This window comes from Sphaeramia orbicularis, chromosome 15, assembly GCF_902148855.1.
Source record: "Sphaeramia orbicularis chromosome 15, fSphaOr1.1, whole genome shotgun sequence".
Classification (NCBI taxonomy): domain Eukaryota; kingdom Metazoa; phylum Chordata; class Actinopteri; order Kurtiformes; family Apogonidae; genus Sphaeramia; species Sphaeramia orbicularis.
In genome coordinates, this window is record NC_043971.1 from 3478127 (window position 1) to 3539074 (window position 60948).

The following is a 60948-nucleotide window of genomic DNA, read 5'->3' on the forward strand; positions in this document are numbered from 1 at the left end:
CCGTTTTATGACCGTCTTCCTGAGCCTTTAGAAACGGCCTCTTGCAGACGTTTTACTGGTTTATGAGTGTTTTTCAGATGAATCCCAATTTAGTGTTAAACCACGGTTTAGAACTGGTCATAAACACATGAACCTGTTAAAGTGACCAGTTTACATCAGGGTCACTACATGAAAACATAGAATAGTTTTATCTTTTCTGTTGTAAAGGTTTATCAGTTATTATGAACCTGGTTAAATGTTAAAGCGTAGATAGGTCAGTTCCAGATGTTCTACCTGGTCCGAGGTTTTTGTATCTACAAAACTTCAGCTACTTTTAAGACCTGATTCTGTTCTGGCCTGTTCTATCTGTTTGTGAGTGTTGCATGCTGGGATCCAGAACAGGTGGACCGTGAACCCCTAATGTTTGCTCAGTAGGAAACATTTCTAAACGTGCTGAGAGAATAGACCTTGCGGTTTCCACAGACATCCGAACATGCACAGTGCACCCCCTGCCACCTGTGTAATGGGGAGCAAAACACGGAGCAGTGAATGAGACCGTCTCAGGGGTTGCCTCGTCACAGACGGGGGTGGGGGGGGGGTTGTTTTACTCTTCTCCATTTATTCTCAATCTTTACATTGCGGCGTCAGCGTCAAAGAAGAAACTGACTAATAGTAGAGATAACTGTAGAGAATGTTCTCAGCTGCAGAACGTAATCAGTCACATGACGCAGTCACATGATCTGTGGGTTTAATCTGAGGAGGAGTCAGACATTTCTCAGTTGTCCATATCTGCTGAAGATCTGAAGGACTCATTAAGATTCTGGACGAAAACACCTGACATGTCGGAAACATCTGTGGAACATAGCAGAAGAACGTGGACCTGGTCTTCACTGAATCCAGAACCAGAGTCGAACCTCTGTTTAACCGCTGCGGAGGCAGACAATGGACCACAATGAGTTATTTTTATTTCCATTACCACGTTTCACCTCATTTCCAGAAGAATCCTATTGGCCAAATGAAAATCAGCTGTAAACCAGACTGACTGTGAGTGTTGGACTTTAACCCTTTCATAGTCAGATTCTCATATGACCCTGGAACCGTTCCAGTCAGAACCGGGTCCATTAGCTGGTTTTCAGTTTCAGATTGATACAGTCAGGCCCTGGCCCATGAACTGGTCTTCAGTTTAGAACTGGTCCAGTCAGACCCAGGCCCATAAACTGGTCTTCAGTTTGGAACCGGTCTGTGTGCAGCGTTAACCTCCTGAGACCCAGGACAGTCCAAGTTTTTGCTTTTTTGCATGAAAAAATTGTCGAGTGAAAACAGTGTGGCACAACAGTTTTTTTTCAGATATATTTAACTTTTTTAATGAATGACCTCTGCAGAGGACAGCTTTTTTTAAAAAAATGAAGCTGTGAAACACTTTCACAAGTATCTGGGTCTCAGGAGCTTAAATGCTTATAGTTTAAGAATGAATCTCATCAGTGTCAGCTCATTACATGAGTATATGAAACTCCAAGTGGAAGGAAACCTGTTTTACTTTATGTCTTTTACCAGTTTCAATAGAGCTGAAGGTGAAGCTGATTTGTTCTGTAATGTGTAGATTAGTTTCTGTTTAAAAAAAAAAAAAAAAAAAAAAGGGTTGGATTGAGTCACGTCCGAGTCGTACATTAGATGTGAATCTTTATGAACCTGGTCGTGGTTTCACGGTAACATGTAAGAGATGTTTTTGTTCAGTTTTCCTCAATTAAAAAGCGGCGTCTGAATTTTCATTTGCGTGTCAGCATCATTTTCCTGGAGTCTTGAAGTGTTAGAAGGTAAGAGTCTGTTCTTCTCCTGTGGTTTTATTTTTGAGTCGTTCTCTTGTTGGTTCCTGTTTCCTTTCACGTTAAACTGTCCTATTGATCGTTCTCCATCTTTGTTTTTAGCAGATATCTTCAGCACCGCCACAAGCATCCTCAGACAAGCCTCCAGCTCCGTCCGTCACAGCCCCGCCTCCGGCTCAGGCCCCACCACCGACCCCACCCCTGGAACTCTTCGAATACTATGATGCAGGAAACCACTGGTGTAAAAACTGTAACGTCACCTCTGGTTCCATGTTTGATTTTTTCACACACTTACACAGCAAAATGCACCGAAAGGTTGGTTTCCTCTGCCACCGCCTGTAACCTGGTTGTTTAACATTCACACCTGGACGTGCCGTCAGGTCTTTAACATCCTGGTCTGACACTCCACAGACTCTGGACCCATATGACCGGCCCTGGGCCTCCACACCGACCAAAATCACTAAGAGCCAGCCATCGGAGGAGAAGCAGACCAAACCAGCTAAAGGTAGGGCTTCCATCCACGATGCCAACAGCTGCTCATGTCATGTGTTGTTGTGATGCTGCTGTTTTCTGAGCCGCTGAATGTTTTTAGACATCTTCTGCTTCCAGGTGCAGCTCAGTCTGGATCTGAGCATCTTAATGAAAACAGAGCTAACCAAGTGACAAAGACTCAAAGTGTCGGAGTGCAGAAGAGAGTCCTGTCACCACCTCGACTCTTTACTCTTTTGTTTTTGTATCTCATCTTCACGTGAAGTTCAGCCTGGATGTAAATGTACGAGTAACGTCTGGAGAAAGCATTTAGTTTTCCTCTGCTCAGCGTTCATGTCTTCTCCATCAGTTACTGCTCTCACATCCAACCTCTACATCATTTCTCTAAACTCTGAACATGTGTCATCTGTTTTAACCCTCTCCTGTCCTCAGGAACAGACACGACCCTCAGGTAAACATGATTGGCAGGTATTTTTGGTTTTCCTCCAGGGTTAAAGTACGATACTTGTGTTTGTCTGCAGGTTCAGAGTTCATGGTGCCCGTTAGAGGATTCTTCTGCCTGCTGTGTAAAGAGTTTTATGGAGACGCCATCTGTGCAGAGGAGCACGTCACCATACATGCTCACAACGAGAAGTACAAGGTACCGCAGTTTCAACATAAGTTAAATACTTTTACAAACAAATACCACTGTATAGACATTAAACAAGTGCTTTACTCAACAAACATCCACAATCTGTTACTAAGGTTAAACTAGATACTTAAACACTGTCAAATGTCTGTTAAAGCTGCAGGACATGAAGTCAACAGAAAAACATGGACCTATTGGCCCAAACCTGAAGACTAAATATAAAGGCAGATGATCTGGTGACGTTTCATCCTGTAATGAAACGTGAAGGAGTTGATAACAGGGTAGAGCTGTAATCTGATGTAATCTCATTAGTGATTGGCTGTCACTCACATATTTGCCCCTCCTACCTGTGAAAACACCCATGATTTGACAAAACTTCATGGAGTCGTGCAGTAGGTATTCAGATTGAAAACACAAGTATAGAGTATCTCCTAAAGTCCCCTGTCCTGCCATTAATGCAGGTTAGACTGTTATGTCCATGCCCTGTTTCTTAATCAGGTTTTGTCTGATTCTCTCTTTGTTAAATGCTTTCGTCTCCAGAAACAGATGTACGAGAACCCTTTGTACGAACAGAGGAGGAACCTGGATCGGCAGGCAGGGCTGGCGCTGGAGGCCGGCGGAAAGAAACGCAAACATGACGACGATGACAAAGGCAAAGAAAAAGAGGACAAGTCCAAACACAAGAAGGACAAAAAGGACAAGAAGAAGGAGGAGGAGCAGGACAGTCACAAGGATGAGAAGTTAAAAGTGAAGAATGAGGAGGAGGCAAAGCCAAGCAAGAAGGGGGAGGAAGTAAAAAAACCTAAGAAGCAGGAGGACGAGTATGAAGACAAGCCTAAGCACAACAAGGACGATAAAAACCGTCACAGCCGTGACGAAGACGAGAAAGAAAAATTCAGGAGAGATGAGGAAGATCGACGCAAGTACAGCCGAGAGGAAGAATATCGCCACAGGTATCGTAGCTCTGATGATGACCGGTACAGTAACCGGTCTAAATATGGTCCCAGAGGCGACGAGGACAAGTATAAGTATGACAAATATTCAGATTCCAGATCCAAACTTGAATCGAAACCTGATAAAGACGGTTCCAAAAAGTCTGAAGCAGCAAAACCAACTGAAAAACCACAGGACAACAAACAGTCAGAGCCTCCACCCAAACCATACGACCCCCCCAAGATCTTCTGTGGACCCAGTCCAGCCATGAGGGCGAAGCTCCGTAAGCAGAGCCAGGAGGCTGGCAAACTGTCACCTGCAGCCACAGCAATGGTAGCTTCATTTGGGAAGTTCACCTGGAAGAAGAAGGAGAACCAACTGGCGAAGGAGGCACAGAAAGTGGCAGCAGAGTTTATGAAAGAAGACGAAGCCGCTGCCAACAAGACGCCAGCTCCCGTTGAAGATTGTTTTGCGAAATCCGTGGCTGTTGCAAAAGAAATTGCACAGAAGCTGTCAGCGCAACCCAGCACAGTGCGGCCCTGGGCATCCAATGGTGCCAATAAGTGGAAGATCCGGCCCAACCTCCCCGCACCTGCTGCCACCATGAAGAAGACCACCATGATGGGAAAACCCGCACCTTTGAACACTTTCCTCTCCATCAGACCTCAAACCCAAAACACCACCCAAAGTGTACCAGAGTCACCTCAAAAAAATGATTCCCAAACATTGCATCCTTCAGCCAATGACCCCATATTCCCAATTCTTCAAACTGACACTTTCATAGTCCCAGATCCTCCAAAAGATAAAGTCCCCAAAACTCCCACATCCGCTGCAAACACCCAGACTCAACCTGTGACCACCACCCCAGTTACACCTCTACCCACAGGGCCCAGTCCAGCTCGGGTCTCCACACAGACCTCCATACCTGCTCCACCCATGTCCAAACCTGTGGTTAACATCGCACCACCCGTGACCAAACCTGTACCAACGGCGCTGGCTCCTGCTCCATCTGCCAAACTACAACAATCCACCATGGTAAAGGTCGTGTCCGATGTAGCGGCACCAGGAGTCCCTGAAAACGAGCAAACCCGGACAGTGTTTGTTAAACCGCCACCTTTTATGAACATAGGTGATGGAGGCAGCAAGTCTGAGAAGACTCTGAAGAGTAACATGGCTGCAGCCAAAGCCCAGGACTTATTTGGCATCTTCTACAGTAGCATCGGCCAATCAGGGCCCTCCTCCATGTTAAAACCAGCTATTGACACCAGAACCACCACCAGTAAAGGCTCGGTAACTCCCCAACAACCACCAAAACCACAACCTGAGCCCCAAAATCCCCCTAAGGTTCAAGCAACACCACAACCAGAATCCAACAAATCACAACCACAAACCCATCCAGAATCTAACCAATCTGAGCCACGAACCCATTCGGAATCCAACAAATTAGAACCACAAACCCCTCCAGAATCCAAAAAATCAGAGCCACAAACCCCTCCAGAATCCAACGAATCACAGTCCCCTTCCCAACTGGAGTCAGAACTTCAGATCACGTCAGTCTGGTCCTTAAATGAGCCGGAAGTGTCTCCATCCAAAAGTACTTCACAGACTGATTTGACCCAAACAAAACCATCACCCTCTCAAAACCAAACTGGACTCCCTGAACTCAATCAAGCTCCTCAGACCAAGCCAGAACCTCAAAAAGAACCCCAGCCAGACCAGGACACCAAGCATCTCACTGAAACCTCTCCTGACCCACCTTCAGAACCAGAACCCAAACCTGGTCCAAAAACAAGAGGCAAAACAACACCAACGAAGAAGAAAACTGCTCCGGCCACCACACGGCCTGTCCGACAAACCCGTTACCAGACCCGACGGCAGCAGCAGCAGCAGCAGCCTAGTCCGGAACCTGAGCCAGTCTCAGGGGAGTCATCTGAATCAAAGGACCTGGAGGAGTCGGATCCTGGGACTGGATCCGGGTCCCAGCAGGTGGAGGACGATGTTCAGGTGATTGAGGTCACACCTGAGACCCTGGGCCTCCCATCCGACATGACGTCGTTGAACTTTGACTATGATTTTAATTTTGAGTGATAGGGGTTCAGCAGGACCTGGACTGGACCTGTGTCTGAAGGGCCAGTGAAACCTTTATTCTCTCCTGAGTTTCAGGCGGATTTTGTTTTGTTTCTGTTCATGTTTCTTCATTTCATGTCAAAGTATTTCCGTTTTTTCACTAAGTTTTTGAAGTAAAATGTCTGAATGCATTCATGTGTTCCTGGTGTTTTCATCGTCAACAGGTTCTACGTTACCGAGCTGCAGGTTCATCATGAACTGTTCAGTGCTTTTTTCACTATGACAAACGGTCCTGGAGAAAGTTGATGGTTTCTGGATGATAACGAAGAGAATCTAAACTCTGACCAAAACTCTGTGGACTTAATTTATCACTAAGTTACAGGTGATTGGGGATTTTCAGACCAATATGTTTTTGTTTTTTTGGGGGTTTTTTTTTTCTGTTTTTTATTTACTCCCCATTTTGTATCAGGAAAAAAACCTTCGAGTTAAAAATAACTGAATTGTTTTTATCTCAGATTACACTCAAAATACTCAGTTAAAAGCTGATTTATTCATTCATCCCTAAAATTAATGACAGATTTAGAGTCTGAAGAATCATTTGCTTGTGGGATTTTTCTTTCAGTAGAAGATAATCATATATTTTCCACAGATCTAATGAAAGTGTTTGATTGTTGTGAATTACTGGGTTGTAAATAATTGTTTTAGGAGCTGCCTGCCCACATACTTTTGGCCATGTCATCCCAGATTCAACCTGTCCAATGTGGATCGTCTGCTTCCTGCTGCTTTTCCCTCATAAATCCATGTTGTTTCAACAGCTGTAAAATGTGTTTACGTAGTTTCAATAAAAATTAGCGAAAATATCAACGGCTCTGTGTGCTTTATAGACTCAATTCATGAATGTTGGTCGAGCTTGTGGATTTTAATGTAAAAAGAATACAACTAGAACTAGACTCAGGAAACACTACAGGTTAGAAATATGGAATACATAATAAATCCTCCAGAAACAGCTCAGACACTGAAGATATGATCTCTAAATCATTATTTTATTTAGAGGGTGTCAATATTTGTCTCAGACTCTGTGGGTTTGTGTAATTTATTATCTGTTTAACACGTTTTGGAGATGAGAAAATGTAAACTCACATTTATGTTTGTAGTTGAAATATTACCTGTAATTGATTTACTCATTATCATCTGTAAACGGTTTCAGTTTGTCAAACTTTTATCATAAAACCCAAGTTTGTGTTGATGAATGTGTTAAAATCTATAAGGAAATAAAACAGTTCAGATCCTGAAAACAATGGAGGAAACTGATGATGATCATGACAACGGTAGTGATGATGCTTTCTCCTGTGTTCGTTTCTCTGCACTGGCTCCTTGTAAAATCTAGGAATGACTTTAAAATACTCCTCACTTACAAAAGCCCTTTCATGGCCAGGCACCTACATGTCTGAAACAGCTGTTAGGGCCATACAACCCATCTAGAGCACTACATTCTCAACATGCAGACTTAATCGAGGTTCCTAGAATCCCTGAAAGTATGTACAGGAACTAGAGCCTTCATCTATCAAGCTCCTCTACTGTGGAACCACCTCTCTGCCTTGGTCCTGGAGGCAGACACCCTCTTGATAGATACTTTATTTATCCCCTAGGGAAATTTACAGGTTCCAGCAGTATCCACAAACTTAAAAAAAAAAAAAAAAAAAAAAAAAAAAAAAAAAACAGTAGTAAAAACACAATCGTAAAAAAACACTTTAACTTCCCATAAAGAGTCAATGCAAAGGAGACTGTTGTGCTTACAGTCAGTGCAATGAATGAGTCTGTGCAAAGGATGAAGTGCAATGTGAACAGTGTTTAAGGTGAGGAAGAAAACTGTCCTTTTTTTATAAAACTTATTGTTAGGGTAGCTCATGGTGCTCTAGGCTAGACTGTCAGACTCATGATACACCGAGCTCCTCCCTGCTTGGGGGTGAACAATTGGGTAGGGATGCTAGGGACATGTCCCGACCAATATCCAGCCACAACTGTGTGTAGTCACTATCAATACAATAAAAGACACTATTTGATGACAAACAGATACACTTTTTAAAAGTTATTTTTACTTATTACTTTCATGTATTTCTATGGAAGAGAGCAACTGTTTAAAAAACACAAAAATAACAAAACAAAATGTGGGGAAAATACAATAAAACCTCAGATTCTAAATGTGATTCTAGATTTGATTTTATCCATATTTTTGGGGAAAAAATTACATTTAATAATTGAAAGTAAAAGCCTTTTTTGCTCAGGCAATAACTGTACCATCAAACTCTATGATCATCGTATCCCTAATCTGTTCATATGTTTTGCAGCAATATATTTATGTCAGGTGACAGACAGTAGAGAGGAGGGAGGAAGTAGAGGAGAAGAAGGAGGTAGAAGAGGAGAGGCTGGAAATTCACAGGTGAGGTTAAATAATAATGCATATGTTAGTCATGAGAATAACACTGTAGAATCCATTAAATTCTTGTATTGTCTGTAGATATTCAGATATGCATTATAAACATGTCAATTACTGATTTTTTTTTCTGACTATGATTGTTTGCTCGTTTGATCAGCTTTACAAGACGTGAAATTATGATTGCAAATGTAAAAAAAAAAGCATCAACTTTCAGGAGTGCTGCCTTGGAGCACTTTTGTGTCCCCACCAATGTCAAATTCAAACCTCCTCCCTTGTCCCTGCTCCTCTTGTCTGAACTTCTGTCCTCCTCTCTGGCACAGGATCTGAACCTGCAGGTCTGTGATTCCACCACCAGGGGGTGTCATGATGGTTCTGTTCTATTTTGTGGTTGTGTTTTTTAGTGTAAGATTCCTGTTTTATTTCATACAGTATGAAACTCTGAGTGTGGACTGGTTGGTTTAATGTCCAGGCTCGTACATACTGGACTCAGAGACTAATGATGGACACGACGTGAAGGACGAGGACGTACAGATGTATCTACATTACCAGATGATCTGACAGAAGAGTGGTGAGTGGTGATGTGGGTGTGAGGTGGTCTCAGATGTGGATCCTTCAGGACTAGTCTGAACAGACTGAACATTTTCATCATTGACATGTTGAAGACAAAACTTGAGTTCATCAGATCAAAGTCCGGTTTGGTTCTTCAGAGTCCTGGTACTGGTTCAGTTATCTGGGTCCTGGAATCCAGTCAATCTAGATTTTCTTCTGTCCTGATTCTTGTTCAGTTATAAATGACATGGCTGTGGCTTAACTTCACATCTGCAGCTGATCCACAAGGCTCACATGTTCTCATCCTCTACTGTCACATTTGGAAATTTGACCATTATTATATTCTGTCATGTTTTAGACTTTACTGTCATTAATGAACTTTTCTGATGGATGGAATGATCAGTGTTGAAGGTTCTAATGTTGAATTTGTACAGAAATGCCTCAGTTCATCTGAGGTTCTTCAGTCCTGACATGAACCTGCTGTAACATGAGAAGAACAGACTAGGAACACAACATGTGCCTGTTCAAACGTCAGGTTTAAATGTCTTCAGATGCAGGTTCTGGGTCAGATACAGGTCCATGTTCTGGTTCAGAAGATGTGGCATCTGGACGGGCTCGGTATCATCAGGTTGAAGGTGTTTTGTTGCTGGGAAGAAAAAAGTCCTGCCTCACCTCCCTCAGCCTCACCCTCTCCACCGAACTCACAGCAGCCAATCACAAAATTCCATTTGTGCGTCGCTAGGCAGACGTACGCCGCGGTGGCCAATGGGATCGCTCGGTTAGAGGACGGGCGCAGGAAGCCGAGGCGGACCGACTGACAGCGTCTGAGTCCCGGGGAGGAACATCACGGAGTGTCCGTCCGGGAAAATCCGCAAGATGCCGAACAAAGCCAAGAAGGACAAGGTGAGGCTGCGTATATATCACACTAACACGACACGTGCGACGAACGGCCGTTCATGAAACGTTTTCCGCCGTGGCTCCAGACTTTAGACGTGGGGTTTTATCGACTAGCATCATGCTAACCCACTAAGGCCGCACTAGCAGCTCGGCTAACGGCTGTTAGCGGGGGTAGAGCCGCCTCATCACCGTCCTCCGGCACACACACCCGCGGTTCGACTTAAGCCAATGCGTCTGACATGGTGTTCGGTTGAAATGACACAGTACCGGCCGTGTCTCGGTGCTGGGGCGGCGCTGGGAGCCGTTAGCGGGGATGTAACCAGGCTAACGGCGCTGAAATGAGCGGCGTCAATTATTCATATGATGGAAAAGAACATCTCATGTGATGTGAAGGTTCTGCTGCAGAACCAGAACCACCGAGGTTCAGAGTGTTTCCATCCGGACTTCATCAGGGCCTGATGGATCGGGATCTGAGTCTAAGGACAAATGTCACCAAACCCAGATCAGAGTTTCACTGTGGTTCTGTTCAGTGTCAGTAGAACCTGTAGCTGGTTCTGGCAGGTATTAGCTCATCTTTTCTCTGGTTATTTCTGAACATCAGAGCTTTATTTTAGTGAATTTAATCACATTAACGCCTTTTTGTCACGGGGTTTGATCATGTTCACTTCAGTTCAGGAAACAGACTGGGTTCTGTTCCTCTGTTGTTCTCTGGTTAGATGTCAGGACCAGGTTTGGACAATAAATCGGTATCATCTTTATTCTCCTTGTACAGAAATACATATATTCAATTATTTGTGGATGTCGTCTCTGGTATGTTTTTAATGTGAGTAAAGTAATATACGAAAAAGTTATCTCTATATACCTACAAACTCTACAGACATAAGGACCCAGTATCAACCTCTGTACAATTATGGCACAGTTTAAACTCATCCTGATTTATTTATTCTATATCATAATGTCTGATGATGATTTATCTTCATATACATTTAACTTTTATCTTTGTTTGTTCTTATTCTCAGCGAAAACACATGTTCAGTGTTTTCTTCCTTACCTTCATTTACTCCAGTGTATTTTACTGTTAAATTGACATGGTATTTGTCATGTTGTGACCATAAAGTGAGTTTAATCCTTTTGAATCAGGACTAGCATTGTACTCTTTTGATTTATTTGGTCATAATCATGTCCAAATGAGAGTTTGAATCTGAATAAATTGGGTTTCTTCTGTAAATCAGCTTTTTTATGTCTTTTCAGTGACATTGCATATTGCACATTGTCTTATTTCTTTGAGGTATTTTCTAAGTAATAATCAGTAATGCTAAGTAAAAATATCAGCCCACAGTAAGTTTTACCAACAGAAATCCCATAAACCTTCTACAAACCTAAAGGGAAACTGAAAATTCTGTCTGATTTGCTGCTTTTAGAAACGCAGACTGTTGGATGATGTTGGTTAATGTATTTCAACATGTATGGAGTAAAAATGAAAATGTGCACAGCAGGCAACAAACTACAGTGAACAAATCCTCATTTATTGCATTAAGAGGTCATATTCAGGGGATGAATACTGAAGTGGAAACAGTGAAAGATGAGGTCAAATTTAAAAACCAGTTAAACAGAGGTTTGAGAGTAGGTTGAAGTTTAGTGTTGGTGTTAACTCTGGACAAGGTCGGCCGTCGGTTTGTGTTTTTAACGAGCATCATGTGATGAAGTTGTCTGTGAGTGTTGACTGTATTTATGTGAATGGTCCTGTTGTTCCAAACTGGTGAAAATATTCCTGTTCATACAGTGAATCACTGAGACGTTCGATGTGTTGGACTTTAACCATGTGGTGAGATGTCTTCATCGATGAGGTACTGTCATGAAAAACCTGGAGAAGTCGTGGAATTAAGTTACTTTTAGAGGCGTGAAATGAATGTATTCCAGGTGGCATTTTTCCTTCTTGATGCAGAAATCGGTGATTTCACATTTTAAAGCTGATATTCTGAAAATGTTCCTAATGGCTCGAACAACAGAAGAGTTGAATCTGTAATGAAACTCATGTTAAATTGAGTCAACTCTGGTTTCATCAGGTTCCATTGGTTGGATCAGGTTGGGTTCTGCATATGTTGGATCTGTGTTAACAAATACATTATTAATTGTGTCCACGTCACTTTATGTTCATTAGGTTGTGAGTAGTGGTGAAGGTCCATGGTGGTTTTAGGGTGAGGTAGGATCGTGATCTGGACCTTAATGTGGTTCATGAACAAAAAGAAATAGCACTAATAAGTAAAAGACATAAGCATAGTTTTATATGTTTGGCTCATTTTCATTTACTTAAAGCAGTGGTACATAAACCTGGACTCACCAAGACTTTACATTGTCTCCAAACATCATATCAATAAAATGTATAAGTGATCTGTAATATTTAAGCCTCAAATTCAACCCTGGACAGGTTCTATATTTGACAGAATCTGAACAACGGTCATGAAAAAACTGAAGTTCAGAACCCGAGAAAAGATGATGATTAATGTAGTCCACATTAGACCCGATTCCAGTGGTTTTAGACCTGAACACAGTTTAATTCCAAATGTATTAAACCATGTCTACACCGTCTGACACATTTGAGGTTCGTACAAACCAGCCAACACGAAATCCAACACCAACGCCGCCTTGGCTCCTCCCATAAATTACATCACAAACGACCATAAATGACAATATCAGATCCAGCTGAAACACACAAGAACATCCCTCAATGAGATACTGATGTCACAGCAGGGCTAGGCAATATGGAAAAAAATCATATCTCGATTATTTTTTTCACATCAGAACATATCGATATGTATCATGATATAAATGAAATCACTATTTTTGTCAAGCTTAAATTTTCTGTTACTCATAAGACATCAGAAGGTTATTTTTTATTTAAATCTGATTTATTTTCTGTCAGAGGTTGAACATGACTGATGTAGTGAAAAACATTATACAACTGTTTCAGATAAATAAAACAGGTCCATATATTTAAAGCTAAACTAAAAGTCTGAGCAGCAGGCAAAAGTTTTCATGTTTTAAAAGAGAACACAAACAAAACAGACCAACTTCACCAAACAATACCAGGGTTCATTAACTGCCGTAACTGACCTAAACTGAAAATGAAACTTAAGAAAAGGTGAGTGTTTGCGTTCTTAACATGGGCTACATGTATTCGTTCGGTACACCTCCATATTGTATTGAAGGCCCTGAACTGAAATGGTTCACACTGTACTTTTCAGTAACCCGGTCGCCCGAGTTCTCGGTCATATTTTCTCCTGAGGAAACAGTCATCATCTCCCGCTGCAGCCCAAACATTAGCGTGTGTGCTGCGGCTGCTCTTATGCCTGTGCTGTGTGCTTCAACCTAACTTGACGTAGTTCTAGCGTAATTGGTTCGGTGCGGCGCTACTTAATTATGATTGGCTGTTCTTATGTCTGTCAAAACATGGACAAATGAACTCTATCGAAATGGTATTGAGCATGTCTCACATTTCTACCGAGGAAAAGTTATTTCACAATATATATTGTCATCGTTTTATCACCCAGCTGTACGTCACAGGTGACGGCATCTCCAGGAGGAGATTCTCTGGGTGCTGTTCCTGATCCTGGTCCTTAAACCAGACCTGGTTAAGGCTGGAGGGGGCTGGTGTTTTTGTCCCATCTGGTCTTAAACATTATCCACATAAATGATTGAAATTCTTCTGGTGAATCAGCATTATGGTCTTTAATGGACTGACTCCGTCTGTGAGTGGACACTTATTTATTAAAGAGACTTTCAGAGGTCTGTGAACCAGATTCATCTTAATACATGTTACTGTGTGAATGAAAACCAACATAAGTCCGTGTTTGTACATGATGACCTGGTTTAATGTGGAAGAAACAGCAAAATGTGGTTTTCACACGTGAGGACAGAATTGACAGTTCAGCTTCTCTAATGAATCTATATTAATCTGTACTTATTTATGTTAATATATACTCATCTGCACTCATCTATACTAAACTCATCTATAAGCATCTATACTATACTCAGCTTAGGGCTTCACGATTTTGGCCAATAATAAAATCTGGATTTTTTTTCCTTAAAAATTCAATATTCAATTAAAATTTTTGGGTAAAACTACAAAAGACAACAGAAGTCGGCATGTCATTTTTGTGAGCAGCCCACAAAGCAAGGCACTGCTTTATACTTCAAATCTGTGATGGTATCGCAGAATCCACAAAAATACCGTGATGAGCCCACAGAAGTGATACCAATGTAAGTCACTGACAGGCATCAGGTGTGCGTGCGTGGGTGGACCACATAAGATGAGTGATCCCCATGCGGTAATATTTAAATTGGGGGATCTGTGCACAGAGGAGACAGACCCAGGACACGATGGAGGGATTATATCTGTGGTCTGGCCTGGGAATGCCGCGGGATTCCCCCAGAGCGGGTGGATGTGTCTGGGTAGAGGACTGTCTGGGCTACTCTGCTGAGCCTGCTGCGACCCGGACCCGGATCAGAAGAAGACAGTATGGTACGGATCCGTGCATGGACAACGTACGATGACTGATCCCCATGCAGTTATATTTGAATTGGGGGATCCGTGTGTGGACCACAGTCTTACATTGCAGTCACTACTGCGAGCCCATCACAGATTTAAGGTCCGTGGTCATTACACAGACTTCTGTGAAAGACCGCTCTCACAGTTAGGAGGTGGAGCCTATGGTAGCCCGGAGATGGGCGGCCCGGAGACACGAGAGAGATGAAACTGATTTGACGATTTCCCTTTTTTAAAAATCATCCCAATTAAAAAAATCTGATTTCAATTTAAAATTGATTAATTGTGCAGCCCTAACTCAGCTATATGCATCTGTACTCATCTTCACTTGTCTATCTATGTTAATCTCTTCTTATCTATCTCTACTCCTCTATACTAATATATACTCATCTGTACTGATCTATACTTCAATGATCAGTGGCTATCTGATTGATCTGAGTCTTTATCATTTCCTTGTGTTTCTCTGACTGTGTCTGTTTCTGTTGAACAGGAATCAACTAAATCTGCCAAAAGCAGCACAAAGAACAGTAATGCGAGCAGCGTGAAGGATGCAGCGTCGGAGAACTCAGACGAGGTCAGTTAAATAACACATGATGTGCCAGTGGCGGCATCACATGCACTGAGATGTTTGTGTAGATGTTGTGCAGGCCAGAGCATCCACACTGGTGTTGTGTTCATTGACACCCAGACACATTGAGAATCAGATGAACAGGGTGTGATCTGCAGATGGGACGTCCTGACATGGACACATAAAGCACGAGTTTGAGTCCAATCCGCGTCAAACAACACAAGAAAACAAAGATTTACTGATGAACATCCATTGATTCAGACCAGATTCAGAGTCAGTCTGAAGATCAGATCTGAATCCAGATTGGAGTCATATCCATGAAAAGATCAGCACTGAAACATTAATTCAGAGCTTGTCTCTTTTATGAGTATTTTTCAAATGATGATGTGTTAATGTCAGAGAATATTAATATTTGGTCTTTTTAATTCTCACACAGGATCCAAGTTTTCTCATGAATTTTTCACATTAAACTCAGAAAGTTTTCAGTGTTTATTGCAAATCTCTAACATAATCTGAAAATATTGGACTTTTAAATCTCTTTTTTTAATCTATTTTTCCCTCCTAAATGTACTACTTTAAAATCAGTAAATTTTCAGGTTTTCCCAGTCATAAATAGCTGAGCATTCTTCCTCTGTTCAGGGATCATACGTTGTTTTAAGTTCTAAATTGTCTGTGATATACTCTCAAAGACGTGGTGATGTTGTTACTTCCTGACATGTAGGGTGTGTTTAATGTCCTCTGATTGAATTGGGTGATGCGGTCAGGACCAGTGAGAGTCTGAACAATTCCAGATACAACATTACAGGATGAATCTGGTGTCACGTTCACACTCATAAATTAATGTTTCAGTGATGGATGTCAGTGGAGAATGTCCAAAGTGTGTCCTAATGTTGAGTGTGGTGTTGTGTTTGAGTGTCAGCAGCAGCAGAGCGGCAGCAAACGCCCCAGTAACAGCACGCCGCCGCCCACCCAGCTCAACAAGATCAAGTACTCTGGAGGACCTCAGCTGGTGAAGAAGGAACGGCGCCAGAGCTCGTCCCGCTTCAGCCTCACAAAGAACAGGGAACTGCAGAAGCTACCGGCGCTCAAAGGTGAAAACCAGCACAGCAGATGCACAAGCATGGTGTTAGCATCGTAACAGATGTATGACCACAGCGTTAGCATCAAGACAGACAGACAAGCACATCGTTAGCATCAAAATAGGCACATGAGCACAACACTAATTTCACCACAAAACTGACACAATATAAGAAAGAACCTAAAAACCCATAACACCTGCAACATAACCGCACAACCACTAGAGTAGAACCCAACAAATACACAACAGCTGGAGTAGAACTCAACAAACACACAACAGCTAGAGTAGAACTCAACAAACACACAACAGCTAGAGTAGAACTCAACAAATACACAACAATTCAGATTCAGAAAACTTTATTTATCCCATACGGGCAATTCATTTGCAGCTTACCACAGACATCAGCCCAGACATCAGCCCACATCCAAAGTGCAATGTGACAAACATAAATAAATCAGTGCACAAATACAGGACTATTGAAAGCAATTATGAATAAATGCATTTAAATCATCAACAATAAATAATCAATAAATACCAATGCAGACTACAGACCAACAGCTAGAGTAAAAGACATTAACAGTTGTATCACCTGTTGAATCTCAAAGTTTGAATTTTGTCTTATACATTTAACTTCAGATGCTTTTCCTTGTACATGTAGAGGAGAACAATATAAAGTATACGTCTTTAATCTTGGAAATCTCATAAAGAGTTTGTTTTGTTTTCATTTGTGGAGATTTCACCTTAGTCTGGTTTGGTTCTGAACCTAAACCTCAGTAGGACAGAAAACCCGGGTATCAGACCCAGTACAGTTTGAAACCTGAAGGAACCGGAGTCTGAGAACGACATACAATGACTCTAACACAAGCCTGACTGTGTGATTCACTCTGTCTGTGGAGACAGTAGAATGTCTGTGTAGAAGGTCTGAGTACAAAGTCCAAGTAAAACGTCTGAGTAGAAGGTCTGAGTAGAATGTCAGAGTCTGAGGGGTGTTTTCCTCTTGTCTGTCCATCCTCAGATGCTCCGCCCATCGACCGTGAGGAGTTGTTTGTCCAGAAGCTGCGTCAGTGCTGCGTCCTGTTCGACTTTGTCAGCGACCCGCTCAGCGACCTCAAGTACAAAGAGGTCAAGAGGGCGGGGCTTAATGAGATGGTGGAGTACATCACACACAATAGCGACGTAGTGACAGAGTCCATCTACCCCGAGGCCGTCATCATGGTGAGAAAACACACAAGCACGCACAACGACCCCCCCTTCAGACCTGCAGACCCAAAGTCAACCTCTGAGAACCTGGACTATGTAAACCCACACTACAGGTCCTCCATAGGTCCACCACAGGTACACTATAGGTCCGCCACAGGTCCACTACAGGTCCACCATAGGTCCACCACGGGTACGCCACAGGTCAGTTTCAAAGACTAAATTAGACCTGGGCCTCAGATGTCCAGCCTTCCATTTTCTGAACAGTTTAATCCTCGTCAGGGTCATGGGGGGCAGGGGCTATCCAAGCCCCCATCAGTTGAAGGTGGGGTTCTAGAGTCAGCATTGAAGAAACAGGATACAACAAGAACACAAACCCATTAATGCAGGTCTGAACAAAGTCCGACACACACATCACAAAAAAGGACGGACTCCGCCTACCGTGAAGTGTTGTCATGGTGACACACACACAGACACACATGTTACATTAACACCAAGCCGATACTGGACCGGTTTAGTTCTAACACCTGAGTGACGAGTCCATTTATCGACTCGGTGAGAACGTCCAGCAGAGACCTGTAATCACATGACACACACGGTCCAGTACATAAAGACATACACACTGTGACATTCACCTCCTGATTTCTGTGTTCCAGTGTTGACCTGTAAACAGATGAAAAAAAGGGAAAACATGGGACAAAGTGGTGTTGGACAAACTGTAAATGTGTCAGATCATAGACGACTTCAGCTGCAGAAGAACCACGTCTCAGATGAAGTCCTTAAAATGTTCTGATGGACTGGGTTAACACACACGTCTGTTCCAGTTTTCAGTGAACCTGTTCCGGACTCTTCCTCCATCCTCAAACCCGACCGGGGCGGAGTTTGATCCCGAGGAGGACGAACCGACGCTGGAGGCGGCCTGGCCTCACCTACAGGTAGAGATCCACATCACCTCAAAGTCTAATTCACCAGTTCAGTCCATGTAAAATCTGTTAAATAAACCCCCGGGTCTTAATGTGTCTGTTTTTAGCTGGTTTATGAGTTCTTCCTTCGGTTCCTGGAGTCTCCAGACTTCCAGCCAAATATCGCCAAAAAGTACATTGACCAAAAGTTTGTGCTGTCGGTGAGTGAAGGTCAGAGCGTTGAACTGATACCACTGTTGGTGCGTGCAGGGGTTGATTTCTTTGTGCATCTGTTTGTGTCTGTGTGCAGCTGCTGGAGCTGTTCGACAGCGAGGATCCCAGAGAGAGAGACTTCCTGAAGACCATCCTCCACAGGATCTACGGGAAGTTCCTGGGCCTCCGAGCCTACATCCGCCGCCAGATCAACAACATCTTCTACAGGTAACGCTTCCTTTAGTTCTGCAGCTGTGTCTGCTCTCCTCCTCCCACCACTGCACCTGAAGACATTTTGTTTTATGGTAGATCCACTGAATCCAGACATAGCTGGATGTTTACCCCTGGATGCAGTGACCCACCTCTACTGAGGTTTGGATCAGTCCAGGAGGTTCCAGAAGCTGCATTCTGAATTCATTCACTCCCTGATTTTGTTCCCTTTCAGATGAGCAGATGCTGATCTAATGGTTTTATATGATGTATGGTGATGTAGTGTTTCCCAAAAGTAGACTCTGAACCTGTGTCATGTTTAACACAAACCCAGATCTGAGGTAGAACACAGATGTTTGGCAGCGTTTGGGTTCACGCCGACTCTTCAGTAACAGTTTCCATCTGTGTCTGAATCTCCTCTGTCTGATATGTGGATGTTTTACAGATTTATCTATGAGACAGAACATCACAATGGCATAGCTGAGCTGCTAGAGATCCTGGGCAGGTAAACACACAGAACACATGGGACAAAGGGAACACGGATCATGTGGGTAATGTAACGTGTCTGAACTAATACTGACCTGTCATTTACGTGTCAGCATCATCAACGGCTTCGCCCTGCCACTCAAAGAAGAACACAAGATGTTTCTGATCCGAGTTCTGCTTCCTCTGCATAAAGTCAAATCACTGAGTGTCTACCACCCTCAGGTACATGACCTCATCCAGAACCAGAATCTAACAACCAGGACTAGAACTAATCTCTGTCTGTATTTGTGTTGGTCAGCTGGCATACTGTGTGGTCCAGTTCCTGGAGAAGGACAGCAGTCTGACAGAACCGGTGAGTCCACACCCACAAACATCCTGACTTGTTCATCAGACCTGTACCTGTCTGTGTCCTGACCTCTGACCCCTGACACCTCCAGGTCATCATGGGTCTGCTTAAGTTCTGGCCCAAGACTCACAGCCCGAAGGAGGTGATGTTCCTCAATGAGCTGGAGGAGATTCTGGACGTCATCGAGCCCTCGGAGTTCGTCAAAGTCCAGGAGCCACTGTTCAGACAGCTCGCCAAATGTGTGTCCAGTCCACACTTCCAGGTAACCAGACCTCGGACCACAACCGAAACCACAATCAGAGCGCTGAAGAACCTAGTACAGTCTGAGACCTAAAACATTAGGACCAGACCATCAGAACATCAGACAGGTCACAAATGTGTGTCCAGCTCATCTATTTACATACAGAACCAATACCTGAACCAGTGCACCACAAATCAAATATTAGAACCAGAACCAGACCCTGTTGCAGAAAGGTTGGTTCTGGTTTAGTGTCAGACTCCTTAGGAGGGTGATGGACCCGGCCCAGATCTACATAACAGTATGTGTGACTTAATGTGAGGGTGATGGTTCAGAACCAGAACCAGATAGGTCTGATGGGTATGAGTCAGTCTGTGGTCAGAGGAGAGAAGAAGGAGACAATGAGTCCAGAACTGAAAACACTCAAGTATCTCCTCCAGAACGTGCATTCACTCATCGACATGTTTTACTGGGTTTTTACATTTTTTATAAAGACGAACTTTAACATGTCCTCCTGTACGATGATGATGATGATGATGTTGTCGTGTGCAGGTGGCAGAGAGAGCCTTGTATTACTGGAACAACGAGTACATCATGAGTCTGATCAGTGACAACGCCGCCAAGATCCTTCCCATCATGTTCCCAGCTCTGTACAAGAACTCCAAGAGTCACTGGAACAAGTAACACAGCACAAACACACAAACACTGACACACATCTGTACACATTAACACAGACACACAAACACTGACACACATCTGTACACATTAACACAGACACACAAACACTGACACACATCTGTACACATTAACGCTGACACACAAACACTGACACACATTTGTACACATCAACACAGACACACATCAGTACTCATCAGTACAGATCAATACCGTTGAACATCACTCTCCACCGGCGCCACTTGTGTTTAGAGTCTGTATGTCGTGTTGCCATGGAAACTGATCTGATGACATGTTTGCCTCAGATCAGGACATTTAACTGTTCAGGTGGAAAAAGGTTAGAAACACATGTTCATTCAGGTTCTTTTCGTTCTGATGGAAACATCAGATCAGAGCGTCTGTTCTGAGGTGGAACCACAGTCCACAGGCGATGCACACATGTGTCCACAGACATACATCAGTACAGGACGTTAACATGTCCAAAGGAACATGGGTCTGAGCAGATTGACTGGTGTCACTGCTCATGGATGAGATGATCCACATTGTCCTGTATCTGCACATATAGTAGAAACATACAGTGGTGTGCAAAAATATTAGAACACTTGGCATATCTTCAGAAACTGGTGGTTTATTTGTTCCCAGAGCCTGAATTTCACTTTTTTGCCATTGCAAAAGGTAAAGACAAAGGTACTGAGAATATTTCACCTACAAATTTATCAGTCCAGTCCTTTTTTTACATTTTACTCTAATATTTAGTGTGTGCCCCCCCCCCCCCCCCCGGCAACAATCACAGCAGCGCATCTTTCTGGCATTGTGTCGATGTATTTTCTGAGAGTTTCAACCCCAATGTCATTCCACACTCTCAGAAGCTCATTCCAAAGAGTTTCCTTAGATTGTTGCCAAGGAGGGCCACACTAAATATTAGAATAAAATGTAAAAAAAAAAAAAAAAAAAAAAAAAGGACTGGACTGATAAATTTGTAGGTGAAATATTCTAAGTACCTTTGTCTTTACCTTTTGCAATAGCAAAAAAGTGAAATTCAGGCTCAGGGAACAAATAAACCACCAGTATCTTAAGATTTGACAAGTGTTCTGATATTTTTGCACACCACAGTACATGTGCTCATAGGGGCGGCTGTGGTTCAGTTGGGAGAGCGGGTCGTCCAATGACCGACTTTCCACATGTTGAAGTGTCCTTGGGCAAGACACCGAACCCTAAACATGTCCTATGGGTCTGGCAGTGCCTTGCATGGCAGCAGCCGCCCACTGGTGTATAATTGTGTGCGTGAATGGGTGAATGTGAAGCTTTGTAAAGCACTTCAGGCACCATGAAGATGTAGAAATGCGTTATATAAGTGCAGTCCATTTACCCTTTTACCATACATGTGTTTCTGTTCAGATTAGTGTTAAAAACCTGCATAAACAATGACCTCTAACTCCTATTCCTCTTCCACTTTCTCTTCCTTCTCAGGACCATCCACGGTCTGATCTACAACGCCCTGAAGCTGTTCATGGAGATGAACCAGAAGCTTTTTGATGACTGCACGCAGCAGTACAAGGCCGAGAAACAAAAGTAACACTATACACACAACACACACACTGATCTTTGCACTGCAAAAAAAGGGGTGTCTAAAAACAAGATAAAAACACTAAATCTGAGGAAAAAGGTACTCGAAACAGGTGAAATATCTGTTCATGCAGCCAGATAATTTCACTTAACAAGATTTCTTGAATTAAGATTGTTAAGATTGTCGATGACAAAAACATATTTTAAACACCATGAATTTAAGAATGAACATGAAACAGATCAGATTTTAATGAACATCTGTCCTCGACTTCAGAGAGAAATACAAACTGAAAGAGAGGGAGGAGGTGTGGTACAAGATCGAAGAACTGGCCCGACAGAACCCGCAGGTAGGCACACACCTGGACACAGACCAGGACACACACCTGGACACAGACCAGGACACACACCTGGACACAGACCAGGACACACACCTGGACACACACCTGGACACAGACCAGGACACAGACCAGGACACACACCTGGACACAGACCAGGACACACACCTGGACACAGACCAGGACACACACCTGGACACAGACCAGGACACACACCTGGACACACACCTGGACACAGACCAGGACACACACCTGGACACAGACCAGGACACACACCTGGACACACACCTGGACACAGACCAGGACACAGACCAGGACACACACCTGGACACACACCTGGACACAGACCAGGACACACACCTGGACACACACCTGGACACAGACCAGGACACAGACCAGGACACACACCTGGACACACACCTGGACACAGACCAGGACACACACCTGGACACACACCTGGACACAGACCAGGACACAGACCAGGACACAGTGTTGTTCTCACCTGTTCTATATCATTATTTTTTTAAAGGTCTGTTTCTTTTAACTAATCTTGTGTTTATGGGTGTGCCCTTCTTTGTAGAGTAATAAGCTCCACCCCCTCCGCCCCGGACTCCACCCACAGGAAGAGGTCAGTTCATTCATACAATGATACGTTGATGTTTTTGTTCCTAAAGACCAGTCCCATACAGACCAGCATCATCCTCTGAAGACCAGTAGAGTCCCATACAGACTGGCAGAGTCAGTGATACTGTGTGTACTTTTTGCAGTATATGCTATACAGTGACAGTACTGTGGCCGTGTACTCGATGGAGACGGAGACTCCGACCGCTGAGGACATCCAACTGCTGAAGAAGACAGTGGAGACAGAGGCCTCACAGGTACAGACACACCTGGTCCACACCTGGACCTGGGACCGGGGATGCCAGACCAGAAACCAACACATAGAAAACAGGAATCAGACCCAGGTTCTGATTTCTAGCACCCAGAAATCAGAACCTAGTACCTGAAACCTAGAACCCCAAAACCAGAACCTTGAATCCAGAGCCTAGAAAACAGAACTTTGAGCCTAGAACCCAAATACCAGAACATAAAATCCAAAAACCAGAACCTTGAACCCAGAGCCTAGAAACCAGAACCTAGATCCCAGAAACAAGAGCCTAGAACCTTGGAACCTTGAACCCAGAACCTAAAAACGAGAACCTTGAACCCAGAAACTTGAGCCTACAATGCAGATCCTAAAATCCAGAACCGAGAACTTAGAACCTGCAAACCAGAACCAGGAAATGATGTGACACATACATTATCCTGAGCTGAGGAGTCGACTCAGAAATTCAACCTTTCACTGATCAGTTCTCTGGTTGGTTGTTTCTGTCTCTGATTGGTAGTCTCTGATTGGCAGTCTGTGTCTGGTTCTCTCTGATTGGCTGTCTCTATCTCTGATTGGCTATCTCTGATTGGCTGTGTGATTGGTTCTCTCTGATTGGCTCTGATTGGCTGTCTGTCTGGTTCTCTCTGATTGGCTCTGATTGGCTGTCTCTGATTGGTTCTCTCTGATTGGCTGTCTGTGTCTGGTTGTCTCTGATTGGCTCTGACTGGCTGTCTCTGACTGGCTCTCTCTGATTGGCTGTCTGTGTCTGGTTGTCTCTGATTGGCTCTGACTGGCTGTCTCTGACTGGCTCTCTCTGATTGGCTGTCTGTGTCTGGTTGTCTCTGATTGGCTCTGACTGGCTGTCTCTGACTGGCTCTCTCTGATTGGCTGTCTGTGTCTGGTTGTCTCTGATTGGCTCTGACTGGCTGTCTCTGACTGGTTCTCTCTGATTGGTTATCTGTGTCTGGTTGTCTCTGATTGGCTCTGACTGGCTGTCTCTGACTGGTTCTCTCTGATTGTTTGCCTGTGTCTGGTTCAGGGTCTGAAGGATCTGAAGAAGGACAAGGTCCTGATGAGGAGGAAGTCGGAGCTTCCTCAGGACGTCTACACCATCAAAGCTCTGGAGGCTCATAAGCGAGCTGAGGAGTACCTGACAGCCAATCAGGAGGCCCTCTGACCCCCTGACCCTGCCCCCTCCTCCAGACGGAGGTCAGACCGGTCGGACAGGGTCGGAGCTGTGACCTCTGACCCCCGTAGGACTCTGTAGAATCTCCTCCTCCGTCTGTCCCACGTGGTCATGTGATGATGTCATCATCAGCTTCCTGTCGCACTAACACACACCTCCATCTGCTGCAACACCTGAACGCACCACGACACGGACCCTGAACACTTGGACCCAGACCTGGACCTGAAACCGCTTCAGACCATGAGGAGGAGACACATGAATGTAGACGTCCAATCAGTGACCAGAACTGAGGTCTGTTCAGTTTGACCTGAATGTTTCCTGTCAGTCCAGACTGAGGGCAAAGACGGACACACTTTCAACCAATGGACAGTCGGCGTCCCGCCCCTTCAGGTGACATCATCGACAAAGAGATGCCTCATGTTTCGATCCCGTTTATGTTGCCAGGGACACGTTAACAGTTTAGATCATTTGACAGGTGGACGAATTTGCCGTTTGTGAAAATACGTCATTAATGAGATGTGTTGTGTCCAGAATGTTGGACCATGGAGCGTCACCTCAGTTTGATTCTATCTGTGTTTGAACACCTGATAAAACCAACACGGAACTGAATGGACCCGACATCTGAACATCAGGTGGAACAGGATTGAAACGTGAGGCGTCTCTGGACGTGAAGTCTGTCATGTCCATGGAGATGACTCTGAGCCAAAGGGACGATCTGGTTCGATCTGGATCCAGTTCAGGTTTTGGCTCAGTTTGTCCTTTGATGCATTAGAACAGATGAAGATCATCTCTGACGTGGTTTGGGGACACAGAGATGCTTTCAGACATGAACCAGGATCCAGGTCCACGTGGTCCCGGTCAGATCCAATCCGACTGATGGTTGAATTCAAACAAACTGGTCTGAAGTGAGTCCTGAACCAGAATCCAACAGACGTCACTAAAAGACTTTTATTCTGGAGTGTTTTCTGACTGGTCACTCGTTACCAGACGTTTGTTTCACCGTTCAAGTGTTACCATGACGACGAACACTAAACCTCACCGTGGACACTGTTCAAGAAGGCGATTGAAGTATCAATCAAAGTATTGGCCTGACGTTGAATCTACGTCTTGGCGTCGTCTGTTGAACACAAATGAACGTCGTATCGATTGTGACCTCTGACGTTTCCTGAAGTTTCTTCCGCGTACGTACGTCCGTTTGAGCATCAGCCTTCCTGTGACCTTTGACCCTGTCTCACTCAGTTCCGGTATTTTCTGTTTTTGAAGCAATAGTCTCTAAAAAAAAAAGAAACAAAAAAAAACGAAAGGCTTGTGCACGGCGGTCAAACAATCCTCACACCAAAACGATCACGACATTACCAAGGAGACGCTGTCACGCCTCCTCCCTCACAGACCACACCCCCTGCAGTTGCCATCAATGACTCTGTTCCTCCAATTGCTGTTGTGTAGGGGTGTCCGTTTACATGTTAGCCCCACCCCCTCCACCTGCTGGACAAAGTCTCTGCAGTTTATTTTGAAGGAAGTTTGTCCCGTTCACTTCCTGTCAGAGGTCGTGGTTGTCCAGAGGTCAAGATTTTAGTTGTTTTTACACAATGACTGAATTATTGAGTAAACGAGGCTCATTTTGTCTCAATAACGGGTGGAATATTTTATCATCAAGCAGTAAAATATTAAAAACATGAATGAATGCATTTCCACAACGAAGTGAAGAACATCAGTATTTAGAATAAACCTAAATCTTGTCTTAAAGTTCCATCTGGACCTAAAGCTGCTCTTTAATGGTTATTTTCATTTTTCTTCAGACATTATCTTTATTTTCTTTGAGATTTTAAGGGTTAACGTGAAGAGATTTTAACCTTTAGACTGAAACCATTTCACTTTAAAACAGTCAACAACGAACAAAAAAGCCAAATATGTTCAACAGACGGAGGGTTTTTGTCCGGTGGCAAAAAAACGACACAAACATGAAACATTTTGTGGAAGAAGTTAAAAAAAAAACAAAACAGTAGAGTGCTGACAGTGAAAGCGAACGCTGCTTCCGTCATCCTGTACATATGTTGGACTTTATTAGGTCGAGCATTACATAGTATGAAAGTTTGATTTTGTACAGATGTTCATGTATGTACAGAAGCAAATAAAGAAATAAAGTGACATGTTTGACAATCAGTTTGTGTTTGTATCAACAGATGAGATTCTCATCAGAACCACTGAATAAAAAGATCTAATTTTAACAAACTTTCAACAAACCTTTTAGTCCGTTTTTCAACCTTTATTATTTGTTAAATTAAAATTTAATAAGAATAATCTTTTCTTGTTGACAGATCTTTTAGGTCAGTGTTTTTTCCTGTTTAGATTTTGTAAACGTTAGTAAATAATTTTATTCACAATAAAACTGAAGCTACAGTTAAAATTTGTTATAGCATCATCTGCTGCTTTAGCCACAGATGCTAACATTAAATGTTTAATTATTTTATTTAATAAATATGAAAAACCTATTCTGGCTAATGACGACTCATCTATAGTTGCTAATAATCAACTTGGTAATGTTTGTTAGCTGGTCCCCTTATCAAGTGCTGTGATTTAACTGTAGCTTCAGTTTGTGTTTTTACATTTTAATAAAAGTTAAGTTGTGTTTGAGTTTTGACTTTAATAAATCTTACAACAAAAGACAAAAACCTCCTGAATCCACATCACATGAAGCTGTGGATTCAGACAAAAAACAGGAAAATATGAAGAAAAAAGTACATTAAACAACGTTCACTTTCTAAAGTCCTTCCATTTGAGAATGTGAATCATTTAGAACATGACAATGATTGGTTGGTTTATTGATAAACAGTCTCTTATGTCGTTTCCAACCCTGCGACCATGCACCTGAAGGAGCCACGGAGCATTCAGGATCAGTTAATGTTGTTCCTGCGGTTGATGCGGAGGGCGGCGGCGCTCTGTCGGCTCTGCAGCGTGTGTTGGACCATGTCCTTCCACTGGTCATCTGAGATGTCCTGGGCCCAGGCCGGGACGCCGAGGGACGGCAACGCCACCGCCGCCATCGTCCTCTTCACCAGCTCCACATGGTCTGACCGCCAAACACAAGAAAACCAGGTAAGTGAAGGCAACGCAAACTCAAACTCCAGACCATGAGGTACCTGAAGGCATCAGAAGCCTGGTGGGGTCATGTGACTGACCTGCGTCCATGGGGATGGAGGCACGGCTCCGCTGGGCCGCTGCCCCCTCAGGATCCTCCTCCTCATCACTGTCAGGGGGCGGAGCTTCAGGAAGGTGCAGCCCCATCACCTGCAAACAAATGCATGAACATGACAGATAAAAACAATAAACCTGATCCGTGCAGAAAACAGTCATAAATACAGGTGACACTGTAGAACCACGTATCTCACCTCTATCCTCTGCTGCACCTGCTGCAGCTGCTGTGCATGTGACCCCGCCTCCGGCTCCTCCTCCTCCTCGTCTTCATCATGTGGTTCGTTGCCGTTGAGTCCATCTGGTTCTTGGTTCAGGGGTTGATAATAATACCCTCCGCCTTCCGATGCCGGTCCGCTGTCCGTCACCTCCTCCTCCTCTTCCTCTACATCCATGTCTCCGCCCTCCTCCTCCTCCTCTCCTCCTCCGTCTCCGCTCCACGCCGCCACCGGCAGCAGAGTGCCCTCCACTGGACGCTCGTCCTCACACAGCTCGTCCTCGCCACTTGGAAACACTCGCTCCGGTCCCATCGCAGAACTCGCCACTTCCATCCACGGACAGACGGACGGACTGGTAGACAGACAGACGGACAGACAGGTTATGAGACTGAAACTCATTATTTTCATGGTAGTTTGGTGATATCTGTAGATTTCTAACTCAAACAGAGTCTCCTCATAATGAATTGGATATTTTTAAAGGTAAATCATGTGACATTTCCTTTAAAATAATTTCACTCATTTTCTCCTTTGGGTTGAGTTCAGTTGAGTTTATACTGGATGTTCCCCTTGTGGGACAAATGAAGACATAACTTTTACCTTTTTTCTAGCTCATGTCTCACCTCCTTCACTGACCGATGCTCTCTCACTCCCTCATTGGCTGAGCTTGAGAGGGGGCGGGGTCACGGTTTACTTCACCAGTTGTTCTACACTTTAATGTGTCTCATGGAATTAGATTAATTTAACAGTTGACGACTGGTGTGTTGTTTTAGATCAGGGGTGTCAAACTCATTTTAGTTCAGTGGCCACATTCAGCTAAATTTGTTCTGAAGTGGGCCAGACCAGTAAAATTAAAATAATATATAAATCATGTCGACTCCAAACTTTTCTCTATGTTTTAGAGTGAAATAAGTAAAATTACATTATGAAAATGTTTGCATCTACAAACTATCCTTTCAAATAATGTGAATAACATGAACAAACTGAAAAAATGGGTAATCTTAACAATATTCTGCTTCAGTTTATCATTTCCACATGTACATGATAACTTACAGATCACAGTGGATCTACAAACACACAAAACATTTAATAACAGGTGGAATATTATTAAAATTGCACTTTCTTAAGACATTTCAGGTTGTTCATATTTGTTCAGGTTATTCAGATGTTTTTGCAATATTACACTTTTAGTGTAAATACATGAAAACATTTACAAAGACAAAAATTTGGAATTGTGAGTATTTATAGGCTATTATAGCCCACTTGAGACTGAATTGGTCTGAATGTGGAACCTGAATTAAAATGGTTGTTAATATCTTGGTGTAATTTTTGCATTTCACAATTTCATCCCAAGGGCCGGACTGGACCCTTTGGCGGGCCGGATTTGGCCCCCGGGCCGCATGTTTGACACCTGTGTTTTAGCGCAAATTCTGTCTCTGAATCCATGAACATCTCTTCTATTGTACTGATAGTGGAACTAAAAAGAACGAGAATGGCCGTGGTTTTACATATTTTATTTTATGGTCGTTATCTCGTGATAACGAATTGATTCATCATTATCACGAGATAACGACCATAAAATAGAAAATGTAAATTCAAGGCCCTTCTCGGCTTCCGTATGAAAAACGAACTGAATGTGATGCTTTTGCAGATTCTGTTGTTATTCATACATTGTAATAATATAATAACATTTGACTCATTACTTAAACCAAATGTTCAGAGTCAGATGATCAGATGTTTGATCAGATAGTTGACTCAGCAGAAACAAACGGATCCATCAGTTTTAGCTTCAGACTGAAAGGATGAAAACAGCTGGATGTTAGCTTAGCTCCAGTGTCGTTAAACCTTTTTTTCCCCCTTTCTACAGGTTGTCGGTCCTATTCCTGCCTTGCTCTGCTCTGACCTCCAGCCTCTGCTTCACCTGTTCAGTCTGTGATGAAGGTAAACACCTGATGGTGATGATAATGTCTGTTTCAGCCAGAGGCTAAGCTAACATGCTAAAGGTAACACCTCAGTGCTCTGCTCGTTCTTCATTTAATTCAGTTTGTGTAAAATTGAATCTGTTTTCTTCTTCTTCTTCTGATCTCACTGCCCTGCTCGTGTTTCTGATCGGTCTACCTGTGCACGTGAGTCTCTTACCTGCTGTCGGTGCGGAGCTTCACGAGCTGACGTTAGCTGGTAGCCGTTAGCCGCTGTAGCTGCGGTCGGACACTTCCGCTTACGTCACTTGCGCCACTGAGGGACGCCTCATCAATAAAACAGTTACTTTAAATATATATATTTATTTATTTATGTGTTTTTATTATTATTATTATTATTATTATTATTATTATTATTATTATTATTATTATTATTATTGTTGTTGTTGTTGTTGTTGTTGTTGTTTTTACTATCTATTTAACCACACAGCCATTTGTTGATCAATAGTATAACGATCAATAATCACGCACAGCTATACACCAAAGTACACCAAAGCAGAAATGTAACTTTATGTCGTTTTACGACATAACTTGTTTATAATATTAGGAACATTTCCATGATTCTGCCTAATGAACTAGACAGACATTCACGTTTCATGTATGAAAGAAACTTTTTTTTTTTAATTTTTGTTTTTTTGTTTTTTTTTTCGGTAAAAATTAGTCTTCTGATGAATAATGCCAACGTAATCATTAAGACATTTTTCACATTTTCAGAAAATAAAACCTTGAATAATCAAATTGATTTTTTTTTTTTTTTAATGAACATAAAGATACATTGTGATGGTTTCATTTGATTCAATTTCATGGCTTAATATGTTCATATGAATTTATTGTTCTTTTATGTGGAAACAATAATTTTCCTTAAAATCCACTAATGGATGTTTGACTTTTTTTATTAATCAGATATTAATCAGCTTTACTTTTTCTCTTCATTTCTTTTCTTTTTTCCACATTGATTTGATCTTGAACATATTAATGTTTGATTAATGTTTGATCTTGAACATATTAATGTTGTCATGTTGAAGTGTCATGTGTTTGTGCAGGTTCCGGTTCCGTCCAGCAGGTGACGCTGTTTCACCAGTACATGACCAGGATTTATCATTGTCAATAACCTGATCTGATCACAGCTCATCAATAACCTGAACCTCCTGATCACAGATTGATCACACGCAGCAGTTTCACGAAGATCATGACGAATCCTCTTTGTACCACGTGACTATGTGACCAAACGGGATTAAAACGTGCTCATGGCGTGTGATGTCACTAAGGCAAATACCGTCTGTGTGAGAGGAAGACAGAGGGATCACTCTGATGAGGAAATGAATCCTCTGCAGGGGTGACAAACATGTGGCCCGCGGGCCAAAACCGACCACCAAAGATTCCAATCCAGCCCATGGGATGAATTTGTGAAATGCAACCATTTCTCTTTTGTCATGGCTGTCAGACAGACATAAAAAAAAAAAAAAAAAAAAAAAAAAAAAACATACCCAGGCATTAAAAACAGCCCAACACATTCAAAACACATCACAACAGATGAACAAGTAAAACAGATAAAATAAGTTTAAAAAAAAAAAAAAAACGTGGGTCGTCTGTTTTTATTGTTAAGAACAGCTTTTGCAGAGTGGATGAAAGATTTTTTGAGAATGTTTTTCCTAGCCAGTGGAGTTCTGTAGCGTCTGCCTGAAGGAGTGATGGAGGGGATGGGAGGGGTCCTCAGTGATGAGGGTGGCTTTCCTCATCACTGAGCGTCTATGTAGTTCACACAGAATGGGTTGGGCTGTTTGAGTAATTTTACTGACCTGATTTATTATTCGAATAGTTTTGTGTTTGGTGATGTGGAAGTTGAACCAGGTTGAAATGTTACAGGTGAGGGTGGATTTGATGAGTGACTTTAACAAGGGTTAAAAAGAACGTTGCTGATATTAAAAGTTCTGAGTCTTCTGAGCAGGTGGAGGTGGATGTTTGTGCCTTTGTAGATCTGATCTGTAATGCACATGTATCAATGATAAACTGTGGCAAAATACTGTTAAAATTGCACTGCACTTGTTCTTAAGATTTTTTTTTTTTTTTTTTAGTTATTCAGATTGTTTTGGGAAAAGATAGTGTAAATGTAAATGTTTTCATAATTTAGTATTTTACTAAGAGGCATTAAAAAGGCAACGATGTAAAAGTTTCTTAAATTTTATTGGAAACAACATGAAATCAATCACAAAATGTTTTAGTACATTATGGACAAGGTTAGTGACGCTGCAGACATCAAGAACTGTAAGTAGAATTATTTATTTGTTTGTTTGTTTAGTTATGGGACAGTGTGTATTGGCATTAGTTTCAAAGAACAAAATGCATGCACCAGATTTAGCAGAGAAGCTCATTTCCACCTGTTGTTCTGGAATGTTGTCCAAAGGAATGCCCTTCTTGAACATCCAGTACACCAAACTTCCACCACAAGACGTTTTCACAGGTTCTGTCCGTCCAGGTTCTATAGCACAGCTCTGTGTACAGAACGTTTTCATCTAGAACCATCACATGAACCCTACATGTGCTTCTAGAACCTATTTTCATAAGTTGTGATCAATTTAACTAATTTCTTCTGAATCCTACAGTTCGAACGATCTCAGTAACATGTGTCCACCGTTTGTTACCAGTACTGCCTGTAGCCTTCCTGACATTGAGATCAATACAGTGTCAGTCTGTCTCTGTGGAATTCAATCCCACTCAGCCAAGAGTGTTTCTTGCAGCCCCCCCACCCCCCCCAACACCCTGGTGTTGCTGATGCACCCAAAGTGCGCAGTGACTCTTGCAGCATTCATCCTGTTGATCAGCTTGCTCATCCCTTTATCCCTGCTTGCTTGTGCCAGTCCTGGCTTTCTGAATTTGGACAAATCTTCAGTTTTGAAGCTAGACTTTTTTTGTAAGCAGTGGACTAACAGGATATTGCACAAACTCACTTTTCTTCTTGTGGATTAATCTGCGAGTGGGTAATTTATAGGACTAATGGTTGCACCACATGAACTAGGGCTAATAATCCATTCTTCACTACATTTAGTTGTTTTTATTATATTTATTTCTACATGTTCAATTTTGTACATTGGGTCTTGTTGCGCTTTTAATGCCTCTGTATTTTTTGCCTGAAAACAAAGAGAAAATTTTGGAGTTGTCATTATTCATAGGCTATTATGTGATCATTTTACTGTTTGAGCCACTTGAGCTCAAATTGGGCTGAATGTGGAACCTGAAAGAAAATGGATTTGACAGCCCTGCCCTATTTATTTTTATTGACAGTATAGCATTTTGGTTTTGTTTTTTCCAAAGCACTGACTCATGGGAGATATGATAACCTAATGTGTAGCGGCTGTTTGTCATCAAAATTAAATCAACTTAAAAGTGACCGAACTTTACCTCCTAAGACCCAGCTATGGGTTTCCTGTCCGCATTTATAGACAAGAATTTCACAACTTTATTCAAAAAAAAGAAAGAAAGAAAGAAAGAAAGAAAGAAAGAAAGAAAGAAAAGAAAACTGTCCACTACAAAGGACATTCCATAAAAAATTTAAAAACTGCATCTGAAAAAACTGTTGCATCATGATGTTTCCAATATAGGCACTTATTTAATAAAAAACAAAAAAAGCTGGTACTTTGCTGACATTTCCTGGGTCTTAGGAGGTTAAGACTTTAACATAACTCAAATAACCACTGGATGCACCATGGGTTTGTGGTTTACAGTCATAATCACAATGTTCATACCATAGATGTATTCCAACTGGTTTATTTTCAGGCTTTTTGCAGGCAATCAACAACCAAGCTTACTGTCTCTCCTGCTCATCCTGTCTGACTGTCTGTCTGGTAAAAAAAAAAAAAACAAAACAAAACAAAACAAAAAAAACCCCATCCAGGTGCATGATGGTCTAACTTGGTGCTGCCTATTTATACCCAGGTGCCCACGGTCTAAACCAATAAGAAAACTAACAAAACAAAAAGGTGCTAAATAAGAATGAAAGCAATAACCATGAAAATAAAAAAAAAAACATATATTCTAAATATTAAACAAACTAAAAGTAAACTATTAGTAAAATTTACTAAATTGCTAAACAAAAAAGTAAATTAATTTTAAACAAAAACTAAATAGACAAATAGCTCCTACATAACATAATTTTGGACAAATGTTTGGACAAATGAGACCCTGAGGAGTTCAGTGTCGTGGATGTAGTCCTCCAGTTTCCGGCTCCACTGCTTCACTCAGAGTGGGACCTCTTCTGCGGTTTCGGTCCCGGTTTTCCGGTCAGAGTGGGCCCTCTTCTGCTGTTTCGGTCCCGGTTTTCCGGTCAGAGTGGGCCCTCCCTCCGCTCCCTCCGCTCTCTGTTCTCATAGTAACCGCTCGGTCACCTGCGGAAACACACCGGGACTCACGGACTCACGGACCCACGGACGGAGCACCGCCATAGGCTCTTCCTTCTGTCTCCGCCGCCGATCAACCCGATCAATCTACACCCGGATCGATCACCTCTGAGTCCGCCGTGGATCCGAACCGGCGCGTGGCCTGCGGCGGGATCAGAGAGAATGATGACATCAGCGCGTGAAAGTCCGGATCCTCCGCGCGTGAGCTGATCGATCATTTATCAGGTCATTGATCACCTCATGCAGCTGCTTAGAGCTAATGATCAGATAAAGGCTGATCGGGTTTTATTTCAGGGTTGATGTTTAGTTTAAACTGATCAATAGATAAACCATGACGTGAACCTGGTCCAGGATGCAGAACATCAGAGGTCCAGTCCGGGTTTGGAACAGGTCTGGATCTGGGACTCATTAAACCCAGACTCAGACTCCGGTCTCCATCTCTGGTAACCATGGTAACCCCGGTACTATCAGACGAGATGCTGATGTTAGCTTTGTCTGCCTGTCCCCAGCTGTGTAGGTGTCCCCTCCAGGTGTGTGTCCACGTGCGTCCAGGTGTGTTTCCGGGTAGGCGTGGTCCTCCAGGATGCTCCCCGCCTCCATCCAGATCACAGGTGAGCTGCTGTCGGCGGCTGAGGTTCAGGACATCTGTGAGAGTCTGAAGGAGGAGGGCGTCCGCTTGCTGTCCGTCCGCGGGTGTCAACTGTCCGACCGGGACTTCGCCCACGTCTGCCGCAGCGTCGCCGAGTCGCGCTCTCTGGCTCAGCTCAACCTGAACCTGGGCGTCGTCTCCAGCATCAACAGGACGCGACACCTGGCCGACGCCCTGAAGACCAACCGCTCCCTGCAGACCCTGTTGTGAGTAAACCAATCACATTTCACAATGTTTTACCGTAGACCGTGATGACTCATATTGTGCCCCCCCACCCCACCAGTCTCCACGGCAGCCCCCTGCTGGACGCCGGCCTGGTCACCCTCAACCCCGCCCTGTCCACACACCCCAACCTGGTCTGTCTGGACCTGGGAGACTGCATGTTGGGAGACGAAGCCCTGAGGCTCATCTGTGGGATGTTACCACCTGATGGTGCCAAGTCAGGTAACACAGGATGTACCTGAAACACACCTGAAATACACCTGAGACACACCTGAGACACACCTGAAATACACCTGAGACACACCTGAAATACACCTGAAACACACCTGAAATACACCTGAGACACACCTGAGACACACCTGAAATACACTTGAAATACACCTGAAATACACCTGAGACACACCTGAGACACACCTGAAATACACTTGAAATACACCTGAAATACACCTGAGACACACCTGAGACACACCTGAAATACACTTGAAATACACCTGAAACACACCTGAAATACACCTGAGACACACCATAAATACACCTGAGACACACCTGAAATACACCTGAGACACACCTGAGACACACCTGAAATACACCTGAAACACACTTGAAATACACTTGAAATACACCTGAAATACACCTGAGACACACCTGAGACACACCTGAAATACACCTGAAATACACCTGAGACACACCTGAAATACACCTGAGACACACCTGAAATACACCTGAAATACACCTGAGACACACCTGAGACACACCTGAAATACACCTGAAATACACCTGAGACACACCTGAAATACACCTGAGACACACCTGAAATACACCTGAAATACACCTGAGACACACCTGAAATACACCTGAAATACACCTGAGACACACCTGAAACACACCTGAGACACACCTGAAATACACCTGAAATACACCTGAGACACACCTGAAATACACCTGAAATACACCTGAGACACACCTGAAATACACCTGAGACACACCTGAGACACACCTGAAATACACCTGAAATACACCTGAGACACACCTGAGACACACCATAAATACACCTGAAATGCACCTGAGATACACCTGAAATACACCTGAAATACACCTGAAACACACCTGAGACACACCTGAAATACACCTGAAATACACCTGAGATACACCTGAAATACACCTGAAATACACCTGAAACACACCTGAGACACACCTGAAATACACCTGAGATACACCTGAGATACACCTGAAATACACCTGAAATACACCTGAAACACACCTGAAATACACCTGAAATACACCTGAGATACACCTGAAATACACCTGAAATACACCTGAGACACACCTGAAATACACCTGAGACACACCTGAAACACACCTGAGACACACCTGAGACACACCATAAATACACCTGAGACACACCTGAAATACACCTGAAATACACCTGAGACACACCTGAAATACACCTGAAACACACCTGAGACACGCCTGAGACACACCTGAAATACACCTGAGACACACCTGAGATACACTTGAAACACACCTGAAACACACCTGAGACACACCTGAGACACACCATAAATACACCTGAGACACACCTGAAATACACCTGAAATACACCTGAGACACACCTGAAACACACCTGAGACACACCTGAAATACACCTGAAATACACCTGAGACACACCTGAGACACACCTGAAATACACCTGAGACACACCTGAAATACACCTGAAATACACCTGAGACACACCTGAGACACACCTGAGATACACTTGAAATACACCTGAGACACACCTGAAATACACCTGAAACACACCTGCGACACACCTAAAACACACCTGAAATACACTTGAAATACACCTGAGACACACCTGAAATACACTTGAAATACACCTGAGACACACCTGAAATACACCTGAAATACACCTGAGACACACCTGAAATACACTTGAAATACACCTGAGACACACCTGAAATACTCCTGAAATACACCTGAGACACACCTGAAATACACCTGAAATACACCTGAGACACGCCATAAATACACCTGAAATACACCTGAGACACACCTGAGACACACCTGAAATACACTTGAAATACACCTGAGACACACCTGAAATACACCTGAAACACACCTGAGACACGCCTGAGACACACCTGAAATACACCTGAAATACACCTGAGACACACCTGAAATACACCGGAAACACACCTGAAATACACCTGAAATACACCTGAAAATACACCTGAAACACACCTGAAATACACCTGAAATACACCTGAAAATACACCTGAAATACACCTAAAACACACCTGAAATACACCTGAGACACACCTGAAATACACCTGAGATACACCTGAGACACACCTGAGACACACCTGAAATACACCTGAAATACACCTGAGACACACCTGAAATACACCTGAAATACACCTGAGACACACCTGAGACACACCTGAAATACACCTGAAATACACCTGAGACACACCTGAAAATACACCTAAGACACACCTGAAACACACCTGAGACACACCTGAAATACACCTGAGAAACACCTGAAATACACCTGAGACACACCTGAGACACACCTGAAATACACCTGAAATACACCAGAGACACACCTGAAATACACCTGATATACACCTGAAAATACACCTGAAACACACCTGAAACACACCTGAAATACACCTGAAAATACACCTAAGACACACCTGAAACACACCTGAGACACACCTGAAATACACCTGAGAAACACCTGAAATACACCTGAAATACACCTGAAATACACCTGAAATACACCTTAAACACACCTGAAATACACCTGAGAAACACCTGAAATACACCTGAAATACACCTGAAATACACCTAAAACACACCTGAGAAACACCTGAAATACACCTGAGAAACACCTGAAATACACCTAAAATACACCTGGCATTAAAGTTTAGAGTTAAACGGATGTTAACTGACTCTATTACACATCCAGTCAGTGTCCATGGAGCCTCACATCCAACACACTGATTGGTCAGACCAGGCCCCGCCCTCCCAGGAAGTAGAGTTTTCAATGGTTATGTGTGATTTGCGATGTCATGATGTTTACCTGTGGACTGACCAGGGGTCAGGAGGTCACATCTTTGTCTTTCCTGGTTTGTTTGAGTTCCAGATGAAACACACGGATCTAACTGTGGATGACTGACACCTGACACTTGACACCTGAGACTCACCTGAGATGGGAGGCGGTCTTAGGTGAGTCTCCGGTGTCAGGTGTCGCTCATGTGCTGACAGTCAACCTGATGTTTTTCATTTTTCATCCACTCTGTCCTGGTTTCTTCAGGACATCTAGTCTCCAGAGACACATTTATTTCAGGACACGAAAACCTGAATTAATCACAGATGTTAAAAACAGGACAGGAATCCAACAGGATGTTACATGACCCGGTTCAGGATGTGACCTTTGACCCCATCTGTAACAGTTCATTAACCTTCAAACACATCGAGATTCATATCATTCATGTATTGATTAACTGATCAGATCTGATCATTCATGTGTTGATCATTAATTATTTCTCACTGTCAGATTCAACAGAAAAAGTAATAAAAAAAGAACATTTTCATCAATTGATCAGTTTTATGTTTTTATTTGATGTTTTTCATCTGACATGAATGACTGTATATGTGTGCTTATCCCTGGTCCTGGTCTTGATCTTGGTCCCGATCCTGATGTTGGTCCTTGTTCTGGTCCTGGTCCTGCTTCTGGTTTCGGTCCTGGTCCCGGTCAGCGGTTCTGATCCTGATTCTGGTTTCGGTCCTGGTCTTGGTCCTGCACCTGGTTATGGTCCTGGTTTTGGTCCTTGTTCTGGTCTTGATTCTGATCCTGGTTCTGGTTCTGGTTCCAGGTCTGAGGGAGCTGACTCTGAGCGCGAACCCAGGAATCAGCTCCAAAGGCTGGGCCCGTCTGTCCATCGCCGTCGCCCACAGCTCCCAGCTCCGAGTCCTGAACCTGGACTACAACCCCCTGGGTAACCATGGCAACACAACAACAGCAACACAACAGCATGACAATGCAACAGTAACACAACATAACAACAATAACTGATTGATTGAGTTTTTGTTTCTTTATTAAAATTAAATGAAAATAAGCATAAATGACCAAAAAAATCAATGAAGAAATGTTTTTATTTTTAACTCTTATTTTGCAATAAAAAAAACAGACGTTTCACTGGTTTTTATTAAAAACATAAACAGGAAATACACAGTTTGTCAAATACAACATGACAGCAGAACGTCAACATGTTCTAAAGGCAGATGATCCAAAGCCAAATGACCATTTAGAACCAGACCTGGGTCTTACGTTGATCCGTGTGCAGACTGATCTGGTGTCTGTGGGACTGTAGCTGTAGTTCTGCAGGTGGACGGTAGGGGGCAGTAACACACCAGATGACTGTGAACACGTTGGTCCACAGGACTCTGAGTCTCTGTCTCTGTTTCCAGGCGACCAGATCGCAGGGATGCTGGCCGTTGCTGTGGCGTCCAGCAGGACTCTGGAGGTTCTGGATCTGGAGGGAACTGGACTCACCAACCAGGCAGCGCAGGTCGACTAATCACAGCCCAGCACCCACTCACACATTAACCTATCACAACACAGATGGGAGCAGGTCCAGGTGGTCCAGGTGGTCTAGGTGGTCCAGATCAGATACAGGTCCAGACACTGAACCAGACCCTTCAATCAGCTGTTCTGACACACTGAAGGTACATCTGAAACTGGACCAGATCAGCGGATTGGTCTGGTGTGTCCAGGGTTCGTCCCACAGGGGGAGACACTGCTCTGGACCTAGACCTGGACCTGGACCCATACCAGTACCCAGACTTGAACTCAGACCTGGACCCAGGCCAGGACCTAGACCTGAACTCAGACCAGAACAGAGCCCTGAACTCAGACCTGGACCCAGATCTGGACCCAGACCTGAACACAGTCCTGAATCCAGACCTGGGCTCAGACTCAGACCTGAGCTCAGACCTGGACCCACACCAGGACGTAGACCTGGACCCAGACTCAGACTCAGACCTGAACCCACACCTTGACTCAGACCTGAACCCAGACCTTGACCTGAACCCAGACCAGGACCCATTCTTAAAAATTTGACGTGATGTCCTGACCCGTCCAAAGGTCAGGACCTACTGAACACAAGTCCAGTCTGGGTCTGACCTTATCCCCGTTCTCAGGTCTTCCTGGACATGGTGGAGAACTACCCGACCAGCCTCCGGGTCCTGGTTCTGTCGGAGAACGACATCAGTCCGGAGCTGCAGCAGCAGATCTGTGACCTGCTGTCGGAAGGAGATGACGACGACGAGCGTGAGGCCCCGCCCCTCCACCCTGGCCGCGCCTCCTGCAGTGCCCTACTGCCAATCAGAGACAAGTACCAGCCCCCCGCCTGGCTCACCCACAGCAGTAAGGGCTGACCCCTGACCCGCAAATACCGGACTGTACAGAACCAGAACCAGAACAAGACCTCCAGCACAGATCAGGGTAGACTGGTTCTGATGGGCCAGGATCTGACTTAGTTCAACCAGTAAAAGCCTGGTTCTGACCCAATTTAATCAGTGTTAGCCTGGTACCGTCTCAGTTTAGCCAGTATTAGCCCAGTTCGTTCTCAGTATAACCAGTGTTAGCCTGGTTTGGTCCCAGTTTAACCAGTACCAGCCCCTCCCTATTCTATTGGAGCAGTTTTGTTGTGGTTCTGGTTGTTGAAGGTGAACCTGTAAATACTGATCAGTGTTTGATGTAACTCAAACTGATCATGTGACAGACATCCATTGATCTGATTGGTGGATTGATCAGTGATTGATTGGTGTGTAGTTGATGACGTCGTAGCGTGGCGTCCTCCGTTAAACCTGGTCTGCTCTTTGACCCACAGACTCCCGCCCTCAGGTGGTGTTGCTGACGTCAGGTGTAGGTGAGAGCTTATTGGCTGAGACTGAGATGTGACCCCTCCCACAGACACACCCACTTCCTTTTTGTCATTGTTTTCTTTGGGTTTGTTTCTCTGCACTGCACCTGTCTGGGCTGACGGTCAGCTGACGGTCCGCAGCCAATCACCTGCTCTGCATGGTGTGATGTAGCACTTGTACACACCTGTACACACCTGTACACACCAGTACTGTAGATGTGATGCGCACGTAGAGGCCGCTGGGGTCGCCTCGGCTGGTCTTGATCATACATTAATGCACCCCCCATTTTGGACCAGATGTAACTCAGATCAGAAACCATGAAAATAATGACATAAACATCAGTTTTTATTGTAGTTTCTCATTTTCGTACGTTTACAACATTCTGAGCGGTCCAAAATGACAGCGGCTTTGATGTATGACCAACGCGGCGTCTGCGTACCTGTCAATGACCTGTACACACCTGTACATGTCTGACCTCAGTGACCTTACACACTGAACGCCGTTTGTTTCTAATGAATGTTTGTTGATTAAACTGTTTACAGCTTCATAAGAACGATGAGTCTGCGTCATCATTCACCACCAGACCATGCTAACGCCAATGCTAATGCACACAGCTACCCATTTATACCTGACAGAGTTCATGTGTTCAAGGATAATGTGCAGGTGAACAGACATTAAACAGTCACCTGGTTCAGGTCTTTACCCTTTTTAGGATAAACTAGTTTTCATTCAACCCCCAGAGTTTTGAGGCTATCTTTTTAAGGTATTTGTAAATGGCACAAAACAAAAGTGTTTTATAATAAAACGTTGAATTTAATCTCATCTTTATGGAACTGAACTTTATTATAGTCTAATCTAGACTAGTTCACTGTAGAAAGAGAAAATTTAACCCAGATGCTGAAAGTTTGAAGTCAGATTAGTGAAAATGTTCAAATCTGGTGTGAAAGCACACCCTCACTCATGTGGACAGTGTTTTTGTGTTGAAATAGTTTGTAGGTGTAAGTTAATAAGTTAATTCATCTCAATCTCTGTGACATGAAACATTGTTGGTGTGGCTGTGACAAACAAACGCAATAAAAAAGGTATTTTCTAAAATATATGCATCAGTGTGGAGGGGGTGTTTTAAACATTTATTCCATCGTTCATCATCGCCCCCCAGTGGTCAAATGGTAAGGCTATACTCTGTTTATGATTTTAGAAGTCCTGTGCAGACTTTGTGTATGATGTTGAAAACGTCTCAATTTTTATATATATGCCTGATCATAGCCTGCAATTTAGAATGAGATTATCAGCACCAAAATAGGTTATTTCCAAATGCTATTTCCAGCTTCCCTGGTCGGGTCAGACAAGACAGTACTGATTTATGGCAGACTTATGTTACTATGACAACACCACACCAACCACCAGAGTTTAGCAGTAAGAAGTAAGATGAACGAGTGAGGAGTCAGATCTGTCCTTTTTCCTAAAGAAAGGGATTTCTTAGATTTATTTTGTTGTAATGGTGGACAGTGGAGCTGGACTGGCAGAAAGAAAAGAAAACTAAACGGAACAATGATAGAGCACAGACTGAAACACAGGTGAACCTTGCAACAGTCCATATTACTGTATTACAGTTGCAGTACTCTATAGTGCCACATGGTGGCGCCTCTCTTGTTTGTCATTGGACTGTGAGGTTAAAGGTCACTTTACCTTTTTCCGGTTCAGTGTCATGGACATGGACTGCACGCACGTGTGCATCTCTGTGCTTTACAACTTAAGTAACAGTGGTACATGTATTTCAGACTCATCTGTATTCATGTGTGATTTAGACTTAGCGCCGTGGAGACCTGGCATTGTATGGATCCAAAATGTGTAATAAACTGAGTGTCAGTGGAAATCTGCTAGTCTTCGCTCTTCTCTCATTTATCCCAGAGCACGCGCGTTCATAGCTATAGCTATAGCTAGCGCGCGCCGCCTGACAACCACCCCACGTTACAACCTCTGCATTGAACGCATGGACAGAACAAAGGGAGTTAAAGGAATGAAAACAGAGCTGCAGCTGTCCCTCTTCCTTCTCCACAGGTATAGAATGCTTCTGTTCTTTACACACATTCATTGGAACATTGGATTGGACTCCTGTGTCTGTTGGTAGCTCAGTCAAACACTTAGTAAACACTTGTGTGTTAGCCACAGGGCTAGCTCTTTAGCATTAGCCACAGGGCTAGCTCTGTGACGGACGGGGCTAATCTGTTTCATTTGGAGCATTGGTTCAGTCCGAACTAAGGGCTTTGGAAGGTCAGACTGAAATGGTTCTGTATGGAGTTGAATGTTCATGCCGGGGCCTGGATACTAAACTGTCCTTCAGGAACAAGACAATTCTCCCAGTAGAATACTGTGAATGCAGAAGGCTGAAGCAGCTAGAGCTGAACTGCTGATGCAGAATGAGGAAGATGTTGAATTTATGAAAATGACTGAATACTTTGTGTTAAAGCTAGAGCAAATGGATATTATTGGGACACGTCTTAAACAGCGGTCTGTGAGGAACACTTAGGAGCGCTGGAGTAAAACAGACATAGAAGCAGGAGTCAGACGCCAAAATTTGGTTTCACTTTCGTTTTCACTCCAGTTACTAAACTACTACAAAAAGACTTGATGAAGTTTGTTTGTTGTCTCATTCCAAACGTCACTTTGCACCTGCAAGTTACTGTCTGGAAAAAAGAAATCCAGAGTTGGAAAGAGGATCTGCTCTTCAGTCTTTAGCTTCAAAACAAATGTAGGCCTTGGCTCAGATTAAATCCAGTTTACTTACCCAGGATGCACCTGCAGCACGGATCCATGACGCATGAGCGGTTAGGGTTAACTTCATGACAAAAACAGAACAGAGTACTAATTTAAACTAATTAAACATCATGTTGTCTTTATCAGTTATGTTTTTATTACACAGATGATAAATTACACAATAAATTAGAATTAGCTTCAGTTTACACATAATACATTGAAAAAAAAAAAAAAAAAACACTGTAAAAAATATACACAATGTAAAAAAAACATCTTATAAACATACAATACACTGTAAAAAATGACATGTTCAGATACATCAACACTGTAAAAACTGAGGTGAAATCATTCAGAGGTGTTTTCATCCGGTGTCGGTTGCTTATATCAGCGTTAACACACCTGGTCTAAGACTCAGGTAGGTTGAAGTGAGTTCAGGTGAGATCGTCATAAACCGTGAGCTTAAATTTGGCAGCAGTTTGTTCATGCTTTGTGTCTTTGTCTTGAAAGCCATGTCGTCAGTGATTCAGGTTTAATTTGATAACAGTACTAGTGAGGTTTTCACAAACTTGATTGTCTGTGTTTAAACTGTTTTGTTTCCACACACTAATTCCAGTAAAACCAGTCATGAGGGTTCCAGCTGTTAAATGTTAAACTTTCTAACCGTTTTATGTAAGGTCGTTTAGTTCAATATCTACTGACGAGCTGATGATCAATGACCTTCAATTATTGACCAGGTTTTGTATCCGTTTTCTTATTTCACTATACATTTCCAGAGGCTTAACATTAAAGTTCCTGAGTAACTGCACGTCAAATATCTGTACAGAGGTCCGTTCTGATTGGCTGTTTTCTCGCTGGTCATTTGCATATTAACCCTTTTGATCCCTGAACTTCTGTGTTCAGTTTCTTCTTCTCTGTTTCGGTGGCGTTCAGGAAGCTAATGTGACATTCCTGTTCTCCGTCCTGCCGCACTCGCCACCTGCTCTTCTGCCCTTGCTGCTGTGATGAAGACGACGAAGGCGGTGGCCAACAGGGGGCGGAGCCACAGTCTCTGCAGTGACCCTGCAGCACGAGGCCGGCGGTCAGCGCTACAAGGCTGAGTGTCACCGCCGTCAAAACCAACAAGGTGATGAGCTGCACCTGTGACAGACCGCCGGTGCTGCGCTCACTTACTGTCACCTTCAACAGCCTGTCGCCATGACGACTGCTGTTACCGCTCCTCCATTTCCCTGTGGTCACATGACGTCTGGCCCCTCCTCCCTCCCAACCCAGCGTCGTCCATGTGTTCTCATCGTCGCTCCTCAGCGGTGTCTGGCAGGTGACGCCGGTGAACCAAGGTCGGCAGACGCAGGTGAACCCTCCGGCGCGGTCGAGGCAGCGGCCGCCGTTCAGACACGGTCGGCTGGCGCAGTCGTCCAGGTTGATGGTACAGAAGCGTCCAGTGAATCCGACGGGGCAGATGCAGGAGAAGCGATTGACACCGTCCAGACAGGTGGCGCCATTCGCACACGGTTTCATCAGGCAGTCGTCCACGTCAGTTTCACAGCGTGACCCCGTGAAGCCAGCGAGACAGCGACACGTCAACGCCGCTGCAAAGCCGTCGGCATCCTCGCACAGACCGCCGTTTTTACACGGAGACCTGTACACAAACAGGAAACAATTACTATCCAACATCTCATCTGTATTTCAGTAGCGACTGTGAAACATTAATGAAGTCAAATGAGCGTTTTCGACCTCCTCTGGAGACATGGCCCCGCCTTTAGGTGACAGTGTCGGCCGTGGAAACCGTCAGGACATAGACACGAGTATTCACCATTGTCCTCGATCACACAGGACGCTCCATTCAGACATGGAGGCTGCTCCGAGCACACCTGGAGATCTGAAACATGGATAAACAGGATATGAAACATGGAACAACAGGCTCTGAAACTGGAAAAACAGCAGGATCTGAAACACGGAGAAAACAGAATCTGAAACACGGAAAAACAGGATATGAAACAGAAAAAAAACAGAATCTGAAACAATGAAAAACAATAGGATCTGAAACACGGAACAAACAGGATCTGGAACATGGAAAAACAGGATCTAAAACATGGAAAAACAATAGGATCAGAAACACAGGAAAAACTGAATCTGAAACACAGAAAAACAATAGCATTTAAAACACAGATCTGAAACACAGAAAAAAACAAATAAAGCACTCAGAGAGCACAGACCTCCACCAAGACAGATCTGCCCCCCCGATCACCACAAAAATTTTATTATTTCTTCCTTGTGCCAGTATCAGCATTTCCTGAAAATTTCATGAAAATCTGTCCATAACTTTTTGAAAAACAATAGGATCTGAAACATGGAAAAACAGGATCTGAAACACAGAAAAAACAGAATCTGAAACACGGAAAAAACAACAGGATCTGAAACCTGGAAAAAACAGCAGGATCTGAAACTGAAGAAAGAACAAGATCTGAAACACAGAAAAACAATAGGATCTGAAACATGGAAAAAACAGAATCTGAAACACAGAAAAACAGGATCTGAAACAGAACAACCACTATCTAATGGGTCTATTAATGCATATATCCAGTACATTCATGCATACATATATACGTTTTGGATGGGGGGATGGGGGGATGGGGGGGTGGCTGACCTTTGTCGCAGAAGCGTCCTCCCCAGCCCGGGTCACAGCTGCACTGCCACGGCTGCTGACAGGAACCATGACGACACCCGGGCATTGGAACGCAGCGGTCGCAGTGGTCGCCGTCCCAGCCAGGATCACACCTGGAAATGTCAAACAGGTACGAGTCAACAACACGGCGCCGTTTAATGGAACAAAGACCAGATGCTGTCAAAGCAGATGGTCAAACTCCACCACCTGTGTTGGTGAACATATGAGTGATGTAACGGCGTTGGTGTGCCATGTGTGTTATTGATGATGAGATGATTGATCACCTGCAGACTCCAGACTCATCACAGCGGCTGTTGGTGATGTTACAGCTGCACTCACTACCTGCAGAAGAAGAACAGGACAGGTGAGACAGAGGCGTGGTCACATGACCCAGGTGCAGCGGTGTGGTCAGTTAGCCGTTCTGAAGGAGGCGGAGCCAGTTTTCATGGTTGTATCAGTTGGTGAGTCTGTTTCATTTCATCTTACAGATTGTTTTTCAGTTTTGCTGACAAACTCTGCGACACAACGACCCATCAAATAAACCTGAACAAACACCTGTTTCAGCCGACGCCTCCTGTCAGTCGCTCTGTCTTTGCATCTCAGCTGCCAGAGTGAATTTCAGGATCTCAGGTCTCTGGTGGGACATTAGCAGCAGGCACTTTGACCTCTGACAGGCGGTGAGCCACGTGGCGTTTGGTGTGAAATTACGGTGAAGAACTAGTTTGGGTTGAAATGAGGTACCGTCATCACTACCAAGTACACGATGAAATACACTTAAATCTGAAAATAAAACTTCAATAAATAATTATTAATGATTAGTAAATCTGTGTGCTGCCAAGTCGGGGAAAAAATAGATGAGATGTTTTCACATTATTTCAAGTCTTCGTGTTAAAATGTATATCATCATAGGTTGTTGTAATAATGTGACAATACACAAAAGATTACGGTCCTGCTTTCACTCTTCTTTTTCATACTTTGTAAGATGTTTGATCATTAGATAAATTTACTGGAATATTTATCAAGGAGGTTTGAGGCGCTGAGGCTTCCCAGCAGCACTCGAACACATCAAGGTGAACCGGTCTGTGTATAGTCCTCAGGCCCTGACCTCTGACCTCCGACCTCTCTGCCCGGAGGATCATTGTGGATCAGGTGTCGAGTGGAATGAAGGCGGATTGTTTTCAAAGGCGGATGGACAACAGGCTCGTCCTCGACCATGGCGTTCCAGAACGGCGTTCCAGGACAGTCCGGGAGCGGCGTCCTGCAGCGGCGGTGGAGGGTGAGTGCCGGTCGAGCCTCCCAAAGGGGGACGACAGCTGTGAGGTGCTAAGTGTTATGTGAGAAGACGAGCCGTGGGGTTAATGTGACAGCTGGAGATCCGGATCCACAGAACAATAGTGCGGCCCACACCCGGCGGGGCTGATTTACCGCCGTGCGGATTCACCCGCGGCCTTCGTGTGCCGATAATTTTAGCTGCTTTAAACATGATGAATGATTGAAATGGGCTGTGATTGGTCGGGCGGGGGCCACACCTGTGGACATGGTTATAACAAAGGATATTGTTGCCACGGTTACACACAGACACATGAGCTGGTGACAAGGCCAGCACATGAACCCGATCCAACCACACACGCTACGGCCACACGCTACACGGACGGACCAATCACAGCACTCATGACCTCAGCACGGGGTCAGGAGTTCACCAAGAAAATACAAACTAAAGCCCTCCAACTACGCAGAGCGTTAAGGCCACGGTTCAAACTCTGCCCACTGACATTCTGGATAAAACATTGTGCATTTCTACGGTGTCTTAGACCGGATCTGTCCAGTCATCCCTCACGTCTCTGTCCAGCGTCCTCCATTGGTGAACAAAAAGCACAATTTTTCACACAGAACACTAATATTAGGCAGTTAAAAAGTTGTATTTTTTCAGAACAAGTTGATGCTCTCTCAGATTTTGCAACATGAATAAATACATCAACCAGCCTGTTTAGAATGAAACACATAAACATTAAAAATAATGAAGGAATGGGCAACATCTGGAGCATCACCGAGTCCATTTACATGATCATATAACTCCAATAAATGTTGTTAATCAGATAATTGTAATAATCAGATCTGTTGCATTTACGTGCACTTCAGAAATGCAGTAATTCATAAACCCTGGTTTAGACGTTTCAGTCTATTATTGTATTTATTTCAGAGTTTGTACATACGTCGTGATGGCAGCATCAAACTTCCTGTTTTTGTCTTCTATGTCACTTCTGTTTTCTGTTTTCTTTGTTTCCTCACATGTTCAGATGTAAAAGAACTAAATAAGTCAAATGAACCTGTATACATGTATAAAGACATTGGAGTATTGGGGATAAATCCAGGTGTTAATCTTATTTAATATAACAGACCAGATTGTACTGTTTAAATTATCAATAATCTGATAACTCCACAAATCAGATAATGATTAGTGTGGATGTGAAAGCTGCGTATGACTTTTGTTACCAATCTTTCATCAAGTCCGTAAAACCTGAGTCATAGCCTAAGTATCACAAATCCATAAGTCTTTAAGTGATTACTCACCTGAATCTCTCCTCTCACGGTGAACAATTTCTTAGTGTACTCCACCATAAACAGTCCACGTGTTTACAAACAGAGCTGGTAGGTCACTCGGGCATTGTTGGAAATTTGTTGTGATGTGCATTGTGGGAAGCGGATCTCCACACAGCTGCAGTAGCAGCAAAAACAAACATGTTGACCAAGCGAAAGCGGCTGCGTGGAATTCTGTTTCCCACAATGCGCGTTGCAACAAATTTCCAAAAATGCCCAAGTGACCTACCGCTTCTGTTTGTAAACACATGGACTGTTTTTGGTGGAGTACACTTAGAAACTAGAGTTTTGATGTAGAAGATTTGTGCGTTTTTCATTTCTCATCACATTGGGTTCAGGGATTTTCATCAAATTAGACCAGACCATCCCCCTTTCACGCCACACTCTGATGGACCGCCTTCCTCTGGGACCATGTGACCCGGTGACCTTACCTTGACCTGTGCAGGGTGGGACCAAGACGACGCAGCAGCTCCACAGCAGCAGGAGGATGGCGGCGGATCCGAGAGACAACATGACGACCTGAAACAGAAGCAGGCACCGTTAGATAAACACACACGGCGTGTTCATGTTCTAGATGACACACAGATAAACACATGAGGCTTCTGAAAGGCGAGAGGGAGCCAAACGCCTCGAGCTGTCATCGTCTCCATCAAAGGTCTGGACCAGGTGTGGGTTCATAAATCTGAGACCGGCCAACACCGTCCTGTCCATCCTGCTCTGACCTTCACACAGTACGACTATTAGAATTTCAAACCTGAACATCACACCACAATCCCGCAGAGAATGAGAACAGGACGAAATGTGTCTGATGAAAGCAGACACTGACCACAGGTTTACTGGACATAAGGTGGAATGTTGACAGCGAAGTCACTCAAACAGTAAAGAGAAAACAGGACGAAAACCCAATAGTAAAATTGTCCAATGACGGCCTAGAAGGGTTTGAGTTTCAGACGTTCTGTCCTCATAGTAGACCAAACTTTTTCTTTTCGTTGGTTATTACAAACAGAGATTAAGAATTTAGTTTGTGTTCATGTTCCTCTGAAGGTTTAAGTTTCCCCTTAAGACTCACATGGAAACCAAGGTTATTATCGTTAACGAAAACTAACAAAATGACAAAAACTAGAATTGTAAAAACATTTTCATTAATTGAAATAAATAATAACTATAATTAAAAGAAAAAAGCGATAACTAACTGAAACTGTATTGTGTGCTTACAAAACTAACTAAAACGTATAAAAATTATGGATAAAATTCCCTACATTTTCGTCTTTGTCAATGTCAGATTGATATGAAATCGATTTATTTCCCTCAAGCAATTTTAGCTGCTTTCACCAAATGATATTTAACAGTCCGTCACTTCTCGTCACTTGTGGTTTCCAGTCGTCTTCTGGTCCCCACTCTACCTGGAAACATGGAGACTAAAGTTGGGAGAAAGCAGCAGAGTCCTGTCTGGGATTTATTTGAATTCAATGGCAAAGAAGATAAAAGATATAAAGAAACTAAAACTAAACTACAACTAAGCATTTAGAAAATAAGGAAAAGTAATAAAAACTAGCAAACCTATTCTGAAAACTAATTAAAACTAATTGAATTAGAGGGGGGAAAAAAGTCAAAACTAAGCTATAATGAAAAATCCAAAACTATGATAACTGTGATGGAAACTACCTGTAATATGTACACGTCAGATCTACAGGGTGGGGAAGCAAAATTTACAATATTTTGAGGCAGGGACTGAAAGACAGTGTATGACCAATTAGTTTATTGAAAGTCATGAGAATTTATTTGCCACAAGAACATTTACATAATAGAAAATGTTTTTATTCTATGTGTCCTCCTTCTTTCTCAATAACTGCCTTCACACGCTTCCTGAAACTTGCGCAAGTGTTCCTCAAATATTGGGGTGACAACTTCTCCCATTCTTCTTTAATAGTATCTTCCAGACTTTCTCATAATAGTTTTGCTCATAGTCATTCTCTTCTTTCCATTATAAACAGTCTTTATGGACACTCCAACTATTTTTGAAATCTCCTTTGGTGTGACGAGTGCGTTCAGCAAATCACACACTCTTTGACGTTTACTTTCCTGATTACTCATATGGGCAAAAGTTTCTGAAAAGGTATGGATAATAGTGTTAGGTATGATTATGACATCAATATATGTTTGGTTTCAAAACAATTGACGTAGTGCCTGCTGAGAAAAAACAACTAAATGTTCATTGTAAATTTTGCTTCCCCACCCTGTACAGGTAAAGTCTGAACATATAAGTGTTAGACGTGATCCTCCATGTGCTGCAGATGAGTCTGACAGCAGATCTGGATCTCCTTAAAAGTGGATCCTTCAGGTTTAACTGCTGCTGAACCCGAGTGTCTCCTTTGAAACCTGATCTTCTGTCAGAGTCTCCGACACGGTGAATCTTTAATATGAACACTCGGACACGTCTTTGCTGCCCCTGCTTTCGTCTGACTGAGCAGCTGATTTTCACTTCAGCTTTAACTTCACATGATTTATGTATGAGAACACAATGTGACTAAATTGTGTCCAGTTTCAGGTTTGAGCCTTTAACGCTGGATCACAGGTTGGTCTTTACTGTCGGTCAGCCGGACTCCGATCCGTCTCCGATCCATCTTGGTGTCGTCATTTGGCCGAGGCGCCGTTCCGTCCTCACTTTACAACGAATCAGCAGCTTCTGCTTCCAGGAACTGAGTGAGAGGATGATCGTGTCCTGAGTCCCCAGGTTGAGTCCTGACCGGTTGGACCTTCTACTGTTATGGCAACCCCCCCACAGACCTGATGAGCATTTGCACCACAGTAAACTGGTTCAGAATCTGAAAAGAACCAGTCACCATTTGGAGACTGGTGTCCTGAACCCTTTTTGAAGGTCTGGGATTCATGTTGGACTTGGTGGGTGGAGGGTTTTTGAAGCCAACAGCGCTCTCTGCTAATCGACTGTAAACTCAGACGTCTGTTTACAGAGGTGTGAATTCAGGTGTGAATGTTGATTTTCACCCCATCGGTCGTTGTTTTCCCCTCAGACGTCGTCCTCCTCTCACCTCGCTGAGGTGTTTCCTCCTGTTTCCATCTGAAGACAACGCCTGCAGCATCACTTAAAATGTTTCACGGCTGAAAGTTGTTACTAAACCAGCCACACTGCAGCAAATTCACATCAGGCAACGCATCTGATGTTAATCCATCAGCAAATTAGAGCTAACATTAGTGAATATGCTTAATGTAGATTACATTATTTACTGAGGTAAAGTTCACTGTTCCCTTTTCTCAACACTTAAATGCGTTACAGTTCCTCAGCTATTTGACTCTTTACATCCAAATAGTCCTTTTATTTCAGGGAGGTTCCTGGGTGAAATGACCCATTAGTGTCTTGGTGTCGCCCATGATGACTGTCTGAATTCTCCACATACAGAGGAAATGACTTCCAATGTTTCCTTTACTTTGTCCTTTAACGTCTGGAACACTGGACCATCCTTGATCTCTTCATGAAAATTAACTGGACAACCTCTGTCAAAGCTCCTCCTCTTTGCTCACTCCTCCATATGCATTTTGGGTAATTGAGACATCCTTCAAGTGGCACACACCATGATCACTCACAATCAAGCATCGAGGGGTTGAGGAGGTGAAAAATAAGGAGGTGAGAGTGGCCTTCCGAGTGTCTGCATTTGAGCCGATGAACACAAGTAGACGTGTTCAGTCACAACATATTCACTCTTAAGTTCTGTGTCGATACTTAGCATTAGCTGCAATCAGCTTAATGCCTACACTTCGATGGGGTTATCTTGTTGGTGAATGTAGACTGTTTGAGTAGACCATCACTCTCTGATCCATTAAATATGAATTTGAACTATAATTTGACAGGGAAAAATATATTGCACTTTATAACTAGTAAAACAAGACATTAAATCTCAACTTAAATCTGCCGTAGATTTAATGTGCTTAAAAAATTTGTTTCCCTGTTTATAGTCTTTGTGCTTAGCTAGGCTATGTGTCCCTCTGTTGACAGTCTTTATGCTAAGCTTGGCTAATAGTTTACCTCTGTTTACAGTCTCTATGCTAAGCTAAGCTAACAGTGTGGTCCTTTAAAGTCTGTAGCTGCAGCAGTGATGGGTTCAGGAGTCATGTGACCTGCATTCAGCTTCCTGTCCTACCTGTGGACCTGGCTCTTTTCGTGTCTTCAGATCCGTCCGATCTCGACGTGCTCTGGTCCGTGTGGCGTCTCTTCCTGCTCAGAGCTTCGTCTGTTCAGCCTGTTGCTGTAGCGACGGACCTTCAGGTCTCTGTGCCCACACAGTCGACTGACAGGCGCAGAGGAACCAGGATCATTTTCAGGAGATTAGAGATGAACACAACCTCCGCAAAAACAGGAACTGACACGAACTGACACGCCTGGAAAGCATGTAACTGAGTCCTACATACCAAACACACACACACACACAGCAACACACAAGCACACACACTTTCAGTGTTCGAAAGAAAAGAATGACGGCAGTGTGTGTGTGTGTTTTAGAAAGGAAAGCAACAGGTGGTCGATTTAATGCTTCAACATGTACACACAGTTTGTTTCTGCTGCGCTCTTTACAGAAGCAGAAAAAGTACTGAAGCACTTACAGCGAAGAACTAACACTGATTAGATCTGAAACCGTTGTTCCATTCCAACAGAATCACAACATCAGATACAGATTCTTCTCGTTGGACTGAAAACTGGTCGAAAACAGTTTCACTTCTCTGCTTCAATTTCTCCCTTGTCCCATCCAATGTTCTATGTATATTTATGAAGGAATCAATGAAACAAATCTTGAAGAAACAGGGACTTGTGAATTCTTGCACTGAACCTGAGAGCTCTACCTCAGTTTCGCTCTACTTGGTACAGTGACAATGAAGAGATTCTGATTCTGAAATTCCGAAAAAAGCACATGGAAAATTTACCAGAAAAAACACATGAATTTTCTGTTTTCTACCGGTGTTCATGTGTTTGTGTGAAATTTATGTGGTTGTGAAACATCCATGATCTATGATGTTTATGCAGCTTTTCTATAATCCAAGACCCTCACATCAAATCAATGAGTAACTGCACTGCATGAATCCCCACAGGGGGCAGCACTGAGCAGCTACAGCATAAAACTAAATCAATACATGAAATACACCAAGCATGTCTTCAAGTCTGCTAAAGATTTTGAGATGCACTTCAACTTAAACATTAAATTTGTTGTGAAATTCACATGCTTCTTTTTTTGATAAAAGTTAAATGTTGACATGGATGTGAATCAGTGCAGAGGAAATGATTACCTCTGCCGGGAGGTATTGTGATCACTTTGCTTCGTGTGTTTGCGTGCGTGCATGTTTGTTTGTTTGTTAGCAAGATAACTCAAAAAGTTATGGATGAATTTTCAGGAAATTTTCAGGAAATGTTGATACTGGCACAAGGAAGAAATGATTAAATTTTGGTGGTGATTGGGGATGGGGTGGGGTGGGGTGCAGATCTGTCTTGGTAGAGGTCTGTGCTCTCCGAGTGCTTTTCTTGTTTATGTAAAGTGATGTCTTTAAAGGTGCGGGAGACATTTGTGACCAATTTTTCATCAAATCTGTAAAACCTCAGTCATATCCTTAGTATCAGGAATCCATAAGTCTTTCTGTGATGACTCACCAGAATCTCTTGCCTCATGGTGAACAATTTCCAAGTGCCATCCACCATAAACAAACCATTTGTTTACAAACAGAGCCCGTAGGTCACTTGGACATCTTCGGAATTTTGTCATGATGTGCATTGTGGGAAAGGGAGGTTCGCGCAGTCACCTGGCTGCGGCAACGCAACCATATGGTATTATATGGATGAAACAAACACGATGCGGAAACGGCTGAAACATGGAAAAAAAAATTGGAGGAATATGCATAGAGGGAAGGGAGCTCCTGCCGTTTCTGCGTCGTGTCTGTAGCAGCTGCCGCTGTCAGGTGGCTGCGCGAACCTCCCTTTCCCACAGTGCACGTCACAACAAAATTCTGAAGATGCCCGAGTGACCCCCCAGCTCTGTTTGTAAACAAAGGGTTTATTTATGGTGGATGGCAATTCGAAATTGTTGACCGTAATGCAAGAGATTCAGGTGAGTAATCACAGAAAGACTTACAGATTCGTGATACTAAGGATATGACTGAGGTTTTACAGATTTGATGAAAAATTGGTCACGAAAGTCTCCCGCACCTGTAATACCACAAAAAGACATAACAGAAAATCAGTACATATAGTCAGGATTCCCCGAACTGAACATCTGTGTCCAACATGGGATAGAGACTAACGCAAGTCTAAAAACATAAAGGAAACAGGGCTGTCAGGATCAGCATGGTGGTCAGATGAGGGGGGTGTGGCCAAAGGGTAGCCACTACAGGGGAGGAGGCATGACTAGAAACTACTTAGGGGAAGACAGGCGACACAAACAAGGCTGAGAAAACAAGAAGAATGGAGGAGGGACCTGAAAAACTAAATCCTGACCGTCCACAACCCCAGTAATGTGGACTTTGAGTTTGGAACCAGCCAACGTGTTCACACTGGGAAAAAGTTGTTCCAGCACCTGAAAAGTCGGTTTTAAGATGGAATCAAAGCCAAAGTCGTGACATCGTGAGTGGGTGTGTCATGTCTAGGTTGTGAAGACAAGCAGGAAGTAGAGAAAGAAAAGAAAAAAGTGGAAGAAAAGTTGAAGTAACATCATCAAACTTTGATTCCACTTGCAAAACTGGTGAGAATATGGGCTGGTTTGTAAGAAAAGTACCAAGGTTCTGAGACTCCAGAACCGAACACCATCTACTTAAACAGGAGTCAGAGCAGACGTCCTGATTGACCACCACCTGTGACACCTGTTTACACCTGAAGCTCAGGGATTGGATGTTTGTAGCTGAAATGCATCATGGGAGTTGTAGTCGAACAATAATCTGTTGAGATTGACCTCAACTCCCCTTTGCACTGATTAAACGCAATTCAAACTAATGGGAAGTCAATCCCATAAGAATGATGTTGCTGTCTTAGTTCACTGAAGAGAAAAATGTACAGAAACATCACTCGATGTTTAGCTGCCGTTCAGTTCGATGTCATCTGTCCTGATTATGTTCATTATGATGGAGAGATCATATTTCTCTTCTATTTATAAGTCAGATCAATGTGAAACTTTATGAGCCAGTAGCTTTGGAACACATCTTCTAACTTAAGTTATTATTTCAGTTAATTCCCATTATTTTTTTTTTTCAGTGCTGGGTTTCGTTTCAGTAGGGGTAATAAGCCTGGTCTACAGACCTCCGCTGTATGTTCAGCTGTTATCATCACACTGAGGCTTTTTTTTACCGGATTAAGTGGATTCAGTGAGTCATCAGACACATTATTGGTTATTTGTGGACCGGTCATTACACACCGGAACGTGTTAAAGCTTCTACTTTGTTTTTATTTGACTATGTTCCATCTTGATGAATCGCTGTTGTGGACTTTATCACGATTATTGTATCACTGATAAAAGCAGGTAGTTTTACATTTTAGAGCCATGACTTATCTTTATTCCACAGAAGCGTCACAATATTTTATTTATATACAATAATAGCATTAACTATTTATACAGGACATGTTTGTAACATGAGAAGATGGATATCAGCGTCAGTGGTTATTATTAGAGTTATTAGAAAGTTATTTCTATCTTTTGTCTGTTTTAACCAAAGAACCACCACCTTGTTACCATATTTAATTCTAAATGTATATATGACATTATATTATATTACAGACTGATCTCATGAAATTGTGTTGTATTCACGCCAGTTCTTATGGCTTTTGGCGTGCTATACATATGCATTTTCGTTCTTTCGTGTGTTATTCAACACCATTTGATCGCATGTCAATTTACACCAAGATCTCTGATTCACGTATCTGTGACCACTAACCCTAATCCTCAGTGCATAGTATTTGATGTGGTGTGAACATACATACGGAACGCTTATAATGCATACAGCAAGGTTATTATCGTTAACGAAAACTAGCGATATGACAAAAACTAGAATTGAAAAAACATTTTCGTTAACTGAAATAAATAAAATTATAATTAAAAGACAAAACATTAACTAACTGAAACTGTATTGTGTACGTACAAAACTAAAACGAGTAAAAATTCTGGATAAAATTCCCTTCGTTTTCCTCTTTGTCAATGTCGGATCGATACAAAATCTATTTATCTCGCTCTAGCAGTTTTAGCTAGCGGCACCATACGACACTTCATGGTCCGTCACTTCTCATTACTTTTGGTTTCCAGTCACCTTCTGGTCCCCACTCTACCTGGAATTATGGAGACTAAAGTTGGAAGAAAGCACCAGTGTCCAGTATGGGATTTATTTGAATATGCCAGAGAAGAAGAGAAAAGATACGACAAAACTAAAACTAATACTAGAAGCACTCGGAGAGCGCAGACCTCTGCCAAGGCTGATCAGTGGCCCCCCCTGTGGGCCCCCCCACCCCCGATCACCACCAAAATTTAATCATTTCTTCCTTATCCCATTTCCAATAAACCCTGAAAATTTCATCCGAATCTGTCCATAACTTTTTGAGTTATGTTGCACACTAACGGACAGACAAACAAACAAACCCTGGCAAAAACATATCCTCCTTGGCAGAGGTAACTAAAACAAAACTAAAACTAAGCATTTAGAAAAAAATGAAAACTAATAAAAACTAATAAACCTGCTCTAAAAACTAATTAAAACTGAGAGGAAAAAAAAAAAGTCAAAACTGAATAAAACTAAACTATAATGAAAAATCCAAAACGATTATAACCCTGGTGTACAGATACCATGCCAGTTAAAAGTGGCGTGTACATTTACGCAATTTCATGTTGTCACGTCGTATATTATAATGGTGTCATTTCAGTTTAATTGAAGTTTGAACATTTTATTGTGAATGGTTCTCATCGTAACAGACAACCAGGGGTCAGAGGTCAAGGGTCAGAGTGACCTGATAGCAGGTGGAATAACAGAGTAAAGGTATTTCCAGTGGTCAGAGGACATGACCCCCCTGTCCCACACTGTCTGTTCCAGAGTTCTGTGCTTTTACTCTGGAGAGCTGGTATTTATAGACAGAGTTTAACACACAGACTCTACTGTCAGTAGAATCTGTAGAACCTACCGAACACATTCAGTTCAGGTTATATAAGACACACTGGAATTATACAAGTCAAAGGTATGTTTTAAAGTTTCGGTGTTTGTTTATTGTCCTACAGCTGCTTTGAGAATCGTCCACTTTTTATTACTGAACGTACTGATTGGTGTTGGTCTGTAAAAGTGTCATAAATAAACTGATTTAGTGACACAAACTTAAAAACATTTCAGAGATAAAATGCTGGAGTTGATTTAATGTCATTCTAAAAGCTGCGAATTAATGATATAAGAAAAAAATAAATAAGCAAATCCTGAGAAAAAAGTCAGATATTCAAGATAAAGTTGTGTGAATAAATGGCAATAATGACAAACACATAAACCAGTGCACAAACATGTGGATCCTCAGGTCCAGGTTGGGACTCAACTGGACACACAACACAACACTGTCCACTTCAATGACTACAGACGGCAGGTCGGTCTTACCTCCATGAGCCGAGTCCTGGCGTCCACAGCGTCCTCAGCCTCCACAGACCCACTGTGCTCTGAGTCACAGACCCACTCACACTGAAGCTTATTTGAGTATATCCGAATCTCCTCCCTCTGACACAACAGACACACACATTAACACAGTCTCCGCGGTGTTAAATGAATGAGATGTGTGTTTTAATAAGTGTTGATTGGCCTCATAAACAGTGTCTGCGTCTCTTTCACACTGAGCTTTGTTCAAACACAACACACACACACACACACACGTTTTCACCCATGTCTGATAATTGACAACCTGCGCACACGTCAAACATAAATTCTGTGTCTGGATTGGTTTCTGTGTCTACACTAATCACTCAAGACTGTGTAATACTGCTGAGGGCCACTAGGTGCTGCTCCATCAGCTCCCATAGACTTACACAGAACGTTTCTAAAAATACAATACGACAAGTGGTTCCAGGCACAACAAACCCCGCCCCTCGCATGTAGCTTATTTTGGCGTCAATCCAGCTGATGTCATCATGTCTATGCGTGTGCTGATGTTAGCATATCAATTGCCTCTATATATGTGCCAAGTTTGAAGTAAATTGAAACAAAATGGATGTATTTATAGACATTTGAAACTTCACCTATTATAAGTGAATGGAAGAAAAAAAAAAAGATTTAAAAACTTCATTAAAAATGTGAACTTTGACCTACTTTTCCCAAAATGTAACCACATCTATTCTGGGTCACTGGCAATCTATAAACCCAATTTTGTATGAATTCAACCAATAGTTTTGCTGCTCGAGACATGTGAATTTTTGCCCATTAAAGGTAAATGGGGGAAAAAAAACTAGATTTTAAAAATTCATAAAAAATTTGAAGTTTGACCAACTGTTCCCAAAATGTAATCAGATCTATTCTGGGTCACTGGCAATTTATAAACCTAATCTAGCATGAATTCAACCAATAGTTTTGCTGCTAGAGTGTTAACAAACAAACAAACCAAACCAAAAGGGACCAATTCCCCCTTAAACAAACGTCCTGCCCCCTCAAATTAAAGTTTCTGAAGGTAGGGAAAAGGAAAGTGAGCTGCACAACAGCGGGAGACTCAGGAATTAGTAAAGTGTCTTTAGTTTCACTTTCACTTAGGGGTGTTAGAAAATATCAGTACTACAATGTATTGCGATATTTCATTTTAAAATACTGTATCGATATTAAAAAGTACTGTATTGATATTTTTAGGTATTCATTCAAATGCAGATATGGTAGAAGTTCATTGCTGTTTTTTGGTTTTCTTTATTGTTTATATCTTATTATTATTTAACGCTGTTTTATTAAATAATGGTTATCTGAAGCATCCTAAAAGCTTTTTTTACTGTCTGAGAGGCAGATGTTAGTTCCTTTGTTGGGATTGCACAAAAATAATGTTCTGATGTTAGCTATGAACAAAGAGATAATTAACATTTGAGCAGGATTTTAAACTGTCTTAAAATGTCTGTAAAACATAATTTTAAGTTTTAACACAGGAACATTTTGTGATATAGCATTAGATCCTGTTGTGATCAAATAAAAATGTGTTTAGTATTTGTGCAGATTTCTGGTGTAATTCAGTTCTTCCAGGAAATAATCATTTTATAAAAAGAAACAAAAAAATTGCCTTTTTAACAGTATCATGATATATCGTGATATATCGTGTCGTGATCCTAGTATTGTGATTTGTATCGTATCGCCAGATTCTTGCCGATACACACCCCTACTGTCACTTTGTACGGTCATATTATCTGCGCATACCTATTGTGAAAAAAACCAGCTCGTCCAAGGTTCTAATTTGGCTCAGAGTATGAATTTGGAAAATGCAAAAATTATACTAAAGTTATTAAGAGTCAAAGGTGACATACTTTTTTTAGTTCAGGTTCCACATTCAGCCCAATTGTGACCTCAAGTAAAATAATAGCATAATAATCTATAAATCATTACTCTAAATTTAAATAAAAATTTCACAGTAAAAAGTATCGTTACGGGATCAGTATCGGCAAAACTAATAATAAAAGTTGGATCAGAAGAAAAAAATCCAGATTGGGACATCACTAGCTCCAAGCAGAACCCATGTGCAAAATTTGACATCCTAGATGGACTTCCACACACCATCCACATGCTGAACGTGAACCAGCATGGCAGCTCAGAACAGCATCACAGGTACAAAGCCAGAGGTGGAAGACCCTCTCAGCCTTTCCGTGTCAGTATCAGCGCCGTCTGGTCGAACCTCGGCATCTGATGGATCTGTATCTGCATGAACAAGTCTCTGCTGGTTCACTGAACTCTGGTCTGGTCTCTACAGGCCCAGACTCATTGTGTGCTGGATCTGAGTGGAGCTTTAACACGTGTTCAGACTCCAACAGACCAGATGTTGGTTCTGTCTCATATAATGACACTGTTTTACCGAGTACAGTCAGAGAAAAGACCCAACTTTAACAAAGTTTAACATACTGGTGCTGTGTGTTGTCAGACGTGTTATCGTACTGGTGCTGTTTATCAT

The 60948-nt window shown here is 42.8% G+C and overlaps 5 protein-coding genes across 12 annotated transcripts in view; 3 read left to right on the forward strand and 2 right to left on the reverse strand.

Moving 5' to 3' along the window:
* Window positions 1-6779, forward strand: part of znf318 (zinc finger protein 318) — a 14480-nt gene extending 7701 nt beyond the window's left edge. For 4 of the 5 annotated variants that reach the window (XM_030156174.1, XM_030156176.1, XM_030156177.1 and 1 more), the window contains 4 exons: window positions 1905-2117; window positions 2214-2307; window positions 2813-2931; window positions 3460-6779. In XM_030156174.1, coding sequence (XP_030012034.1) covers window positions 1905-2117; window positions 2214-2307; window positions 2813-2931; window positions 3460-5940 — 2907 coding nt within the window. In that variant the 3' untranslated portion in view covers window positions 5941-6779. The remainder of the gene's footprint in view (window positions 1-1904; window positions 2118-2213; window positions 2308-2812; window positions 2932-3459) is intronic. The other variant, XM_030156175.1, reaches the window with a different exon arrangement.
* A 2896-nt stretch (window positions 6780-9675) lies between these two features.
* Window positions 9676-26211, forward strand: ppp2r5d (protein phosphatase 2, regulatory subunit B', delta). Of its 3 annotated transcripts, none has more exons than XM_030156191.1 (17): window positions 9676-9808; window positions 14839-14922; window positions 15830-16007; window positions 17010-17209; window positions 18016-18126; window positions 18222-18314; window positions 18404-18534; window positions 18962-19021; window positions 19116-19224; window positions 19301-19354; window positions 19440-19610; window positions 20139-20266; window positions 21732-21833; window positions 22102-22174; window positions 22743-22790; window positions 22930-23040; window positions 24070-26211. In XM_030156191.1, the coding sequence occupies exons 1-17, from the start codon at window positions 9782-9784 to the stop codon at window positions 24205-24207; spliced, it is 1818 nt and encodes a 605-aa protein (XP_030012051.1). In that variant the 5' UTR covers window positions 9676-9781; the 3' UTR covers window positions 24208-26211. The 3 variants fall into 3 exon arrangements, with proteins under 3 accessions (XP_030012051.1, XP_030012052.1, XP_030012053.1); XM_030156192.1 differs by having other exon boundaries at window positions 15836-16007; XM_030156193.1 differs by having other exon boundaries at window positions 15839-16007.
* Window positions 26212-26257: 46 nt separating this feature from the next.
* mea1 (male-enhanced antigen 1) lies at window positions 26258-29850 on the reverse strand. The gene is made up of 4 exons (XM_030156206.1): window positions 29763-29850; window positions 27606-27978; window positions 27396-27504; window positions 26258-27286 (listed from the first exon to the last, which is right to left on the reverse strand). The coding sequence occupies exons 2-4, from the start codon at window positions 27957-27959 to the stop codon at window positions 27111-27113; spliced, it is 639 nt and encodes a 212-aa protein (XP_030012066.1). The 5' UTR covers window positions 27960-27978; window positions 29763-29850; the 3' UTR covers window positions 26258-27110.
* Window positions 29254-41345, forward strand: lrrc73 (leucine rich repeat containing 73). 2 transcript variants are annotated; one of them, XM_030156202.1, is made up of 7 exons: window positions 29254-29564; window positions 34506-34851; window positions 34929-35089; window positions 38749-38871; window positions 39344-39444; window positions 40076-40301; window positions 40768-41345. In XM_030156202.1, exons 2-7 carry the CDS (start codon window positions 34580-34582, stop codon window positions 40836-40838), a joined length of 954 nt encoding a protein of 317 aa, XP_030012062.1. In that variant the 5' UTR covers window positions 29254-29564; window positions 34506-34579; the 3' UTR covers window positions 40839-41345. The 2 variants fall into 2 exon arrangements, with proteins under 2 accessions (XP_030012062.1, XP_030012061.1); XM_030156201.1 differs by lacking the exon at window positions 29254-29564 and adding an exon at window positions 33763-34221.
* A 2811-nt stretch (window positions 41346-44156) lies between these two features.
* On the reverse strand, window positions 44157-53191 carry dlk2 (delta-like 2 homolog (Drosophila)). The gene is made up of 6 exons (XM_030156197.1): window positions 52976-53191; window positions 49250-49337; window positions 46505-46562; window positions 46203-46333; window positions 45290-45434; window positions 44157-45194 (listed from the first exon to the last, which is right to left on the reverse strand). Exons 2-6 carry the CDS (start codon window positions 49329-49331, stop codon window positions 44414-44416), a joined length of 1197 nt encoding a protein of 398 aa, XP_030012057.1. The 5' UTR covers window positions 49332-49337; window positions 52976-53191; the 3' UTR covers window positions 44157-44413.
* Window positions 53192-60948: the final 7757 nt, after the last annotated feature.

Excerpts from the sequence above, each read along its gene's own strand:
- ppp2r5d (XM_030156191.1), top strand. The coding sequence starts at position 9,782 with ATGCCGAACAAAGCCAAGAAGGACAAG. Across the intron at positions 16,008-17,009 it reads GAAGCTACCGGCGCTCAAAG|ATGCTCCGCCCATCGACCGT; the intron begins GTGAAAACCAGC and ends GTCCATCCTCAG. Across the intron at positions 22,791-22,929 it reads GACTCCACCCACAGGAAGAG|TATATGCTATACAGTGACAG; the intron begins GTCAGTTCATTC and ends TACTTTTTGCAG.
- mea1 (XM_030156206.1), bottom strand. The coding sequence starts at position 27,959 with ATGGAAGTGGCGAGTTCTGCGATGGGACCGGAGCGAGTGTTTCCAAGT. Across the intron at positions 27,505-27,605 it reads AGGTGCAGCAGAGGATAGAG|GTGATGGGGCTGCACCTTCC; the intron begins GTGAGATACGTG and ends ATTTGTTTGCAG. Across the intron at positions 27,287-27,395 it reads CTCCATCCCCATGGACGCAG|ACCATGTGGAGCTGGTGAAG; the intron begins GTCAGTCACATG and ends TTTGGCGGTCAG.
- lrrc73 (XM_030156202.1), top strand. The coding sequence starts at position 34,580 with ATGCTCCCCGCCTCCATCCAGATCACAGGTGAGCTGCTGTCGGCGGCT. Across the intron at positions 34,852-34,928 it reads CGCTCCCTGCAGACCCTGTT|TCTCCACGGCAGCCCCCTGC; the intron begins GTGAGTAAACCA and ends CCACCCCACCAG. Across the intron at positions 35,090-38,748 it reads ACCTGATGGTGCCAAGTCAG|GTCTGAGGGAGCTGACTCTG; the intron begins GTAACACAGGAT and ends TTCTGGTTCCAG.
- dlk2 (XM_030156197.1), bottom strand. The coding sequence starts at position 49,331 with ATGTTGTCTCTCGGATCCGCCGCCATCCTCCTGCTGCTGTGGAGCTGC. Across the intron at positions 46,563-49,249 it reads CCCACCCTGCACAGGTCAAG|GTAGTGAGTGCAGCTGTAAC; the intron begins GTAAGGTCACCG and ends CTTCTTCTGCAG. Across the intron at positions 46,334-46,504 it reads GATGAGTCTGGAGTCTGCAG|GTGTGATCCTGGCTGGGACG; the intron begins GTGATCAATCAT and ends TGACATTTCCAG.